The 71,554-nt window shown below is 47.0% G+C and overlaps 1 protein-coding gene across 1 annotated transcript; it reads left to right on the top strand.

Moving 5' to 3' along the window:
• Positions 1–36,737: 36,737 nt before the first annotated feature.
• Positions 36,738–70,590, top strand: Galnt15 (polypeptide N-acetylgalactosaminyltransferase 15). The gene is made up of 10 exons (XM_004661321.2): positions 36,738–37,940; positions 47,004–47,170; positions 49,810–50,014; positions 55,157–55,324; positions 57,474–57,591; positions 59,553–59,747; positions 60,515–60,646; positions 61,006–61,110; positions 65,083–65,226; positions 68,952–70,590. Exons 1-10 carry the CDS (start codon positions 37,399–37,401, stop codon positions 69,096–69,098), a joined length of 1,923 nt encoding a protein of 640 aa, XP_004661378.2. The 5' UTR covers positions 36,738–37,398; the 3' UTR covers positions 69,099–70,590.
• The last annotated feature ends 964 nt before the right edge of the window (positions 70,591–71,554 follow it).

The following is a 71,554-nucleotide window of genomic DNA, read 5'->3' as shown; positions in this document are numbered from 1 at the left end:
TTCTGTGTGCACACAAAAGTGTATTTCTGTGACGGAAATTAAGTCACTCAGGAATTGTTCCTAGTGAAAATGATCTTATCCCTTTTAAAAATAAACTTAAACTTTTATTTATTATTATTATTTATTAGAGAAGGAGAGGGAGAGAGAAAGAGAGGGGGAGAGAATGGGCATGCCAGGGCCTCCAGCTGCTGCAAATGAACTCCAGTCATATGTGCCACTTTGTGTATCTGGCTTACGTGGGTCCTGAGCAATCAAGCCTGGGTCCTTTGGCTTTGCAAGCAAGCATCTTGACCACTAAACCATCTCTCCAGACCTCTTATCCCCTTTGAACTACAAATATCCCTGAAGAATAATACAGGGGGAAGACTGGCTTGGAAGGAGGGGGTATTTTTCCACATGCGTCTATTTTAACACAAATGTGTAGAGAACTTTCTATTTGCAACCTGCTTTGTTAGAAGCACTTTCCTCTCAGAACAATGGGGCAGACCTTCTTTGGGGAGTTGAGAAAAGGTGGCCTGTGCCAAGGTGGATGACTTGAAACAAGGGCTGGTGGGCAAATACAGGCAACCAGTGGGACGTTTTAGTTGGCTGTGACTCGTGGGATAGTCCAACGGCCATGGGAGCTTGGGGCTCCCATCAAGAGAGGGAGTCAGGGGAGGCCATACTGAGGGATGGATATAGACAGACAATGGGACAGTTTCAGTTAGCTGGGACACATGGGATCCTGTGACAGCCGTTTGAGTTTGGGGCTCACATCAAGAGAGCAATTCAGGGGAGGCCATAGAAACTTTGAGGTGAAATTAATAGCTGGACCTCTAAAAGCTTGGTCCCTTGGGAAGCTAAAGAAACTACAAGTGGTGACAGGAAAGAGTGGGTGAGGGAAACTGTAAGAAAAATAGATCTTGGTCTGGAAAGATGGCTCAGTGATTAAGAGTTTGCCTGCAAAGCCTAATGATCTGGGTTTGATTCCCCGGTAACCCATGTAAAGCCAGATGCACAAAGTGACATGCATCTGGAGTTCATTTGCAATGGCTAGAGGCCCTGGTGCACCCATTCTCTGTCTGTCTCTCTTCTATCTCTCTCTTTCTCCTTGAAAAGAAAGAAAAAAATTAAAAAGAAAAATGGCTTTTGCAGGCTGGTGATAGGCTTTGAGAGCCATGCTGAGGCCGGTCTTCAGGCTCTGCAATCCCCACCCCAGGCTGCGAGGAAAGCCCACCCCCACCAGGGGTTGCCTCACAGCAGTCTCTTTGGGGCTATGAAGGTCATAGATAGTATTACCTCCCAGCCATTCACCAGGAGACTGCAGTAGTCCAGCACCCCAATGTTTTCTAGTGGCGTCCTGGAGAAAGCTTTATGAGAGTGAAATGGGGAAGAGGGCGTATTGCCTCGGAACGCCTCAGGAAGTTCTCAGGAAGGCCTGCGTGCAAATGGGCCACCGGGGACCCGCTGTCTCCAAGGCTGTCTGCAGGGCATCCTTGCATCTCTCTGGCCTTGGGAATACTTGGCACCAATTTTTCCTGCTCCAAGGAGAGGGAAGGAAGAGGGGGGACAGGGGCCTACTCAAAAGGTCCCGAGGGGCCCTGGAGGGGGGCGGGGCTGTCTCCTTAGCAACACCTCTGTTGTCCCAATGGCAAAAGGCTCCTGACCTGTGTGTCTCCCTGCGAAGCTTCCATGAGCCTTTCCCCTAGTGCAAGTGGAAAGCTGCATTTATGGGGCTGGGGAGACTAATGGGACTTAGCACTTAAGAGCTTGCCTGCAAAGCCCAACACCCCGGTTCAAATTCCCAGTACCCACGTAAAACCAGATGCATGAAGCAGTGCATGCCTCTGGGGTTTGCAGTGGCAAGAGGTACTGGTGCACCCATACTCTCTCTCTCATAAGGTCACGATTGTGTATTGAGTGTATACATATATGGCTTTGAACTTTTCCAAGGAGTTGGGGAGAAGCAATATTTGCAATGGTAACCACCGTGAGGAGGTGAGGGGAGGGTGTTCATATGGAAGCATGGATACACTGCCTACTTCTGCAGGAGAGAAAGCAGAGGGCTTGGAAGACAGGCAGATGCAAATGGGGAAATTTGGTGGTGGGAAGATGGTCATGTTTCTGTCTGACATGGCAAGATGCCCATCTGAGGGAAGGCAAGAGGGGATGGTTGGGGCAAGGTGAGGACAGAAAAGAAAGTCCTCAATGCTCGTGCTGAAGAGTGGCTCAGTGTACGTATAAAGACTGCTTGAGACAGAAGTACCTTAAGAATTAAATGGAGAGATGGCTCAGTGGTTAAGGGGCTTGCCTGCAAAGCCTACCGTCCAGGGTTTGATTCCCCAGGACCCACGTAAAGCCAGATGCACAACATGGCACATACACCTGGAGTTCATTTGCAGTGGCTGGAGGCCCTGGAATGCCCATTCTCTCTGTCTCACTTCTCTCTACCTCTGCTTGCAAATAAATAAATAAATAATTTTTAAAAATGAGACCAGGGCTGGAGTGATGGCTTGACAGTTATGGCACTTTCCTCCAAAGCCTAAGGATACAGGTTTGATTCACCAGAACCCACGTAAGCCAGATGCACAAGGTGGCACATATGCCTGGAGTTCATTTGCAGTGGCTAAAGGCCTTGGCATACCTATTCTTTCTATCTACTTTTGTCTCTGTCTCTCCCAAATAGATAAATAAAAATAAAAATATTTTTAAAACCCATGAATCAGGAATTTGAGAGATAGCTTAGCCATTATAGTGCTTGCCTGCAAAGCCTGAGGGCCCATGTTTGACTGTCCAGATCCCACATAAGCCAGACACACAAAGGTGAGGCAAGCACAAGATCACACATGTCCACTAGGTGGTGCAAGCATCTACTGTTCTATTGCAGCAGCTGAGGGCCTGGCACACCAATTCTCTCTCTAATATATAATTTTTAAAAACTCACGAATCAGGCTGGGGAGATGGCTCAGCAGTTAAAGGTGCTTGCTTGCAAAACCTGCAGACCTGGGTTTGATTCTCCCAATACCCACATAAAGCCATACACAAAATGTGATGCACACATCTGGGGTTTGTTTGCAGTGGCAAGAAGCCCTACCCCCTGTCTCTCTCTTAAATAAAATTAAAAAGCACACCCACCGTGAAGCCAGGAGTGGTGACACATGCTTTTAATACCCAGGAGGCAGAGGTAGGAAGATCACTGTGTGTTTGAGGGTAGCCTGAGAGTACATAGTGAATTCCAGGTTAGCCTGGGCTAGAGTGAGACCCTACCTCAAAAACAAAACAAAACAAAACAAAACAAACAAACCCCATGAATCTCTGTTGCCAGTGGAAAGGTAGCCTGTGGTTCTCCAAGTGCAATCCCTGGACCTGAAGCATTTGTGTCACCTCTTGTATCAAATTCAGCTCCTCAGGCCTCCTTCCAGAATGCCAAATCAGAAACTAGCAGGGGAAGTGTTAACAAGCCTTCCAGGTGAATGCTGAAGAGTTTTTTCCTTTTTGTTGAGAGAAGCCTCTTGATGCAATGGCCGATGTATAACTTCACACAATATCATCAATTACAGTGTTTTGTTTTGTTTTGTTTTTTGCCTGAAATATTTGACCAAATTTAATCATGAAGACATTGTGATTTTTTTTCCCCCCAGGCTTGGTGTGGTGGTTTGAATCGTGTGACATAAACTTACGTGTTCTGAATGCTTGGTCCCCAGCTGACGGCCTGTTGATGAGGGCAAACCTTGAGGTTTATTTGCCCCTAGTTTGCCAGTGTCAGTGGGCTCACCCACTGCTGCTGTCCACCTGATGTTGGCAAGGAGGTGTCCAGCCTCTGCTCATGCCGTGTTTTCCCTGACGTCATGAAGCTTCCCCTTGAGATTGTAAGCTAAAATAAACAACTTTTCTCACACCAGCTGCTTTTGATTGGGTGTTTTGTGCCAGCAACCAGAAGGTAACTATAACACTTGGCAACGCTGCGTGGTCTAGGACAGAACAATTCATGTTTGTATGAGAGCCATGGTGAACTACTTAGGGGCGAAGGTCAAATGTCTGAAGCCTAATTTAAAAAATTTTAAAGACATATATAGATAGATAGATATATAGACAGACAGACAGACAGATGTATGCATTTGCAAGGAGAGAAGAAAGAGAGAGAGAATGGTGCATTGCCAAGGCCTCTAGTCACTGCAAAAGAACTCCAGACACATGTGGCACCTTGTGCATCTGGCTTATGAGGGTCCTGGGAAATGGAGTCTGGGTCCTCAGGCTTCACAGGCACGTGCCTTAACTGCTGAACTATCTCTCCAGCCCTGAAGCCTACTTTTGTATGGTTTGACTAAAGTGTGTGTATCTATATGTGTGTGAGAGAGAGATGGAGTGGGTGTGGCAAGATGCTATTGGCTGGTAAACAAGATGAGAGTTTAAAGAAGTCCAGTTTGCAGAACACTGAGGAGCTTTTTCTACCAACAAATCTTTCACATTTTCTATAGATTCGAAACATTTAAAACAAATAAATGGATAGATAATAACTTTGCCAGGCTCTGCCTCTAGTGTTTTCTGCTAACTAAAAATGAATTAGAGGATAGTATCAGCAGGGCTGGGGGGTGACGCTCAGCAGGTGAAATGCCTGCAGGACAAACATAAGGACCTGAGCTCCGATCCCCAGAACCCACGTGGGAGTCAGGCATGGTGGCAAGAGCCTGTGACTGTAACACTAAGAAGAGAGACAAGAGGAGCCGTGGGCCTTGTTGGCTAGCTTATCTAGCCAAATCGGTGAACTCCAGGTTCGGTGAGAGATCCTGCCTCAAAAATATAAGGTGAGGCACGATTGAGGAAGACACCCAACATCAACCTCTGGCCTCCGCCCGCCCATAAGCACCCACCCGCACACATACACATGCACATGCAAAGAGGAATATTGATAGTGACTGATTGGCCTCACATTACCCAAAAAGACACACTACCCCAGGCTGGACAGATGGCTTGGGGGTTAAGGAACTTGCCTGCAAAGCCTAATGACCCAGGTTTGATTCTCCAGTGACCATGTAAGCAAGATGCACAAGGTGGCACATGCATCTAGAGTTCGTTTGCAGTGGCCAGAGGCCCTGGTGCACCCATTTTCTGTCTGTCTCTCCTCTCTCTCAGAAAGAAAAAAAGAAAGGAAGGGAGAGAGGGAAAAAAAGAAAGAAGGAGGGAAGGAGGGAGGGAGGGAGGGAAGGAAGGAAGGGAGAAAGGAAGCCCGTCCTTTGGCTCTCAGACACAAAGGGTTAACCCTCCACACCCTCCACACCCGGGGTGACAGGGGTCTCTGGTAGGTGCTGTCCTTCCTGCTCATGACAGTTTGATGACTCTGGGTCACGTCCAGGTGGCCGTGAGTGTGTGCTCCTGTGAGCACAGTCATCTGGCTGAAATAACACCTGAATCCTGAGTTGTGCAGGAAAGTTCTCTGTAACCCTGGACACCTGAGAGGATGGTTGGTGTAGCTTGGGGTGCATGTCAGGGACGGGGGTGGGGGGGCTGAGAAGCCAGTACTAAAAATTCCATGCCACTCAAACCTGGGGGGAGGGGGAAGACAGGACACCAAAACAACGAACATCCAAATAATTCATCTGTGACAAAATGGTTTCCAACTAATTAAACATGGAAAAACCTCGTTTAGGAAAAAAAAAATAATAATCCTATTGGATCAACTTGCAAGCTTCTCCCCCCCCCCCCACCCAGCCAGCTTCTGCCTTGTGGAGCTTCAATTAAAAGCTGTTTAGCAGATGGCACATTCTGAGTCACAAAGTTAGAGTCACTGGCAACCATGTGTGCTTCTGGTTTCCGGGAGATTCTGGCCCCGTATGGGATAGGAGAGGGAGCCGAGCTCTTCCTGGGCAGCCAGAAGAACTGACCTCACTCGCCTGAGAACGCTGATGACAGATACTTTGCCATGACTGTTGGGGTGATTATCAAGACAAGCTGCAGGTAGCTCAGCAATTTGGGGCGGGGGGGGGGGGCTGGAAGTCATATTAGTGCTGGAGGGGAGCTTGAACCCTTCTAGAATGGGAAAACTGAGGCTCCCAAGAGACTAGATTAATCTGTCTCACGTTATCTAGCAAGGAAGGAGCAAAGTGGGCACAAGGGTTAGGGAGCCTCTTCTCTGCATACGGTGGGGACCTACTGCAACGTCTCCCCTTTTCTTGATACACATGGAGCCCCCTGGTGGTTCTTTGCCAAAGACCTGACAAGTGGGCCAGGAGAAGGCCTTGGAGGGGCCACTTGCTCACCTGCTGCTTCCTAACAGGACACAGTACAGCGTCATCCCTTGTCTCTTCAAACCTATTGGGAATGCTGAAGTCACAGTTTCCCTCGAATGCATCAAAGAGCGACAAAGATGGGCACTGGCTAAAGATGGTAAGACTGAAGTTATTCAGTGCCGCTGTCACCTAGGAGATAGCCTGACCTCAACTTTACCAAAGTATAAGGTAGAAGGGGTGTGCTGCATCAAAATGTTGGGGTGAGTTAAAAAAAATGGACTGAGGGCTGGAGAGATGGCTTAGCGGCTAAGCGCTTGCCTGTGAAGCCTAAGGACCCCGGTTCGAGGCTCGGTTCCCCAGGTCCCACGTTAGCCAGATGCATAAGGGAGCGCACGCGTCTGGAGTTCGTTTGCAGAGGCTGGAAGCCCTGGCGCGCCCATTCTCTCTCTCTCTCCCTCTATCTGTCTTTCTCTCTGTGTCTGTCGCTCTCAAATAAATAAAATAAAAATTAAAAAAAAAAATGGACTGAGCCAGGCGTTGTAGCACACACCTTTTAATCCCAATGCTCGAGAGGTGGAGATAGTGGGATCACTGTGAGTTCGAGGCCACCCTGAGACTACATAGTGAATTCCAGGTCAGCCTGGGCCAGAGTGAGACCCTATCTTAAAAAAAAAAAATGTTGCAGTCCGGTTCGCATTGCTGTTAGAAATCACCCAACCAAAAGCAGCTTCTGGGAAAAAGAGATTTATTTTGGCTTACAGGCTCGAGGGGAAGCTCCATGATGGCAGGGGAGAACGATGGCATGAGCAGAGGGTGGACATCACCCCCTGGCCAATATAAGGAGGACCATAGCAACAGGAGGGTGTGCCAAACACTGGCATGGGGAAACTGGCTATAAAGCCCATTAGCCTGCCTCCAACAATACACTCCTTCTAGGAGGCATTAATTCCCAAATCTCCATCAGCTGGGAACCTAGCATTCAGAACACCTAAGTATATGGGGGACACCTGAATCAAACCACCACAAAAAAAAAAAAAAAAAAAAAAGTACTGAAGAAAGTGAATGGACAGTACCTGTGATTGGGCCACCTACATTTGTCTGCTGTCGCTCATGAAAGTAACTCCTACTCCTGCGTGAGGCCTGGGAGACAGGGAGGCCGGCCGGACCCCACCTCTCCTGATGCTTGCAAGTGATGGCTGCAGGGTCCTTCAGAAAGACCTTTCTGGGTTGTACAAGATACATCTCAGGGAGACAGAAAGGATTTACCATGTCAATGGTTTTTTTTTTTAATTTTTTATTTATTTATTTGAGAGCGACAGACATAGAGAGAAAGACAGATAGAGGGAGAGAGAGAATGGGCGCGCCAGGGCTTCCAGCCTCTGCAAACGAACTCCAGACACGTGCACCCCCTTGTGCATCTGGCTAACGTGGGACCTGGAGAACCGAGCCTCGAACCGGGGTCCTTAGGCTTCACAGGCAAGCGCTTAACCGCTAAGCCATCTCTCCAGCCCTCAATGGTTTTTTTTTTAATTGTTGTTGTTTTTGTTTTGTTTTAAGTAAATGCTTCTAAGATAAAGGAGGTCAGGAACTAAAGATTTTGCAACAAATAGTAAATCAGTTCAACAGCATTGATCTTGCTTGTCAAGAACTTAAAAGACTGGGGGTTGTCAGCCTAGGGATATGACTGTATGCTGTTAATAACTATGCTTGGGGGGGTGGAGTTATCATTTAGTGGTTAAGACTCTTGCTTGTGAAGCCTAAGGACCCAGGTTCAATTCTCCAGTACCCACATAAAGCAAGAGGCACAAGATGGTACATGCATCTGGAGTTCATTTGCAGTGGCTGGAGGTCCGGGTGTGCCTATTCTCTCTCTATCTGCCTTGTTTTTCCCTCTCTCTCTCAAATAAATAAATAAAATACAATTTTAAAAATTTAAAAGAAAACTATGCTAGGGTGTGTTCAAGGCTGTTAGCGTGGCATGTGTGACATTGTTGGTGATGAAAAGCCGCAGACACACAGGCCAAGATAGAGTCCTGGTTGAGAAGCAGGCTGGGAGGAGGCAGGCTCAGGTTCAAGGTCAGTTTTGTTCTCTTTCTATGCTGAGGATTTTGAACTAGGGTTTTAGGCATGTTAGGCAAGCGCCCCACTGATCTTTAGCTCCAGGCCTTCCGTAAACCTTGTATATTGAGACAAATCTCACTAAGTTAACCAGGCTGGCCTTGAACTCACTCTGTAGCAAGAAACAGGTGGGCCTTGAACTTGTGATCCTCTTGCCTCAGCCTCCCAGGGATCAGGGGTCATCGGCCTCTGTCACAGGGCCCTCAAGGACGGAGTCTTTGTCAGTGCCAACATGCCTTCCACTGCCCTGACGGGACGTTAGTGAAAATGTTTTCCATGTTTCTTGTGGGGATGGAAGCCTATCTCTTCCTCTTCTTCATTGTGGCTGGAAGCTGGTTTATGCCTCTTCATTTATTTATTTTAATTTTATTTATTGATTTAAGAGAAGGGAAGAAAGAGAGAGAGAGAGAGAGAGAGAGAGAGAGAGAGAGAGAGAGAGAGAGAGAGAATGGGCACACCAGGGCCTCCAGCCACTGCAAACGAACCCCAGACACATGTGCCACCTTGAGCATCTGGCTTATGTGGATCATGGGGAATCAAATGTGGGTCCTTAGGCTTTGCAGACAAGCACCTTAACCGCTAAGTTATCTCTCCAGCCCTCTTAGGACATATTTATTGACTCTTCTCAGTCCCATTTATTAGAAGAGCCACTTGATTTCTGCGGTTGCAGCCAAATAGTCCCGAAGCCCAGCTACACTCATCCATTGCTCTGTGGTTGTTTATTCAGCCTATACTCTCTGCTATCCCCCCAGCTCCCCCCCCCCCCCTCGTTCTCCAGGCTGTTAGCTGGTCCTGGCCTTGAATCCATCCTCTTGCAGCCAAACCAGCTTCTCAGGACCTAGTTCTGTCTGGAGCTTGTAAATTGATAAATTGGTATTTTGTTCTGTTTTTCTCCTTTCTTGAGCAGTTGTATGTCTGGAGAGGTGGAAGAAGTTGTACTCTTTTAAAAGGATGGACAGTGTTAGCCTTTTCCCCTCTCTGGGACCTCAGTATTTCTCATGTTCTCAAAAATAATAGCTGTGTTTTGTAACAATACTTGCCAACTCCTTAAATTTCCCACTATGCTAGTTTACTCATCTTCAAGTAATTTTTCCTCTGTGGAGTTTAATTTGACATCCACCTTGTCACCCATGCTATGACATGTGATTATAGTTACATCTTTTATAAATGCACTAACGTAAGGAATGTACTCTGAATCCAACTCTTAAGGGTGCCAGAGGAATATACAGGGTTTCCATTGCTACAGTACTATTGTAGAAGTGATTGGATATGACCAATTTAATATGTAGCTTTAAAAAAAAATCAGGACTCGAGAGATGGCTTAGCAGTTAAGGCACTTGCCTGCAACGTCAAAGGACCCAGGTTTGATTCCCTGGTACCCACGTAAGGCCAGATGCACAAGGTGATGTATGCTTCTGGAGTTCGTTTGCAGTGGCTGGATGCCCTGGCATGTCTATTCTCTCTCAAATAAATAAAATAAAATAAAAATGTATATGTAATTTTACACATATATATATAACAGGCTGATAAATAGAAATTCAATTACAGGGGCTGTAGAGATGGCTTAGTGGTTAAAGTGCATGCCTGTGAAGCCTAAGGACCCAAGTTCGATTCTCCAGGTCCCACATAAGCCACATGCACATACTGGCACATGCATCTGCAGTTCATTTGCAGTGGCTAGAGGCTCAGGTGTGCCTGTTCTCTCTCTCTCTCTCCCCGTCTCTATTACATAAATAAATAAAAATAAAATCTAGTTTTAAAAAAGAAATTCAATTAAAAAATGGTACCAAAACTCCACAGATGTCTTGCATAGGTGTCATTTCTTCCCTCTTCTTCTCTCTTCTCTTCTTTTTCCTGTCTTTTCCCTTCCTGTGTGTGTGTGTGCATACATGCGTGCATGTGTGTGTGCGTAGGTCAGAGGACAACCTCGGGATGTGAGCCCTCGCTTTCTACCTGGTTTTGAGACAGGGTTTCCCTTGTTTGCTGCCACATTGCACGCCAGGCTAGCTGCACCTACCTCCCCGAGCTTCTGTGGTTCTCCTGGCTCCCCCTTCCATATTGCCCTCGGCATGTAGAGATTACAGATGCATGTGCTCCTGCATCTGGCTTCCCCTGGGTTCTGGGGAGTAAACTTCAGTCATCAGGCTTGTGGAGCAAACACTTCTAACCACTGGGCAATCCCCACCCCAACACACACACTATTTTTATTGAGACAGGTCTCGTACCATAGCTCACTTAGGCTGGCCTTGAACTCACAGCCTCCTGACTATAAGAGCCACATTATGAGAAGGTGAACTGGGGGCCATTATTCCCCCTACAAAGACCAACTGGTGCATTCCTGACCCCACAATGAATACTAATAACCTCACTGTGGTGGCTTGAAAAATGTATGGCCCATATACTCGAGCGTTTTATTAAAATTAAACTTGTGGGCTGGAGAGATGGCTTAGCGGTTAAGCGCTTGCCTGTGAAGCCTAAGGACCCCGGTTCGAGGCTCGGTTCCCCAGGTCCCACGTTAGCCAGATGCACAAGGGGGCGCACGCGTCTGGAGTTCGTTTGCAGAGGCTGGAAGCCCTGGTGCGCCCATTCTCTCTCTCTCTCTCCGTCTTTCTCTCTGTGTCTGTTGCTCTCAAATAAATAAATAAAAAATTAAAAAAAAATTAAACTTGTAACTTGGGTCTCCAGCGCCTGGCTGGAGGAGGTGTCACTGGGATTGGATCCTGGGTCCAGCCCTACGGTGGGCTTGGGGGCCGATCGGAATTCCAGCATGTTTGGCCTCTGGCAGCTTTGTGTGTTTGCTGCTTGGTGGAGTATTGCTTGTTTCAGTTGTGTGTCTCTGCTTGGATCGATGGAAGGAAGTCGCTTCTTCTGCCATTGATGGGATTTCCCCTGGATGTGTGAATGAAATCAACCCCTTCTGCCTACAATGGGGCTCATCCCGGCAACATGAAATTATTGCAGCCACTGGGCTCAGCTGGACAGCTCTCACTGGGGCCCTCTCGGGGCTGTGCACACAGGATGGCTGGGTGTGCCCTTGTGTTAGAGCTTCCTTGCTCACATTTGTTTATTTATTTGAGAGAGAGAGAGAATGGGTGTGCCAGGGCCTCTAGCCACTGCAAATGAACTCCAGTTGCATATGCCACTATGTGCATCTGGCTTCATGTGGACACTGGGGAATTGAACCTGAGTCTTTAGGCTTTGCAGGCAAGTGCCTTAACCATTAAGCCATCTCTCCAGCACATCACATATTTAGTACCTTGACTAGAAATCTCTAATAGCTGGGTCTCTCTCTCTCATCTCCCATCTCCCTTCAGCTCCCTTTAGCCCATCAGTTTCTTTATGGTCAGACTTGTCATGAGGTAGGTTATGATTCCCATCTCAAGTGTCCTGACACAAAGCAGGAAGGTGGCATAATCCTTCATAAGTAGACACCTGGAAATCAAGATGTCACATGACACTCATCCAAGCAGTCACAAGACTTGATAGTCCCACTTTGAAGGGAAGAGTCATAGACTTCTTCATGATGGACACCTCCAAGAATTTGTAGACATATTTTAAATTTTTATTTATTTATTTATTTATTTGAGAGTGACAGACATAGAGAGAAAGACAGATAGAGGGAGAGAGAGAGAATGGGCGCGCCAGGGCTTCCAGCCTCTGCAAACGAACTCCAGATGTGTGCGCCCCCTTGTGCATCTGGCTAACGTGGGACCTGGGGAACCGAGCCTCGAACCGGGGTCCTTAGGCTTCACAGGCAAGCGCTTAACCGCTAAGCCATCTCTCCAGCCCTGTAGACATATTTTAAAACCACCATATATGGGGTGACTCACCTGTAATGCACCTGTCCTTAGCCAAACACTTTTCAGCATCAAGGTGGGTACTTTTGAGGCATGAATTATGACTTCTCATTGCCAACCAAAGCACATGGTTACAGTGAACATAAGCTCAAGAGCACCAGGTCATCCACATGTTTGTTTGTTGTTTGTTTGAGACATGCTCTTACTATATAGCCCAGGTTAGCTTTGAACTCGAGTTCTCCCCAGTACTAAGGTGATAGGCATGCACCACTGTACCTGGCTCACAGTGTCATTTATAAACATACCCCATCCTCACTGAAATTTGTACCTTCAGTTTTATTTTCCTTTTTTAAAAAATTTTATTTGAGAGCAACAGACACAGAAAGACACACAGAGAGAAAGAGAGAGAGAGAGAGAGAGAGAGGAAAAGAGAGAGAGAGAATGGGTACACCAGGGCTTCCAGCCATTGCAAAGGAACTCCAGACACAAGTACCCCCATGTGCATCTGGCTAACATGGGTCCTGGGGAATCAAGCCTCGAACCAAGGTCCTTAGGCTTCACAGGCAAGCACTTAATCGCTAAGTTATCTCTCCAGTCCTCAATTTTATTTTTCATTTCTTGACAACTTCCTGTTTTAGATCATGAATGGGATGTTGAGGTTCGTTTTTCATAATGAACTAGAACGTGAAGTCCTTCACACAAAACCCAGATAGCAGCTAGCTCTGTAGAGCTATGGACATGCCTGGAATGCCTCCACTCTCAGAGGAGAACAAGCCAAGATATGGGAGAATTTGCTTCAAGAGATGCTTTTCAAACAGCACTCTGGGGCTGGAGAGATGGTTCAGTGGTTAAGGTTCAGCTGCAAAGCCTAATGACCCGGGTTTGATTCCTCAGTACCTAAGTAAAGCTAGATGTACAAAGTGGTGCATGCTTCTAGAGTTTATTTGCAGCAGCTACAGGTCCTGGTGTGCCCATTCTCTCCCTCCACACACCCACCCCCGTCTCTCTCTGCTTGCAAATAAATAAATACATAAAAACCTCACTATTCAACTAAGTGGTAAAAAAAAAAAAAATGCAGTGGTGACTCATCAGTTGAAATCAAATCCTTCATCCTAAAAAAAAAAAAAATGTTTTTATAAGAAAAAAAAAGTTCTCTCAAGAAAAGCATTTTTCCCTTCCCCAGGCAGCATAATATTTGGTGCTTCTCTTTTCTGAGTAATACCTTCCATCTCAGTGGAAAGCGACAGCTTAAGGCTTGAGCCAATAATGCCTTATTTTCAAAGCAGTGTTTGGGCTCTCCATAGCCAGTGACCTGCTCTTGCTGACAGCCTTAAGTTCAATCCTTTGACGAGTTCACATGAACACATTCCCCCTTTCCTCCTATCCCTCTGGCCAGCCAGCCCGTTTATCTGAAGACCCAAAGCCCAGGGAATGTCTATAAATTACATCCAGGTATAAATAAGTGTGGCAGGTTTACTTTACTGTCCTTCAAAAGCCCAACCCAGAGACCCCAGATCTCCTCCAACCCTAAGACTCCACTCAGCTGTTGTTATTCTCCTCACAATCCTCCACCACAAAACCTTCTCTTTCTCTTGTTCCTTTACTAAAACTACATTTCTGAAAGAAAGCACCGTGATTCATTTCTGGTCTATGAAAGCAAACATTCCATTCTTTTCCATTTGTCTCCTTGGAAGCTTCCACCAAACATCTCCTTCCTGGAAGATAAAAATGCAAAACTTCTATAAGATTAAAAACAAAATGGTGTGAGACTTGGAATACTGTTTGGACCATCTGAACGAAGAGGATATTTTAAGGGGAATACACACTGGAGGAGTTATAGCAAAGAAAATAAAGGTGAAGCCTGGTGTGGTGGCACATGCTTTTATTGTTTGTGTTTTGGTTTTTCGAGGTAGGGTCTCACTCTAGCCCAGGCTGACCTGGAATTCACTATGTAGTCTCAGGGTGGCCTTGAACTCACAGCGATCCTCCTACTTCTACCTCCCAAGTGCTGGCATTAAAAGCATGCACCCCACACCCGGTGGTACATGCTTTTAATCCAAGCACTCTGGAGACTTTTGAGTCTTGGGAGGATCAACATGAGTAAAGAGTAAAGGCCCATGCCTCAAAAAAAAAAAAAAAAAAAAAAAAAAGGAGGGGGTGGGGAGATTGCTCAGTGATTAAAGGCACTTGTTTTCAAAACCTGATGAGGATGTAAGGGTGATCTGGTTGTCACCCCACTGATCTGTCACCCCACTGATCACCAGGGTTGATTCAGCTGATCTGGCTGGCTAGGCGGGTGTCTCCTTCCTCTCTCACCACGTGTGGCCCTCCTGAAGCTGGGATCTTGTTTGAAGAGGACGACCTTCTCAAATAGAGGAGGCCCGGTCTTTGGTCAAGGGCATACGAGCAGCTGCGCTTCCTGCTAGAACCTCCAGTGAAGCTCTCAAAGCCTGATGGCCTGTGTCTGATTCCTCAGTACCCTTGTAAATACAGATGCACGGGGGGTGGAGTTCACAACGTGGAGTTCATTTACAGTGGCAACAGACCCTGGTGCACCCATATTAATTCTCATTCTCTCCCCTTGCAAATAAATAAAATTGAAGGAAAAGAAAACCAATAAGATACAAAGAATATTAAATTGAATAACAGTGGAATATATTTGTCCTATAGAGATAAAAAATGACTTCTGTTTGACAATAACCCTAAAGGTTAGTTTTATTACCCTAAAGAGAAACAACTGCTTTTATGTCCTTTTATTTATTTGACTTTTTTGTTCATTTTTATTTACTTATTTGAGAATGACAGAGAGAGAAAGAGGCAGAGAGAGAGAGACAGAGAATGGGCACGCCAGGGCTTCCAGCCACTGCAAACAAACTCCAGACGCGTGCGCCCCCTTGTGCATCTGGCTAACGTGGGTCCTGGAGAATCAAGCCTCGAGCTGGGGTCCTTAGGCTTCATGGGCAAGCGCTTAACCACTAAGCCATCTCTGCAGCCCTTTTATGTCCTTTTAAATTGTGGATCTTACTGCACAGTTTTTCCTTTCACTAAGCACAGGAGCATCTGTCTCTCCTACACACTGTTGCCTCATTAAGAAGCTAAAACAGGTGCTGATTGTGTGTTTCTCTCTGAGGGCTGAGCTCCTTTAATATTTTGGAAATTATTTTTTGTAGTATTCTCACCCCTACTTTTTTATGTTCTTCCAACCCTCAAAAATGCAGAGAAGGGGCTGGAGAGATGGCTTAGTGGTTAAACACTTGCCTGTAAAGCCTAAGGACCCCAGTTCGAGGCTCAATTCCCCCGGACCTACATTAGCCAGATGCACAAGGGGGCGCACATGTCTGGAGTTCGTTTGCAGTGGCTGGGGTCCCTGGTGTGCCCATTCTCTCTCTCTCTGCCTCTTTCTCTCTCTGTCACTCTTAAATAAATAAAAAATAATAAATAAATAAATAATGCAGAGAAGTCTTAGCCAAGGCACAACACACCATGGATATTTCCCCACCTGGTATCCATGATGTCTGAGCCCTAATCATTTTGAAAGTGTGATTTCACTCTGATGTCACACCTTTGAAAGTACTCCTTACTCTTATGAGCTCAGCAGGACTAGAAAGCTTGTTCTATTCTGGGGAGTTCCACAGAATGAACATGGCACTTTGTTTCCAAGATAAAGAATTCCTTCCTTTATGTTCATTGTCAAGTTTAAAGAAGTAACAATGTGCTTAGGCACTCCCGTGTGTAATATTATAATGTGTGAAATGCAATGTTTGCCAGCTTCCAAAGCAGGTTTGTGAAAATGTAATATAGTCAGCAGAAATGAGGCTCAGATGTTGCGTTTCCTATCACCAGCTCAGCTTTTTCAGAGATGGTGAATGGCAAACTTTGAAGGAGTATTTATAGTGTCTTAACACCCTTTCAAGCAGCGAGGCATTGTGTGGTGGTTCAGCAGGAATAGGGCAAGGCATTGTTGCAGAACAGGGGCTGTGGATCACCCCTATGGCAAGCGACCACAGTGTTCAAACAAGCACGTGATGGCAATCCTATATCCCCCGTTCACTAGAGCTTCGAGCAGCTGTGTATGGAACTATAATCAATTTTTGATTTTTGTTTTTTGTTTTTTCGAGGTAGGGTTTCACTGTAGCCCAGGCTGACCTGGAACTCACATTCACTATGTAGTCTCAGGGTAGCCTCGAACTCACAGTGATCCTCCTACCTCTGCCTCCCTAGTGCTGGGATTAAAGGCGTGCGCCACCATACCCGGCAATTTTTGATATTTCTTAAGAAATATATTGAAAATCAAAAAAAGTACAGAGAGAGAAGGGCTCATTTCTGTTATACCAGCACTAAGAGAGAGATAGGTGGAGGCAGGAAGTTTGTGAGTTCAGGGCCAGTGTGGACTACATAGTGAGTCCTTGTCTCAAGAAACAAAAACAAACATCAAGAACAAAACACATAGAAAGCGGGCTGGAGAGATGGCTTAGCGGTTAAGTGCTTGCCTGTGAAGCCTAAGGACCCCGGTTCGAGGCTCGGTTCCCCAGGTCCCACGTTAGCCAGATGCACAAGGGGGCGCACGCGTCTGGAGTTCGTTTGCAGAGGCTGGAAGCCCTGGCGCGCCCATTCTCTCTCTCCCCCTCTATCTGTCTTTCTGTCTGTGTCTGTTGCTCTCAAATAAATAAATAAATAAACACATAGAAAGCCTGGCCCTTCCTTCAGACTTAATGACAGCGTTAAATAATAGAAAGTTTTTTATTGACACTCAACATTATGAAACTAAAAGTGTTTCATCATAAGGACTATTATAGCAACATGGGGAATTGCAGAGCTAGCATGTAGGAAGGGAGGGATGTACCACATCAACCCGAGGCAAGAGAAATACAAACGTATCTGTCAAGGAGGTTATCTGGGAACTTTGATTGTTTTTTCATATTATGTTTCTCATGGCTTCGTGCTGTCAATGAAAAAGAGTGTTTAAAAACTAGAGGAAGCCACATATTAGTCAAATGTGAGTGATATTGGTTGTGGATTGTCATGATGGAAGTGGCCATGAAAAATGGCCAGAGCCTTCACAAACATCCTGCAATTTCCCTCGACACCCGCATCCCGTCATTCTCCCCTCTCAAAATAGCCAGGAAAGGACAAATCAAGCTAAGACTTGGGGACAGTGGGTTTCTGAAGGCTTATGAAGACATAGGGCGCCTGAGCTCTCAGAGCCATGGACCATAACATTAGCATCTCTGTGCACACATCCTTAGGCAAGCTCCCAGATCACCTTAGGGGCCTGCCCATATGTTCATGGTACCATGTCTGGTGCCAAAGATTCCATCCAACTTTCCCAAATCTACCATTGGGCTAGAGTGCTGAATATATAGTCACCAGACCCCAAACTAGGACCCTGGAGACCACACCCTGCCTCCTCCATTCCGTGCATCCCTGCCTGGCCTCCAAGAGCATCTCTGTCCTGAGCCGGCGCCCGGCTGTCCTTTGGAGGACAGACCTTTCCCTCCCTGCCCTCTTGGAGGAAACCACAAAAACAAAGCCCGCGCCAGTTTTGTTCCTCCGAGGGGACTGTTTTCACCCTGCTCCAATATCGTGCAGCTCTCTGGCCTGGAACACAAGCTATGAAACATTTATGAGGCTTCCCGTAGGTATCATGAAGGCGGCTGGTACCTGCCAGCTCTGGCCTCACTTGAAGCAGCTTTCGTTCCTCTGGAAGCTCATTTCCTAAGCAGTTCCCAACAGTCCTTGATGCTCTTAAAAATCTTCTGCCCTGAGTCCCCGGCTCTGTTCAGTGAGTCGGAGTCAGATATAATTGTTTTGTATATCAGTGGCTTCTTAAGATGTTTTGCAAGCACAAGACCCATACATACACAGCTTATGGGCAGGGAGATGTTTTGCATTTATTTATAGCCCAGAAGCTAACATCATGGCCCACACAGAATAAACAGCTTTTAGCAACTGGAACCAACCCAAACAACCAGCAACAGAAGAATGGATAACAACAAAACATTTCTCAGTCCTGGAAAGGAATGCATCTCTGACTTCATCTTCTTGCAATAACATGGACAAGTCTCAGAACTATTCCATTGAGCAAAGAGAACCTGATGCTAAAGACACAGGACTTGTACAATTCCATTGACACAAATCTGTGGGAACAGAAATGCTAATCAATCTGCTAGAGGACCAGCTGCTGGTGTTTCCTCACAGATTCATACGTTGAAGCCCCCAGTGAAGCCCAATGCCCCCCAATATGTGGAAATAGGTTTCTACAGAGTAATTACGGTAACAGAGTTCATAAGGTGGGACCTTGATCTGATCTGATCTAATGGCTTGAGTGTCCCGATAGAAGAAATACTGGGGCTGGGGAGATGGATTAGTGGTTAAGGTGCTTGTCTGCAAAGCCTAAGGACCCAAGTTCATTCCCCAGTACCCACGAAAGCCAGATGCACAGTGACGCATACATCTGGAGTTTGTTTGCAGTGGCTAGAGGCCCTGGTGCACCCATACTCTCTCTCTCTCTCTTTCAAATAAATAAATAAATAAAGCATTTCATTTAAAACAGAACTGAAAAGTGTAAGTCTGTTGGAAAGAATGCTTCCTATTTCTTTTTCCATGACTAATCCATCAGTTTGGAAGATTTCTCAAGTACTCACTGCGTAGATTTTTGGTATTGCAAGATGGCGGGGCCAGGTGGCAGTTAGCAATCCTGGTTCCTAGGTCTTAGGGTGGAGCCATACCTCCTCCAAAAGTCATATCTGGAAAGTCCTCAAGTCATGGCCACTGAGCCACATTGTACCCAATGCTAACAGCTCATTAAGAGACTTTTTGACCCTGGAAGCCACATTAATTCCTTCAAGTTTCCACGGAGGCAGCTGTTGCTTAGGGAACCAGCCGGAGCCCAGATCTGCTCAGCTGCTGGCCCAATTCCACCAGGGAAAACGAAAAGGAAATGGGAAGGCTGGTGCACAAAGTCTTAATGAGGCTTCAAACTATGCCATTCTGACCCTGGAGACACCCAACACTTAAGCAAAACAAGCCAAGATTACATCCACACTGCCGCAGCTGACCTTTCTGGATGGTGCAGATGAATGGAGGTGTTAACACCTTCAGACAAAAAGGAAGCCTTTTCCTTTGATGGTTCCCACTCCTTTATTTCCAGAACTTTGGCAATGCTAATGATCTGCTGTGAGATGCCTCATAAGCCTTGAAAATCATGAGCAGTGTGCCATTCTCTTTGGGGATGCCAGGCTCCTTGCAATAAAACACTCAGACTGTTCTCATAGATCACTATATTCTAGAAAAGGTAAGATGTGGCACATATGCCCCTCATCTCCTTCCTACCTGTGTCCTGAGAAGACATTGCTAATTGATCACAGCACTATTCACTGAACCTAATTCTATTTTTTTAGTTTATTAATTTATTTATTTGCAAGAAGAGAGAGTATGAGCATGCCAGGGCCTCCAGCCCTGTGCATCTGGCTTTATATGGGCACTGGGGAATCAAACCAGTGTTGTTAGGCTTTGCAGGCAAGCACCTTAACTGCTGAAGGGCTTACACTCACCCGTAAGCACAGTCTGCAGTGGGTGGAGACTGGAAAACTGCTGGAGCTCTGACAAACAGCAACTCCAGGTTGAAGGAGAGACCCTGTCTCAAGAAAATATGGGGCTGGAGAGATGGCTCAGTGATTAAAGGCACTTGCTTACAAAGCCTATCAGCCTGGGTTTAATTCCCCAGTGCCCATGTACAGCCAGATACACAAAGTGGTGCATATGTCTGGAGATCGTTTGTAGTGGCAAGAGGCCCTGGCATGCTCAAGCTCTCTCTCTTTCAAATAAAATAAAATAAATACACAAATAGCAATAAGAGAAGGGCACCAATGTTCTCCCGTGACTTTTGCACTGCACATCACTTGCACACATCACACACACACATGCACACACAAAAAAATTAATTATGACATTATACTTAAATGAATCAGTTTCTAAAATAAGTTTTATTTATTTATTAGATATATAGAGAGAAGCAGATAGAGAGAAAGAGAAGGGCCACACCAGGGCCTCCCGCTGCTGCAAATGAACTCCAGACGCCTGCGCCACCTTGTGTATCTGGCTTACATGGGTCCTGGGGAATTGAACCTTGGCCCTTTGGCTTTGTAGGCAAGTGCCTTCACCGCTAAGCCATCTCTCCAGCCCTTAAATGAATCGTTTTAAAAGCAAAAGTAATGGACACTCAAAATTCCTCACTGCCTAATTATTTTACAAATATCTTTGGTCCTGAAGTCATGGACTTTTCTGATGTCTGGAAAGTCTACAAAGTGATTGCTATGTCTCTCTTCCCAACTCTGTGCTCAGCAATACAGTACTGGTAGCTTGACATACGTGACGATGCTGATACAAAAGCATTTATATTTCAGAAATTGGGAAATGCTAGAACTCAAGGCATTTCTCACTTTCCACTCAGAGTGAGTTAAGTGTTTGCCAGCACAGGATGAACCCGGAAGAGATGCCTCATGCCAGAGGGGGACCACAGGGACAGGGGAATATTGTCACCTATGGCTTCCCACGTGACTTGGCAGAATAGATGGAACCCTGAGCATTAGGTCCAGCCATGCCTGAGGCCAGCCCTGCTGTACATTATTTTTAACATTTTATTTATCTAGTTTATTTATTTATTTATTTGAGACAGAGAGAGAGAGAGAATGGGTGCATCAGGGCCTCCAGACAATGCAAACGAACTCCAGACACATGCGCCACCATATGCATCTGGCTTATGTGGGAACTGGAGAATTGAACCTGGGTCCTTAGCCTTCACAGACATACGACTTAACCACTAAGCAATCTCTCCAGCCCCATGCTATACATTTTACCAGTATGGGATTTGCTGAGGGGGATCTTGCTATCCTCACCAAACACTATATGGACTATATGTACCTCAAAGGGCACAAGTTTTCTCTGGAATTTTCCAGGCCAGCATTTGAAGGAGTCAACTAAGGATACCAGGCCAAAGTTTGTCAATCCCAAAAGCAAACATGGAGGGCTGCAGTTGTTAGAGCTGAGCAGAGGTGGGAAAGAGGGCTTGGGGAAGAGCTCAAGGCTGGAAGGAGGGTCCTGAGCTGGTGAGAACCTTCTCCCAGCCGTGGAAAGGGATGGCTCAAAGGCCCTGCTTCCAGGAATGATAATGGAAGATGCTTTTCTCTCCACATTAGGTATTGAGCCACTTGCATTCTGGTTGAGAGTTAGAAATGGAGGAGGTGGGGTATATTGTGGCATTTCATCCCCAAGGTCACCCTCTTCAAGAGAACCACTTCCCACTTCTGTTTCTTACTTCGTCTCTTCTTTTTCATTCCTTTATTATTATTTATTTATTTATTTATGAAAGATAGAAAGAGGGAGACAGTGAATGGACAAACCGGGGCCTCCAGCCCCTGCAAACAAACTCCAGACATATGTACCACCATGTGCATCTTGCTTACATGGGTACTGAAGAATTGAACCTGGGTCCTTAAGGCTTCTCAGGCAAGCACTTTAACCACTGAGCCATCTCTCCAGCCCTTCATTCCTTTTAGCTTTTTATTTTTTAACTTATAATCTACCTCTACTCTAAAGTCCTGAAACCTATTGTCATTTATACATCAGAACTAAACTCTCCTAAAATTCAAATTTGGGGGATGACCCTTAAAAATTTGCTTGAGAGGTTCTAGAACCACGCCTGGGAATTGGCCAAGCCTGTGAGTCCCTGAGATAAAAATCCTCCCACTTTATCTTTATTTTATTTGAGAAAGAGAGATAAAATGTGGATGCACCAGGGCCTCTTGCTGCTACAAATGAACTCCAGATGCATTTGCCACATTGTGCATTTGGCTTTATGTAAATACTGGGGAATTGTTCCTGGGCTGGCAGGCTTTGTAAGCATGTGCCTTTAACCCCTGAACCATCTTCTTGGCCCCAAATCCTTCGATTTGTCTCCCTGCCCCCATAATGGTGCCCCTGGATATGCAGCAAAAGCAAGCAAGCTTGGACACAAAAGAGGTGAAAGATCACACAATCTGTAAGGCCAGTGGGCAGTGAAAAGCTAGGTCCTTTGTTGCAAGAGCAAGACATCCCCCCTGTGCCCTTGAGTCTGTGTTAGTATACGGGTCGCATGCCCAAGAAGCTGGCCCTGTGTATGTCACCATTTGTCTGTGAGATCTTATACTATCTGAGTATTTATAACTCAGGACACCTCCAAACCCCTGGTCTTCAAGGACAAAGGCTCCAGGCAGAAGGCAAAGGGTCTGCCAGACCACTGACTGGTGCGGCCTTGCAGAACAACCACAGATCTGGAGAGTCCAATGGGGAAAATCTCTAGAACTTGGAGAAGTTTCATTTTTGCCCTGGTCCCATAGGCCCAAGAGTGCTGGCTGGGTCTGGGCTACATCTGAAACATAGAAATGCCTTGGGGAGGGATGAACTGGGGTAGACAGATAAAGACTGCATTTGGCAGCCCAGGGTTGAGGGAAATCACAGATGACTATGTCAATACCCCCCCCCCCCGGGGGGGAGCCTGTTATGGTCTGAATGTAATGTTCCCATAACCCCAGGTGTTTGTGACGGAGCCTTCTGCTTAGTGGGAGTCTTCGGGAGGTGGAACCTTGCTACAGGAAATGTGTCCCTGGGGGGTGGGCCTTGGGGTTGAGACCAGCTCTGCTGTGTGTGTTCACAATCAGCTCATGCTTGCTGCTGTGGATGTGTGATGGCCTGAGCCAACTTCCTCCCATGATGAGGCTTCCTGCAGAACCTGTCAGCCTGAAACACACCCTTCTTCCCATCAGCTGTTTCTGGTCGGGTGTTTTTCCCAGCAATGAGAAGGCAGCCGCAACAAGCCCCAACCCCTCTGTTCCCAACCAGCCTGACTCTTTCCCCTCGGCTGAAGCCATTGTGTTCCACTCTCTGTCTCAAGAAACAACTGAGTGACCAGGGTGACCACCTCCTCCGAATTTGCCTGGGACATTCCCACCTTGCTCCGTGAAAGCCTTATAGTCTGGCGAGCTTGGAAAACCAGGACAGCTGGTCATCCGACAAACCAGCCAGGGCAAAATGGCTGGGAGGTCTGGATCTGAAAAGGTCTTGAGTTATTCCTCAGTATTGATTTGTAGCAAATGCCAATAATCCAGACTTTATGATTCATATGCTTGGTATAAGAATTTTGCTTTTGATTTCCTTTCAAAGCTGACTTACTACTAGTGTCCTAAGCTGTTGAACTGAACGTACACACGAAATGCCACACATCCCCTCAGAAGTGAAGAAGGACATTATATATGAGTAAGCAGCGTACAACTGGTAATCGCTATTGCTAGCAAGGAATGGCGAACAAAAAATATTGGATTGACTCTTCAACGTGGGCCATGCTGATGCCCATAACGCAAAGCTTCCAATTTTTATGCAAAGCTGCTTTCTCAAGGCACCATGGCACTTGTGTTCAAACCCCCAGCCTGGGAGTGCCTCTCGGCCTTCCCTCAGAGGCCGTCTGTCTTCTGGACTCTCTCCACCATTGCAATAAGGAGCAGACAGTTGCTTTCACCAACGCCCTTTCTTCCCCAAGCAAGGACACTTCCATCACGACTGGTTTACAAAGTCAACGCCACACTCTGGGAGAGAGATTTTTGCCATGGTTTGGCATGCTGTCACAGTCAGTTGTTTTAATTAATTAATTTGATTTATTTGCAGTTATGAGAGGGCTTTTTGAAATCAAAATGCAAATGTTATTTTAAATTCAAATCAATATTGCGAGCCAAGAGTGTGGGCGTGCACAGTAGTCTTTAACGCCTGATGTAGGGGCTGTCTGTGGCTGATGGCCTGGGTTTCTGTAGAGTTACATCTGCTGGTGCCAGGAACTTGGTTGTCTCTTGTTCAGAAAGCATGAAGATGCTTTCAGATGCCCCAAATCACTTTGCTTTCCTCCAGTAGCCTGGCTATCCAGAAGTTCTGAGCAAACTGCTCATGCAAAACCTGTGTATTATAGCCGGGTATGGTGACCCATGCCTTTAATGCCAGCCCTCAGAAGGCAGAGGTGGGAGGATCACTGAGAGTCGGAGGTCAGCCTGAGACTAAAAAGTGAATTGCAGATCAGCCTGGGCTACAGAGAGACCCTACCTCAAAAAACCAAAGAGAAAAAGAAAAGAAAAAAAAATCAGTGCTGAAAATGTCCAGGGGGGACATTCCTTTAGCAAATAAAAAGACAAAGAGACTTGACCAGAATCACACAACATTTGGACTAGAATCCAACCCATCTCTCAATTCTAACCAAGCCAGAATCAGGTGCAGAAATTTCACGTATAGCTTCCTAAGTCAATTTCTCATAGGTTTCCTTCAGTCCAGATCTATTTCCAACCCATTCAGTATATTCAAGACGGTCCTCATGATGTCATCTGTACCTCAATCGTTTGGATGAATGGATGAAAAGACGGATGATTTGATGAATGGGGTTTGATGGATAGATGGATGAAAAGATGGAGGGTGTCAGCCTACATATTGAATGTTGGGTCTAATTGTAGGCTTCCACAGGCAACTAGAGTCTGCACAGAAGCCAGCTCTGAGACCTCTTTGTAGTCAAGTTACCCTCCCTCTTGCTGGCCATGCTCCTTGCTCATTGACAGCCCCTGTCGTTCAATGTCTCGGCCCGCACCATGCACCCCTCAGGGGCCAGCTCGGGTTTTCAAGGCAATCACACAAAGCTTTCAAGGCCTTCTTTAGAAACAGTCCTGGTCTTGCAAAAGGGGACAGATGTACAGCAAAGGACACGCATGGGTGCAGCCAGGTCCACTGTCCAGGGGGTGGTTTTCCCCTTTATCTTGTTGAACGCAGAGTTCCCTACGCTGTCATACCCCTTCACTTCAGTGTTTAGAGAGAGCTATGTGTTGACCATTTCAGACGGGTTTTAATGTCAAGCTAAAGGGATTTTCATCTTTCCCAGGGGGCTAAGCTTTGACGGCTAATGATGAATCAAAGATTCATCCCCCCGCCACCTCCATACATGTACACTTGAACTTTATGCTGTAATCGCCCAGATTCGCGATTCCCAATGCTGCCCCGTATCAAAGGACGACTGAAAGTGGAAGAGCTCAGATCCTGCCACACTGCCAGACAGTCACAAGCTGTAGGCATGTGGCCCATTGTTTGGATGTTCAAGATTCTAGTAACATTGGCTGGAGTTCATTTCACACATCCACCCCGCTGACTCCAACTGGGATCCACCCTGAAGACAGCTTTTCAAAGGAGTGGTAAACAATGAAGTCATAGCTCCAAGCAGTCCCGCCCTCCTCCTCTGTCTACTTGGGCCAGAAAACTCTCGCAGTGATGTCAGAGGCCATATGGCCACTCCAGGTGGAGGAATCCAGGAGGGTGGGAGCTGGCATCTGTGCCCACATTCCAAAGGTTTTACTTGGTAGTTGAAAATATGCCAGGTAAGACAGAGAAGGGAGCAATGAGCGCATATTAAAGAGACTCGATATAGCCTAAGATCGTTTGACTAACTGTCTATCATCATGAAGTTCTAAATGAGCCTTGAAGAAACTATAACAGGGCTGGAGAGATGGCTTAGTGGCTAAGGGACTTGCTTGCAAAGCCTAATGAACCATTTTGGCTCTCTAGATCCCACGTAAGCCAGACGCACAAAGGTGAGGCAAGAGCAAGGTCGCACATGCCCACTACATGACACAGGCATCTGGAGTTCCACTGCAGTGGCTGAGGCCCTGGCATGCCAATTCTCTCTCTCTCTCCCTTTCTCTGTCTCTCTGTCTTTCGCTCTCTCTAAGATAAAAGAAAAAGAAAAGAAAAAACTATAACATAGATGTAGCTTTTTTCTGGGAAGTATGTGTGTGTGTGCATGCGTGTGTGTGTGTGTGTGTGTGTGTGTGTGTGTGTGTGTGTGTTGGTGTCTGGGTAACATCACTATGATGTCCACACAGCAATGGAAACACCTAATGATGCAACTCTCAGAGTGTATCTTCCCTGTTGTTAGGGGATGCATAAGATTACCTATGTACCTGTGCATATCTGTCTACCTTCTGGTGGTTCTTCACTGGCTGACCCCTGACCAATGCAGGCACTCCACTGCCCTCGGGGAATCCAGCCATTGGTGTCTTCCTCCTTGTGGATTATAGAAAATGCCAGCTGCGAGCGCTGCCTCTTGTCTTGGGAACTCCTTCGGACAGTCTTACTCTGGGTGGCATGGAAGTCTGGGCAGGCCTCTCTGTTCTCAGCGGTGGCCTGGGCTAGCTGGTGGGTGCTGTTCTTAGCAGCTGCCCCAGGGACAGCCCATTGACTTGGCTAGTTTCTCACAAAAGCAAAGATACTAAAGCATCAAGAATACCCTAGAGAACTTCACTAGCCTTTAACAATGGTGAACTGTGGCCATCTTATAAGCCCTGAGACAGGAGAACTGAGTATTCTCACTCGACAGACGAGAAGGGCCTAATCATACGGACTTTGACATCAATGGCTGGGAATCCACTGGCATTCCCAGAATGCCTTGTGTGCACCTGGGGTGTGGAAGAGCCCCTTACTCTGGGCTCATGCCCAGCAGGTAGAGCCCTGCCAGGCTCTTAACAGAGTTGCTAATCGGCAGCCTGAAGCTGGAGCTGGGCTACCAACATGTTTGTTTGGCCTCAGTGGTGTTTTTAAATTAAAAAAAAAAAAAAGTTGCCAGGGCTGGAGAGATGGCTTAGCAGTTAAGGCACTTGTCTGCAAAGCCTAAGGGCCCAGGTTCAATTCCCCAGTACGCAGGTAAGCCAGATGCTCAAGGTGGTGCATGCATCTGGAGTATGTTTGCAGAGGCTAGAGGCCCTGACATGCCCATTCTCTTTCTCTCTTTCTCATAAAATAAAAAAAAAAAACAAAACAGGCATTTTTAAAAAGCAGGCTTTGCTTAAAGAATTGTTTCCAGCTTTTACAAAATGAGTATTTCACATTTAGAAAAAAATTTAAATTTCTCACTTTTCTTGAAAAATTGGGAGATTTGGCAAACATAGGTCTTTTCCTAGCATGGCAACTGTTGGCAGTAGCTGAGAACAGCTGTTCTTGTCACACAAGGTTAGGCATTCATGCAGTCCTCCTGCCTGCGTCCCTAACTGTGATGCGACCTGCCTTACTCGGGGAGGCATTCCGGAGGATAAGCCCCGGGTCTAGCCAAGGCAGTCTGGCATCTTTCTCTGTCTCTCCCATGTGGTGAATCCAAGGCTGGGCTCCAGCCATGCCAACATCTTGCCTCTTTGCCTGAGGACCTTCTGCGACAGCCATTTCCTCTGTCAACCTCCCAGTAGGCCAGATGGCTCCCTTCCTGGTAGTCCTCAACTCATGGGAGTTATCCTACAAATACTCTGGCTTCCTGCACCAAAGCTGGAGTAACTCCCAGGCCCATGTTGAATCCTGATGCACAGAGATCCCCAGTGACACCAGACACCACTTGCCCAGGGTGGTAACTGATCTCATGACATGCTGTTTTAGGAAACATGTTTTAAATGTCAATATCTATTGGTAACATGCTTAACACTACATTGTACTTTATTTATTAAATTTTTATTTATTGTCAGGTGTGGCTTGCATGCCTTTAACCCTAGCTCTTGGGAGGCAGAGTAGGAGGATCGCTGTGAGTTGGAGGCCAGCCTGAAACAACATAGTGAATTCCAGGTTAGCCTGTGCTAGAGAGAAACTACCCTGAAAAAAAAAAAAGAAAAGAAAATTATTTATTTGCAATGAGAAAGAGGGATGGATGGATGGAGAGGGGGAGAGAGGGAGAGAGAGAGAGAGAGAATTAGCACACCAGGGCCCTTTGCCACTGCAAATGAATTCCAGATGCATGTACCACTTTGTGTATTTGATTTTATGTGGGTAGTGGAGAACCAAACCCAGGCTATCAGGCTTTGTAGGCAAGTGCCCATAAACTGTTGGATCATCTCTTCAGCCCCAGTATACACTATATTTTTTATGAGACAGAGAGAAAGAGAAATTGGCACAGCAGGGCCTCTAGTCACTGCAATCAAATTCCAAACACATGTGCCACCTTGTGTGCCTGGCTTTCATAGGTTCTGGGGGGTCTAACCTAGGTCCTTAGACTGTGTAGGCAAGGACCTTAACTGTTAAGCCATCTCTCCAGCCCAAGAGAATACTGTATTTTAAAGCCAGGCATGGTGGCACACATCTACCTACAATCCCAGCACTTAGCAAGTTGAGACAGGAGCATTTCAAGTTTGAGGCCAGTTTGGCTTTATAGCAAGATCCCATTTCAAAAACACACAAAACATGGGCTGGAATGTTGGCTTAGTGGTTAAGGTGCTTGCCTATGAAGCCTAAGGATCCAAGTTTGATTTCCCTAGTACCTACATAAAGCCTGATGCACAAGGTGGCATATGCATCTGGAGTTTGTTTGCAGAGAGTGGAGGCCCATTGTCTCTCTATCTGGTTCTTTCTCTCTCTCTCAAATAAAAAGATTTTTAAAAAACACAAAACAAAAACCAATATATTTATTTATAGTGTTTATGTGCATGTATATTATGCATATATATATTTGGTATATTATTTATGTTTTGTTTCTAGTGTAAGTATTAATGGGATTTACAGTGATGAATCATGTCTACCCATCCTGCTAGCTCGGTCCTCCTGCCCACCCCTACCTACTCCTCACCCTTCCCATTCCCTAATAATCCATTTTCTACTCTCAGGTCAATTAAAAAAAAAATTTTAGCCAGGCATGGTGGCCCATGCCTTTAATCCCAATACTCAACAAGCAGAGGTAGGAGGATCGCTATGAGTTCAAGGCCAGCCTGAGACTACATAGTGAATTCCAGGCCTGGACTAGAGTGAGACCTTACCTTTAAAAAAAAAAAAAAAAAAACCCTCCAAAAATTTTTTTGAGAGAAAGAGCAGGAGATGGGGCACATCAGAGCATCCTGCCACTGCATACAAAATCCAGGCACATGCACCACTTGGTGCACCTGACTTTATGTGGGTGCTGGGGAATCAAACCTAGGTCAGCAGGCTTTGCAAGAAAGCGCCACAACCACTGAACCACCTCTCCAGCTTTTGGGCTCATTTATTGTAAATATTTTTATTTATTTGAAAGGAGAAAGAGAGTGCACGCACCAAGGCCTCTGTTGCTGCAAATGAACTTCAGGCCCATGCATTATTTTGTGCACATGGCTTTTCATGGCTACTAGGGAACTGAATGCAGGCCATCAGGCTTTGCAAGCAAGTGCCTTTAACTTGTGAGCCATCTCTCCAGCCTCATTCATTCTTTGTGTTGTGTGTGTGTGTGTGTGTGTGTGTGTGTGTGTGTGTGTGTGTTCACCTGAACCCTTGAATCCAGAGCTCATTAACTCATGTAGCCGAACAGCTTGCCCCAAGGATCCCATTTCTGCCTCCTGAGCACTGGGATTACACACAGGCTGTTGTTACAGGTGCTCAGCATTTAGATGAGAGTTGGGCATCCAAGCTCAGATCCTCATGCTTGCGTAGTGAGTACTTTATCCACTGAGCCTTTCCCCAGCACCCTGAGGGCTGTTTTGTTTTTTTTAAATATTTTATGTATATATGTATAAGAGAGACAGAGAGTGAGAGAGAGAATGGACATGCCAGGGCTTCTAGCCACTGCCAATGATCTCCAGATTCATGTGCCACCATGTGCATCTGGCTTGCGTGGGTTCTGGGGAGTCAAACCTGGATCCTTAGGCTTTGCAGGCAAATGCCTTAACTGTTAAGCCATCTCTCCAGACTGAGGGCTATTTCAAATAGGAAAGTCACTATCAAGAAGTGTGAACTTTCAAAACACATGCTGCTGAATAGAACACAAGGATGTTTGTTATATTAGAAACGAATCAAGAAGGTGAGAGGACTGAAAGAGTTAATGGTTAAGGTGCATTCCAATGAAGCCTAAGGACCCAGGTTCAATTCCCCAGTACCTACATAAGCCAGATGCACAAGTGATGCATGCGTCTGAAGTTCATTTGCAGTGGCTAGAGGCCCTGATGTGCCCATTCTCTATCTGTTTTTTTTTTAAATCTCTCTCAGATAAATAAATTAAATATTTTCAAAAAGAAGGCAGGAGCTGGGACACATGCGCATGCGTTAGTTGAAAAAAATATTTTTTTTGCTGCTCTGCAGCATAAATAACCATGAAATGCCTTTAATATTGAGTTTGGGGACTACAAGTAAATTTTAATGAGTAGAGAAATTTGCAAATATGGAATTCATGAATAATGAGGACCAACTGCACTCCAGCATCTGCTTAGAGGGGACCCCCTGACTGAAAAGAACATCATTTGAAGCACTTTTCTCTTCAGGGGCAACTGGCAAAACTGGGAAGAGATATGACACACTGGATTTTCAGGATTGGCCATCAGGAAACGAGCCAGCTGAGTCCTATGATTTCTTCCGTGTGTGGCCTGAAGACAGTCCCCACACTGCTGAGCCTAGAGGCCTCTCTCAGCTGAGGAAGCAGAGGTGGAACTCTAGGTAGGCCAAAGTGGTAAGAGTTTGGAAGGCAGAGTACTGGAGAGCAAGAGAGCTATTCACAGAGTTCTAGAAACTCACAGGTTCTTCTTAGGAGTTCCATTCAGAACCTGGGCATGGGCTGGAGAGATGGATCAGTGGTTAAGGCACTCGCCTGCAAAGCCTAACAACCCAGGTTTGATGCCCCAGTACCCACATAAAGCTAAATGCACAGACAGGCTCATACATCTGGAGTTTGTTTGCAGTGGCTGGAGGCCCTGGCTTGTCCATTCTCTCTGTCTCTCCTCGCTTTCTGCTTGCAAATAAATATTTTTTTTTAAAAAAGGAAAGAACCTGTATGTAATGAAACAACCTCAGGTGTATTCTGGGGATAGACTCACCCACCAGAAGGAGCAGAGGGACAACCCCAAAGCACACACAAGGTAGGGGTGCTTAGTGTTCCCTCCAGTAGGAATGAAAAACCAGATGATTCATGGGGTCATCAGATCAAGTGTGTTCAGAAGGGTCTTGCCTTAGTGATGGGGAAAAATTGGCCTTCAACTAGACTGCTACAAAGAACTCATACACTTGGGATGGAGATATGGCAGTGGTTAAAGGCACTTGCATGCAAAACCTGATGTCACCGGTTCAATTCCCCAGTACCCACGTAAAGCCAGATGCACAAAGTGACGCATGCATCTGGAGTTTGTTTGCAGCAGCAAGAGGTCCTGGCACACCCATATTCTCAGTGTGGGTCCTTGCAAATAAGTAAATAAATAACACATACACTCATACGCACGATATTGTTTAAAAGAGGGAGATAGGGCCCAGTCGGCGTTCTAGGATTATGAGGGGTACAGCCTTGCGGGGGATCACGTAACCTTAGCCCCTTCCTCCTCTTCTTTCTCATGCCTCAGCCAAGAGCTTTGTGGCTTTCTGCCTCCACACACTCCTGCCACGACCCGCTGCCTCTCCTCAGTAACACATCATAGACTGAGCCATCTGAAACCGTGAGCTCAACCAAGTCTCTTCACGAGTTCAGCATCCCACCGTTAGTGAGAGTAACAGACAGCTGACAAACACGAGCTACCTAGGAGGAGGGATTTGGTGTTCATAATCATCTATTCTTGCTCCTTTACCGTTCGGCAGGAGGTGCAGGAGGGCTTGGCGAGGCCTATGGGAAGACGAGTTGACACTTGGAATGCATGACAGTGAATTTCTAGGTGAGCTTGAGGAAAATTGGGATTCTGAGTCTCTGAGCCCAGGATCACAGTTCATCTCTCTCCAGACTTACTTTTATTTCTTCAATAAAGTTTACGGTAGTCCCCATAAATTTTGCAAAATTTATGACCAGGTATGTTAAAGTTTTTTTTCTGGCTGCAATTGCCATCTTTTCACTTACTGGATGGGCAAAGATCACAAAGGTTAGTAATACTTTCTCCTGCCGAGACTGCAGCCAGCCAGACATCCTTACATTTTACTACCACAATATAAATTAATGCAACCTCTTTGTGTATAATAGCAATAACTCTGTATTTTTAAATGCTTATTCTCGTGTGTGTGTGTGCGCACACATGGGCACACATGCATGGATGTGGCCATTTGTGCATGTGAGCGTGGAGGTCAGGATGACCTCAGATGCCATTCCTTAGGTACCTCCCCCTATCTTGAGACAGGGTTTCTCACTGTAAGCCCCAGGGATCCACCCATCTCCTTCCCAGCCCAGGGTTTACAAGCACGAACTACCACACACAGAATGTTTTATTTGCATTTATTTATTTGAGAGAGAAAGAATGGGTACACCAGGACCTCTTACCACTGCAAATGAACTCCAGATGTATATGCCTCTTTGTGCAGCTGGCTTTGCATGTATACTGGGGAATCAAACCCAGATCATCAGGCTTTGCAAACAAATGCCTTAAACCACTGAGCCATCTCCACAGCCCACATACAAATATTGTTAGTGTGTGTTCTGGGGATTGAACTCAGGTCCTCAGTCTTACAAGGCACGCAATGTGCTGACTGAGCCATCCCTTCAGCTCCCAGCTCTATTTTTTTTAATGTGCATTTTATTAGACTCAGAAATACTACTTCCAGGAATCACTTGCAAATGCATGCACTGAAACTTTGTATGTATAAGGCTATGTAAGAAAATATTACTATGAAAACAAAAAATTGGCCACATCATAATAAAAGTATATTAGTAGAAGGTGTTAACTAATTTATCTATTCAATAAAATAGAATTGGGGCTGGAGAGATGGCTCAGAGCTTAAGGCACTTACCTGCAAAGTCTAACCTGGGTTTGATTCTCCAGTACCCACATAAAGCCAGATGCACCATGACATATGTGTCTGGAGTTCATATCCAGTGGCAGGATACCATGGCACACCCATATTCATTCTCTCTCCCTTTCTCTCTCTCTCTCTCTCTCTCTCTCTCTCTCTCTCTGTCTCTCTCTCTGATGAATAATGAATATACAAAAGTTAGAGTCATTAAATAGACTAGTGATGTGTGTGGTAGTTACTTTCTCATTATTGGGAAAAGCACTTGGCCAAAAGCAGCTGATGGGAGGATTTTTTTTTTTTTTTACTTACACAGTCAAGCTTCATGAAGGCAGAGAAAAATGGTAGAGTAGGCTGGAGAGATTGCTCAGTGGTTAAGGAGCTCACTTGCAAAGCCTAAATGACCCAGGTTCAACTCTCCAATACCTATGTAAAGCCAGATGCACAAAGTGGCACATGCATCTGGAGTTTGTTTGCAGTGGCTAGAGGACCTGGTGCACCCATTCTCTCTCTGTCTCTCTCCTCTTTGTCTTTCTCTGCTTGCAAATAAATAAATAATATTTTTTAAATGGTAGAGCAGAGGCTGGACATCTCCTCCTGGCCAACATCAGGTGGAAACAGCAGCAGGAGAGTGTGCCAAACACTGGCAAGGGGGAGCTGGCTATAACACTCATAAGCCCGCCCCCAACAACACAACTCCTCCCGTAAGGATCCAATTCCCAAACTGCCACCAGATGGGGATCAAGTATTCAGAACACATGAGACACTAGAATCAAACCACCTCATTCACCAAGGGCAGGCCTTTGGATGTGACATGCAGGCCCTGGTTCCTGCTGTGATTTCTGTGTGCTTGTCCACGGGGCTATAAACAGCCTCCGCCACATGCTCTCACCAACCTCAACTGAGCTACTGTGCCATGTCTTTCCCACCTGGTAAAATGAAACCTTCTAAAATTATGAGGGTATATTTATACCCTTCTTCCTTTTAGTTGTTTCTTTTAGAGAGCTTGGTCACAAGGATGCAAAAGTAACTCAAATAAGAGGGCAGAGTTGTCTAGATTGAACCAGAGAGCAAGGAAGTGGAGTGGGTGAACCCAGGCACCACCCTTTCTGGTAGTTTAAGAAAAGGGAATGCGGGCTGGAGAGATGGCTTAGCAGTTAAGCGCTTGCCCATGAAGCCTAAGGACCCTGGTTCAAGGCTCGACTCCCCAGGACGCACATTAGCCAGATGCACAAGGGGGCGCAGGCGGCTGGAGTTCATTTGCAGTGGCTAGAAGCCCTGGCGTGCCCACTCTCCTCTTCTCTCTGTACCTCTTTCTCTCTCTGTCTGTTGCTCTCAAATAAATAAAAATAAACAAATATATATATATATTAAAAACAAAAAAAAAGAAGAAAAGGGAATGGGTGGGATGAACTGTGGCATACCTGCCCATCCCTCTTATCTTCCTTTTTTAAAATTTATTTATTTATTTATTTATTTATTTATTTATTTATTTAAGACAGAGAGAGGGAGAGGGAGAGAGAGAGAGAGAGAATGAGAATGGGCCCACCAGGGCCTCTAGCCACTGCAAATGAATTCCAGACACATGTGCCACCTTGTGCATCTGGCTTACGTGGGTACTGGGGAATTGAACCTGGGTTCTTAGGCTTTTCAGGGTTTGTAGACAGGAGCCTTAACTAATGAACCATCTCTCCAGCCCTATTTTGGTTTTTCAGGTGGGGTTTCACTCTAGCTCAGGCTGACCTGGAATTCACTATGTAGTCTCAGGATGGCCTCAAACTCACGGCGATCCTCCTTACCACTGTCTCCTGAGTGCTGGGATTAAGGACAAGCGCCACCATGCCTGGCTCTTCTCCCCTTTCTAAAGTCAAATGCTGACTCCATCTCAAGGTGTTGCCTCATGGTTAAGAAGTTGTTAAAAGCATCTCATCTCTTCTCTCAGAGCCCAAGATGGAGTTCTGTGAACAGCAGAGCACACCGAGCAAAGAGCCACCACTATAAGCAGTAATGAAACTAAACAGCAAACCTGGCTGAGGTGGCCCCTCCCCACCTTCCTTGAGGTCTTCAATCATTTCAGCTTGGGGTGACCAAGCATATATATAGCCACAGACGACAGCTTCTTGAGCTGTTACCAGGAACAAATTTCCTATTGCAGTTTTCCCCTTTCAGAACTTTAAACTACTGAGTCATAATCATCGTCACTTCAGAGCTGGCACTAAACAAAACTTGTATGAATCAAACAACCTGTTGAACCCACACAAGAGAAAGCATTTCAATATTTCCAAAGCAATGATCGTTTTCTCATTTATATTTAGTGTACAAAATAATGTATTTCATTCAGATATTCTCAAACATGCTTATCATGTGCTTTGATCATTACTCTCTTCTGTCCATCCCTACAAATCAACTTCCTCCTCTCAAAGAGACCCCCATCTGCTTTCAAAGTTTTTTTTAAATAAAATATTTTTTAAAAAACTTTGAGGGCTGGAGAGATGGCTTAGCGGTTAAGCGCTTGCCTGTGAAGCCGAAGGACCCCGGTTCGAGGCTCGGTTCCCCAGGTCCCACGTTAGCCAGATGCACAAGGGGGCGCACGCGTCTGGAGTTCGTTTGCAGAGGCTGGAAGCCCTGGCGCGCCCATTCTCTCTCTCTCCCTCTATCTGTCTTTCTCCCTATGTCTGTCGCTCTCAAATAAATAAATAAATAAATAATATTTTATTTAATCATTTGCAAGCACAAAGGTACAAGGGGAGAGAGAGAGTGAATGGGCACGCCACGGTCTCCAGCCACTGCAAATGAGCTCCAGACCCATGTGCTACCTTGTGCATCTGGCTTACATGGGTCCTGAGGAATCAAACCTGGGTCCTCGGGCTTCATAGGCAAGCACCTTAACTGCTAAGCCATCTTTCCAGCCCTCAAAGTCTTTCTTTTTAAGTCTAGATTCTGCATATGAGGGGAAGTACATGGTATTTGCCTCTCTGCCCTGGTTTATTTCACTTCATATGATGATCTCCAGTTTCATCCACTTTCCTGCAAATGGCATACTTTCATGGTTCTTAGTGACTGCTTAATGCACCACGGTGTGCTTGTGGGCACACGTCTATGCATGCCACATTTTCTTTGGGGACTGCTTCTTTTAAGTATTTATTATTTATTTATTTGCAAGCAAAGAGAGAAAAGAAACAGAAAATGGGCATGTCAGGGTCACTAGCAGCTCCAAACAATATGTTCTTGCACTAACCCAGGCTGATCTGGAATTCACTATCTAGTCTCTGGCTGGTCTCGAACTCACTGCAATCTTCCTACCTGTGTCTCCCAAGTGCTGGGATTAAAGGTGTGTGCCACCATACCCAGCCTGAGTGAAGTCTGAAGACTGAGGGAGGGGCTGGAGAGATGGCTTAGAGGTTAGGATGCTTGCCTGAAAAGCCTAAGGACCCAGATTTGATCCTCCGGATCCCACATAAGCTAGATGCACAAGGTGGCGCATGTCTCTGGAGTTCGTTTGCAGTGGCTGGAAGCCCTGGCATACCCAATGCTCTCTCTCTTTCTGTCTCTCCCTCTGTTTAATAAACAAATAAAAATAAAATATTTTTAAAATAAAAGAAAAGACTAAAGAAACATCAAGTTGCCACTTGTCCAGCATGCCCCCAGTGGCAATGCTTATTAAGAGTCATGGTGCTCTTGTGGGAGCAAGGCATCCTACAAGAGAACCCCAGCCCCTCCCTTTCAGAAGGGCAGAGGCAGGAAGGAGGGTCCCACATACTCTGTGGGAGGCTAGGTGCATAGAAAGGACAGCTGGCACCTGTGCCGCCCAGCAGCCGGTCTGAACCAGGAGAGAATTCTCGTGTCCTGCTCCTCTGGGTGGGGATGCCTCCTATGAACGAGGCTCAAGTCTGGACTACTGGGAGCTGGCTGTTTTGATCTAGCTCTTGTCGTGACGCCACGGGGTTGTGCAAAGTCTGGAACAGTGAGGGCATTAGGACCAGGAGCGAGGCGCACGCTTGGCTCCGGCTGTGTCTGGCAGAGGGCTCTCGCTGAGCAGAGCTATGTGTGAAAGGAAATCAGGCACTGCCTGCCGCCTGTACATCTGTTGATCTGACCTGGCTTAAAGCGTCCACAGAAGGACAGCTGTCAGCTCTGCTTGGCTGAGCCCTGGCAGCTCACCCCAGACCCCCTGTAGCGGCCTGACCATTCATGCAAAGGGGGGAAGAAACACAGGATTAAGCACCTGAACAGAATGGACTCCTTTTTTTTTTTTTCCCCAAGGAGAAAAACAGAGTGAAAGGGGAGCAAGAGATGCATCTGTGAATGGCCCGTGAGTGGGTTTGCAACTAAAGAAAATCACTCAGAAAGGACCTTGGGTGACCCTGGGATCCTGTGGCTTTCTGATTATAAGTGACAACAGCAGGTCCAATGTCAGTTGGGATAGAAGGAGAAGGTGACTGGAGAAAACCCTTCCAGATGGAGCAAACAGCCCAGGTCCTATGGCAAGCTTGAAGGAGCAAACTTGAGCATGACCTGTTGCGCTGGCGAGCGGCGGCACCATGCTCCTGCGGAAGAGACACAGGCATGGGACGTGCAGGCTTCGCTTCCTTCTGCTCTGCCTGACCCTGGGGTGCGTCCTGATGATGGTGGCCGTGTTACATCCTTCCCCCGCCGCCCTGCCCCAGGCTGTCACAGCCCAGGCCAGCAAGCACAGCCCCGATGCTGGGCACCGCCCGGACTTTGAGGACTCCCAGGAGTGGGTCCTCGAGGCTGAGGATGAAGGAGAGGAGTACAGCTTCCTGGAGGATCTGCCACCTCTTGTCTCCCTGAGGGAGGACCAGCTGTTGGTGGCCGTTGCCTCCCCCAGGGGCAGGAGGAATCAGAGCCAGGGCAGGAGAGGGGGCAGCTACCAGCTCCTCAAGCATCCAAGTAAGAGGAAGGGTGAGGAGGTCCCAGAGAGGGGCTGGGGGACCCAAGAGGATGACGGGGAGGTATCAGAAGAGGAGCCAACCCTGCTCAGCTTGGACTCGCAAGCCCTCAACGAGGCGCTCAGCGCCCACCTCCCCCTCTGGAGGGTCCTGCCAGAGGTGCGGCACCCGCTGTAAGTAAGACCCCCTTCTTCCTCTTCTCTGGTCTGGGCACGGCAAAGTGGAGCATGCCCACTTTCTATATTCTGCCTCTCCTGTCCTCAGGCCAGTGTTCCTCAATCTGTGGAACCTGGGGCCAGCAGAGCCAGCCTCGATGATGAGAACACTTGCTAGAAATACAGATTCCTAGGCCCCCATCTCTGATCTGTTGAATCAGAATCACCAGACTCATGGATCTGTAATTAACACGCCCCTCCAATTGAGAGCCACTGTCCCGGAGACCAGACAGTGAGGACCTTTCACTTCACTGTTCTCTTGACTGTTCGGGGTTCTAGTCCTGTGTCTGGGTCATTAGATCACACCACTTCATCAGGGAGGTGGGAGCGGAAGCTGTCCCATTCTCACGCTCTGACTCCAGTGCGTGTTCACATCAGGTTTATTATTAGTATCCGCCTTTATTTTGGCTCCAACAGGCAAGTGCCAAGTTGTAATGAACATTTATGTAGATCTTGCCATGCACCTGGTTTTAATCTAAGAACTCTCTGTGTACACCACGAACCCTGTAAAGTCCCCTTCAGGACGGGTGGCTAGTGTAACATCAAGCCTGGTTCAGGAAGCATGACTATAAGGCAGAGGTCCAGCGGCTTGCCCCATCATCCCACAGCTCCTGGATGTCAAAGCAGGAGTTTGAATTCAGACGTTTAAGCTCCAGTCTGCTCGAGTCACTGCAACAGACAAAGGGAATAGTATATTATTGGTGTACCCAAGAGCTAGACCACCTCACTGGCAACAGCTTACTCTGCAGGATGGCAGCCAACCCAGGGGACATGCTGGGAGGTGTGTGATATGCAGATCTGTTCCCAGGAAAGTATTGGGCTCTGACATCCCCACAACCCTCCCTCACCATGGCAGCCATGGGGCGGGACAAGGGACTGCTTACATCCAGGAGCAATGCAGCTGCTAAGCAGGGATGGTCTAGCTTCCTCTTTTATGAGCTAAGTCTCGTCCCACAACCCAGAGAACTTTCTGGAAAGCAAACACCCCTGAGAGGACATGTTGCTGTGAGCAGAACCACCACTCCTCAGACCCCTGGTCTCCTCTTAATCTGGCTTCTCAGCCACTCACGTGCAGAGGTGTGCAAATGTAGTGTGAGCATTTGGGAGTGCATGTATTCACCTCTCATAGTCCCAACCTTGCTCCGCTTACTTCAGCTCTTCAAAAGCTCTGCTCAGGGGCTGGAGAAATGCCTCAGTGGTTAAGGTGCTTGACTGCAACACGTCTAAGGACCAGGGTTCAATTCCCCAGTGCCCATGTCAAGCCAGATGTACAAAGTCGCACATGTGTCTGGAGTTCCTTGGCAGTGGCTAGAGGCCCTAGCATGCCCATACTCTCTGCCTCTCTTATATCTCTGCTTGCAAATAAATAAGTAAAAGTATTTTTTTAAACAAAGTTCTGTTCAGGAAATGCCCGCCCCATTCCAGTTTCAGTCTCCATCTGAACCCAGGGCCCTTAGCATAACTACAGCTAAACAAACGGGTCATTGATGTATTCATTTGTCTAGAGCCTGGGCTTCCCCCAGCCATGCTGCGGCCCCACCACAGATATCAGAACCCAGTGTGCATCGAGCATCCTGGCATCTGGTTGACGGCTGGATGAAGGAATCGCTTTCACATTCTTTCCATGCATTTGTCCTTTGGCTGAGAGCAAGAGTGAATATCCTCGTGAAACATGGGCTCAAACAAGAGTCTCTGGCTTCCCAAGGGATATGTGTGGCTGTGTGTCTCCACACTACTTTGCAGAATGCATATGTGTGGGTGAATTGCACATATGTGCTTGTGCATGCATTGTGTTATGTGAGCACCGGGCCGTGATTTTATTCTCATGGGATATGTTTGTGTGTGTGTCAGTATGTGTGTTGTATGTGCTGCGCGTGTGTTAGAAGCATGCTGTGTGGGCGACATGTGCGTGTGTGTTTTGCATTTGTTATGAACTGCATGGGTGTGCTGTGGGTGAGGTACAAAGCGGCTGAGTTTATGACACGTGTGCACATACTGTGAAAGGTGTGCATATGTATGGCATGTACTGTGCATGTGGTGTGCTGTGCAAGAGCGTGCGCATCATGTGTTATGATGCACTGTTGGCTCACATGCATTTATGACTGTTGCATGTCCGTATTGTATGTGATATGTTGCACGTGTCATGCATGTTGCATAGTGTGCATGTGTGTGAGGTGTGGAACAGATAGGTACGTTTTATGCCGGGTGTGTTTGATGTAAACGTGTGGGTGAGCTTCGTGGGTACGTCTTCCATCCGGGAGAATCTCGGCTTGCCCAGGACTTTTCATATTATCTGGAAAGCAACCTGAGGCAAAGCTAAATCACAGTTGAACTTTCCATCCGCGTTCGCCAGGCTTCTCGTGGCCATCCACTCCGTGTCGAAGTGGGCAGCGCCCTCTGCTGGCCCCCACCGATGATTGCAGCCCAAGCCGTAGCCTCCAGACTTGCCTGCCCAGCCCCCCTGAAAGGCGCCTTGCTTTGTAGCCCGAGTTCCTGCAAAGCCAGACACAGCCCCCATCTTCCTCCAAGGGTCCAGGGTGACAGCCCTCTCCTCTCACTCTTTTAAAACTTAGTGGGGGGCTGAAGAGATGGCTTAGCCGTTAAGGCACTTGCCTGTGAAGTGTACCCCTAACCAAGGTTTGATTCCCCAGAGCCCACTTATGTCAGGTACACAGGGTGGCACATACGTCTGAAATTCGTTTGCAGTGGCTGGAGACCCTGGCGCGCCCATTCTCTTCCTCTATCCTTCCCTCCTTTCTCTCATAAGTAAATAGATAAATAAGTGGTGGAAATACAAGACATGAAAGACACAGCCATGTATTCAGCCTCCGCTGTGTGGGGCCCGGCCCGGCTGCTCAACCGCCAGGGCGAGGAGAAAACCAGCGCATCGAGGGCCTCTGCCTCTGATGTATTGAAACCCATACTCCACTCTCTCACGCCTCAAAGTTCCCTGCAATTCTATCTTTGACTGCTAACCCAGACAAGCCCTTCTGACCCCAATCCCTGCACCCAACCTCCCACACCCACAATGGCCTCTTATGGGTCCCCTTGCCTAGGTTCCAGGTCTCCTGTAGGAGATCAGTTTGAATAGAGGACATGAGAGGCAAGCTGCTAATAATGAAAGACTGAAAAAAAGGAACATGAAAGGAGCCAAAAGACAGTTCCCAGGGCACCTAGCTGTAATCCCAGCATGCAGGAGGCCAAAGGTAGGAGGACTGTGGATTTAAAACCAGCCTGGGCTACTTAGTGAGCGAGACCTTGTAAACATATAAAAAAGGCTGAGAAAAGAGAAGTACAAACCCTCTTAACTATGTGAGACCAGATGTGGGCACATCACACGGACTGACAGTAGTTCAAGTTTACCCCTCTTAAAGTTGTCAGAGGCTGGAGAGATGGCGCAGCAGTTAAGGCATTAGTTTACAAAGCCTGACAGATTGGGTTCAGTTCCCCAGTACCCATATAAAGCCAGATGCATAAAGTAGCACACGTGGGCTGGAGAGATGGCTTAGCGGTTAAGCACTTGCCTGTGAAGCCTAAGGACCCCGGTTCGAGGCTCGATTCCCCAGGACCCATGTTAGCCAGATGCACAAGGGGGCACATGTGTCTGGAATTCATTTGCAGTGGCTGGAAGCCCTGGCACGCCCATTCTCTCTTTCTCTCTCTCTCTCTCTCTCTGCCTCCTTCTCTGTCCGTCTCTCTCAAATAAACAACAAAAAATAAAAATAAATAAAAAAATAAAGTGGCACATGCATCTGGAGTTCATTTGCAGTGGCAAGAGGCCATTCTCTCTCTCTCTCGCTCGCTCCCCTCTCCTCTCTCTCTCTCTACATATATATATGTATATATATATATACACCCCCATATGCAGCTCTCCCTCTCTCCACATATATATATATATATATATATATATATATATATATATATATATATATATAATATATGGGGGAGGGGAGAACACTCTGCCTGAGCTAGAAGCAGCAGACTCCTGTTCTGCTCTCCTCAAAAACCTCTTCTGAGAGAAAGAAGCCCAGGGCCAGCATCATAGGGGCAATGGAAGCTATGCTCCCTGTCTCTTTACAGGACATCCCCCACTCACTGGGATGGCTATGCTGTGGGAAGGGCACACATCTGCATCAAATTAACAGCCACAATAAGGTGAAGGGCTATCGTACTTGGTGCCAACTCACAGGAGACCCGAGAAGGCTTTCTAGTACTGCGTTTGCATCATGGCCTAGACATGGTCTTGTGCCATTGTTCCTGACGTAAATGTGTGATGCGTGTGATGCTTCTTGGCTGTAGTAGAAAGTAGAGGGATAAGAATTTAGTCATTCTTTGTTTTAAATTTTTTGAAATTCTTTATTTGATAAAGAGAGAGAAGGAAAGAGCATGGACGCACCAGAGCCTCTAGCACTACAAATGAACTCCAGATGCACACGCCACCTTGTGCATCTGGCATTACATGTGTACTGGAGAATTGAACTTGGGTCTTTAGGCTTTCCAGGCAAGCACCTTAATTGTTGAGCCATCTCTCCAGCCCTAACTAGTTATTCTTGAATTTATTTTTACAATAAACCAAATTTTATCTTCAAATCCAAAAAAAATTCAGAAGAATTAGCCCCAAATAATTATAAGCTTATGTATTACACCTGGGGATCTAATGTGTCAAATCACAAGCTAATTGGAGATCAGCTCAATTTTTAAATACATTTTGTTAGAAAATTCATGCTTGAAAACAGAACTAAAGTTGCTCATTTCATTGTAATGTGTGTTGAAATTAATTCCAGATGAACTCAAAAATGTGTTATAAAAATAATTTTTAAGCCAGGTGTGGTGGTGCACACCTTTAATCCCAGCACTTGGGTGGCAGAGGTAGGAGGATCGCCGTGAGTTCGAGGGCACCCTGAGATTACCTAGTGAATTCCAGGTTAGCCTGGGACAGAATGAAACCCTACCTTAGGAAAAATAACAATAATAATAATTTTTAAAATGCAAAAATAAATAAATAAAGTGAAGGGCTGTTGGGAGAGAAAACCAGGACCCGAGGCACAATTAGGTTGACCCTGAGCTTCTGTCAACAAAGGTGTAGGGCATGCGAGCAAATCTGGGGCATTTGGTCTTTCTCAGCACTGATGGCTTTCAAAACTCTTCCAGAACCTTCTTTCTTTGGATCTTCCTGCTTCCGGGTTGGAACCAGGGATTCTGTGATCAAAGATTCTCCCGAAGCAAGTGGCCATGCATCTCAAAGTCTGGGACAGGGTTCGGCCACTTGGCACCCTAGCTCCCAGAGGCTTACTAAAGTGTAGATTCTGAGTCTCACCTACTAGCAACGAGGCATTATTGCTAATCCAAAGAGAGCTTGAGAACCATTGGCCTGAACTGGGCTCTTCAAATGTTAACATGCGTGTGAGTCACTGAGGCAGCCGGTTAATAGGCAGGGTTGTATTGGGAAGGTCAAGGGTGTTGTGCTGGGTGTTAAGCTCCCAGCTGGGACTAGCTGACCCTGCTTTTGAGCAGCAAGGGACTGTGCGCACCCAGTTCCCCCACAGTGCCTGTTGAGACATGGAGGTTTGCAGCCTCTCAATGGTGACTCTATAGTTGTGGGTATTTGGAATTTTGAAAAGCTGGTGTAACACAGATCAGGAAAATACTAACTTAGGAAGTACATGGAGTGGTTGGAAGCAGTCAAGGCACTTGCCTGCAAAGCCGAACAACCCAGGTTTGATTCCCCAGTACACCTAGAGTTTGTTTGCAGTAGCTAGAGGCCTCGGAGCACCCATTCTGTCTGTCCCTCTTCCCTCTCTCTCTCTTTCTCCTTGCAAATAAATAAATCAAAAAAAAAGCAAGCAAGAAAGAAAATACATGGAGAGGTGGTTTCCTTCAGGAAGGTTCCTCATGTGAGGCAGAACTGGGACTGCCAAATCAGCAAGAAAGATGAAAAGAAATATAGACTCGCTGTGACCCCGGGGTGGGGGGTTGTGCTGAAACCCCAGTGCCTGGTCAGCTACGGCCAGCTCTATGCTTCTTGCTCAAAGCACTTACACTTGCGTTAAACATGAGTCACATCAACCGTGTTTCCTGGCTCATAAGGCTACAAGAGGACCCACTCGTGTGCTCATAGAATAGACTTGGAGTCAGATCTCGGCACCTGCTCTGGTTGTGTGACTTGATGCACATCTGACCCAGTTGTCAAAAATGGGATGGTAAGAATGTGCTTGCACAAGGCTATAGAGAAAATGAGATAAAATGTGTGGTGATTCCCCTCCATGTCACAGCCTTCAGTAAGGATCCTAGATATGAGTTGGAAAGGAGAAAAGATGTCACCTCACTGTCCTTTCTGTAGTGAAGAACTATTCTCTGTCCTTGGAGGCTACTAAGTCATCACGAAAATGATGGTGCACTGGAATTATCTGGACAGCTGGACAGAGCACTCATGTCAGACCTCACTTCAGGGATATTTATTTGGTTCTGACCACGAAGGACTTTAAAAGCCCACAGGTGGCTGTGACATACAGTCAAGGCTGCCCTGACCCTGAGATCCTCAGCCTTGACAGCCAGTGAGGTGCTGGGAAGGGGTCTCTTCCCCTTCCTGCCAGAGGCCACTGAGCCACGGGCAAGGCAGGGAAGCGCTTTGATGGCAACTGTACTGGCTGTCCAACACGGAGGACTGTGGCCATCCACGGGATCCATCTGGTCCGTGTGAAACCTCCCAGATGACTCCTGCCTCCTCTTGTTGGTGCTGCCGGCTTGGCCTGAGAGAGAAGGGAGAGGAAGAGAGGGGAGAGAAGGAGGAGGAAAAGGAGAAAGAGAAGGAAAAGGAGGAGAGGGAAAGAGAGAGGAAGAGGGAGAAAGAGAAAGGAGGAGATAGAGAAAGGAGAAGGAAGAGGAGAAGAGGGATGGAAGGAGGGAGAGAGAAAGAGGAGAAAAAAAGAGGGAGAGAAAGAGAAGGAAGAAGGAGAGAGAGGGAGGGAGAGGAGAGGCATGGAGGGAGAGAGGGAAAAGAGGAAAAAGAAAGAGGAGGAGATGGAGGGAGGGCAAGAGAGAAAGAAAGAAGGAGAAAGAGGAAGGAAGAGGAGAGACATGGAGGGAAGGAAGGAGGAGAAAGGGAGAGGAGGAGAGAGAGAAAGAGAAAAAGAAAGAAGGAGGAGAGGGAGGGAGAGAAAAAGAAAGAGAAAGGAGGGGGAGGAGGAGGGAGGACAGGTGACCGGGCCTCCATCAGCCTGAGATGAAGGAAAGAAAAGGCTTCAGCTCAGCTTCGCTCAGCTTCTCCCCCGGCTGAAGAAGACGAAACCAGCCGGGGTCAGTAGAGCCACGTTGTGCCAGGAACCGCTGTCACAGGCTCCCAGGCGCATGAGGCCCCGGCGAGCCGCACCTGCTCGCTCATCCCCCTCTGCAGGACAGTCATCTGCGAGCAAAGGCACTGGAGGCGGCCTGGGCGGGAGGGCCTTGCTCAGGGCGCCTATGAGGGTCCGATCGGAGGTCAGCCTGCGCCTTGCTCTAATTCCCCGATGGGGACCTGAGCCCAGTGGCATCTACCCCAGTGCCCTCAGATGAGGTGCCCAGAACTGCAGCAACACTCAGACCTGTGAAATGAACTCTGTCTCTCTTTCTTTGCTATTATTATTAATTTTGGGGAGAGAGGGTTTCAAGGTAGGGTCTTGTTCTAGCCTATGCTCACTTGGAATTCACTATGTAGTCTCAGGCTGGCCTCAAACTCACAGTGATCCTCCTACCTCTGCCTGGGATTAAAGGCATGAACCACCACGCCCAGCCTGAGGTCTCTATTTTACCAAGACCCCTGGGGCATTCATCCTGTCATTAAAGTTAGATGCTGGGACCTAGCTCAACGATAAGGTGTTTGCCTAAGGTTCATTTCCCCAGTACTTCTGGTGGGCTTTAAGGAACTCTGATGAGTCTCAAACCAGATCAACAAGACACAACTCACTAGAACTCACCCTCTGAGTGATTCTAGCATGTGGCCAGGCCAAAAACCTCTCATGAGATCCTCTTAGGTTTAAAGGAGAGACATGCTTGTGTTCTTTTGGGTGCTGGGCTTGATGCAGGGACATGGGGTGTGCTTGAGAGCAATGGAGCCCTTCCTGCCTCTTGGGGAACTCCTTTAAGGAGGAAGCGATAAGAAAAGACCAGGCCCTTCTGCCATTTAGGAAAAAAGAGATAAGGATCCTTACATATTTTTAATGTATTTTAAAAATGTTTTTATTTTACTTTATTTTATTTTTCTTACAAAGAGAATGAGGCAGAGAAAGAGAGAATGTCACAGTAGGGATTTTAGCCACTGCAAACGAACTCTAGATGCATGTACCACCATGTGCATCAGGCTTATGTGGGTTCTGGTGAATCAAACCTAGGTACTTAGGCTTTGCAGGCAAGCTCCTTAACAGCTAAACCATCTCTCTAGTCCATATACTTAAAAAAAAAACATTCTTATTTATTTATTTGAGAGAGAGAGAGAGAGGCAGACAGAGTGAGTATGGGTGAGACAGGACCTCCAGCCACTGCAGACAAACTTGGAACGCATGTGCCACTCTGCATCTGGCTTTATGTGGGTACTGGGGAGTCAAATTCAGGCTACCAGGTTTTGCAAGCAAGTGCCTGTAATGGCTGAGCCATCTCTCTAGCCCCTCAAGGATTTTCTTTTAGATTACGTTCAGGGGCTCTGCTCACCCTCAACTACCTCAGGCTTACGCAGACCTATAGCGAGGACGTGAGGCGTGTGGACAAGACTAGAGGCCTCACAGGTGAGGGACCCACAGTCTATCTGGGGTTTTGCTTTCCCAGTACCTGCCCAATTGCTGTACCCAGTGTCAACTTACCACTGGCAGCCCCGGACCCCTCCTCAGGCTGTGACACGGGGCCCAGTGGCTTCATCATGAATTCAGAAATCCTTACTGGGTTTTGGGGAGCTACTGGGTTGGGAGGGCCATACAGCCGGAGTGTGGACTACACAGTGAGTGAGGGGCGGCTGGGGTCCCCTCCTACAGTACCCTGCTTTCTTCCCTGCAGGTGTCTACAGCAGCCCCCTTCCAGCGGCCTGCCCACGGCCAGTGTCATCCTCTGCTTCCATGAAGAAGCCTGGTCCACGCTCCTGAGAACAGTGCATAGCATCCTCGACACGGTGCCCAGGGCCTTGCTGAAGGAACTCATCCTTGTGGACGACCTCAGCCAGCAAGGTAGCTACGTGCTGGCTCCAGACTCCCTAGGAGGGGCTGACCTGGTGGGGGGGGTGCAGAGATTCGGGTTCGGGGTCAGGGAGGACCTCATGGCAAATATGGATTCAAGACTCCCCAGATGCACAGCTCCAGAGGCAGAGGGAATTTAGTCTCTGAAGTAAGTAACTGATGACCTGGGGGATGGTCATGTATGCTCTCCCCTGTGGTCTGTTGCTCAGGCCCCAATCGCCACACACTCAGCCTCTTCCCAAGATGCCCTGCAGAGTCACAAGACGGTGGCTGTTGTTTGAGTGCTAAGAGACTCCTGGGCGCATGCCTGCCTACTGTCCAGATGGGGACCAGAGAAGGGAATTGACCAGAATGGTGACAGTAAGGCAGAGTCAGGCCTGAGCTCAGACTGTAGAAGGTGCTTGAATTCTTCTGACAGGAAGTTCATGACAGGGAGTAGATGAGAGGAAGGCAGAGACAGAGAGACCCCTGCCTGCTGCCTCCCACGTCAGCAGGTCTCAAACTTCAGCTGCATAGAGTGCCCCCCCCCCCCCCGTGAACTAAAATGATGACTGCCATTGGGCTGGTGACGTGGTCCTGTTATCCCAGCTACTTGGAAGGCTGAGGCAGGAGGATACCGGCATTGTGATACCTAATCTCAAAATCAAAAACAATGTAAAAGGACTGGGGAAGTAGCTCCGTGGTAGAGTGTTTGCTCAGTATGCACCAGACCCTGTATTCAATCACAAATTTTTGTTGTTGTTTTTTTTTTCTCTCTTTTTGTTTTTTTGTTTTTTTCGAGATAGGGTCTCACTGTAGCCCAGACTGACTTGGAATTCACTATGTAGTCTCAGGGTGGCCTCGAATTTACCTCTGCCTCCCAAGTGCTGGGATTAAAGGCGTGTGCCACCATGCCCGGCCCTTTTATTCTTTTGAGGAAGGGTCTCACTCTAATCCAGGCTCACCTGGAATTCACTCTGTAGTCCCAATCCTGAGTGCTGGGATTAAAAGCATGCACTGCCACATCTGGCAACAAAAACACTTAATGCCTGATCTCACTCCAGGGTCTTTGGATTTGGATTGGGTCCTGGCATTTGCATGTCTAACAAGAAGCCAGGTAAGGGGGTGCTGTTGGTCCATGAACCAAACTTTGAGAACCGATGCTCTGGTGTTTGACTTGGAGTCACTTGCCCTCTATCCTAGCTCAACTCAGTGACCTCTGGCAACCCCTCTGGCTTCATGGAAAGAGGTCTATAAAGCCCCTTTCTTTACTATTGTATAGTTATTTACTTATTCTTTAGAAAGAGAGAGAGGAAGAGAGAGGATGGGCAAGTCATGGCCTCTAGTCACTGCAAATGAACTCCAAACGCCTGTGCCACCATGTGTATCTGGCTTAGGTGGGTCCTGGGGAATCAAACCTGGGTTCTTTGTCTTCATAGGCAAGCACCTTAACTACTAAGCCATCTCTCCAGCCCTATAGAACACCTTTCTAAAAGGACTAGGATGAGGAAGGGAATGAAGCCTCTGTTAGTGCTCTTTGAGATTTTTTTGGGCAAGATTTGGCTCAGCCTGGCCCTAGAAGAAGGTCAGACCAAGTGGAGGCCCTGGGAATATATGATGCTTCTGAGGCCCCTGCAGCTGGGCACTAGGTAGGGCTGGCAGACAAGCTGGCTGGTAAAAGTGCCAGAGACTACTCAAGTCCCAGCTGGGCCAGGGCCCACAGAGAGCACGTCTGTGCGTCTTCCCCATCAGCTGATGAGCAATGTCACATTGGGTCCCTGGGAAGTGAGGGTCTAGTCCTTGGGGAAGTGGTCTCCTCTCAGTCCTCAAGTCTGGCCAGTCCTGCCAGATGGCATCTGGATCCCCGCCCTGAGAGATGTAAGCGCAGGGGCTGCCCTCCGCGGGCCCCGGGCTGCGTGGAGAACACTGCTTCTCTGCAAAGGCGCGGGTCCTTCCGCGCGCGTGTTCCTCTGCTGTCACACACATGCGTGAGCACACCAGCATCTACTCTACTCCACAGCACATGCATTCACATATTTGCACACACGGGGTCAAGTTTTTTCCTATCGGAAGCACAAAACCTCTTGCTCTCTCCACCTTCTCCCTAAGACACTATCTTCCAGCCCTGCAGAGAGTGCTAGAAGTTGGCCTGGAGTCTCAGCTGCCACTGGGATGCCATCTCTGAGGCCACACCCCAACTGCTGAGTTTCATAACCCCTCTGCCCTTAACTTCCTTGACCACTGCCTTAGGTCAGGTTCTCTGGACGCAGAGGCAGAAGCAGGGTTCAGCAGCATGTGGAATTCCTGGGGGATGTTCTCTCCCCTCCTCTGTCCTCTCCTCCACCCTCTTCTCCTCTCCTCCTCCTTCTCTTCTCCTACTCTTTCCTCTCCTCTCCTAATCTTTCCTCTCCTCTCTCCTCCCCTCTCCTGATTTTACACAAACCTCCAGGGTGGCTATCAGAATCATGAGCCATCTCACACTGAGAAAGTGTCTGACATCTTAGCAACCAGCGCGCTTACCATAGTGCATTTGAATCTTAGGGTGCTGTTGCTCACCACAGCTTCCAAGCAAGTGACAGCAGTACTCCCAGTCCCGTTGGCCATGGCGCCTGTGACCTCCCCCGTCACTGACAGGACCCTGTCAATTTCAGGAGAACTGAAGTCCGCTCTCAGCGAACACGTGGCAAGGCTGGAGACCGTGAAGTTACTCAGAAGCAACAAGAAGCTAGGCACCATCAGGGCCCGGATGCTGGGGGCCACCAGAGCCACGGGAGACGTGCTGGTCTTCATGGATGCCCACTGTGAGTGCCACCCTGGCTGGCTGGAACCCCTCCTCAGCAGAATAGCTGGTGACAGGTAACTCGCCCCACCCCCACCCCAGGGTCTGCAAAACAAGGAGTACATAAGGAAGAAACAGCCTACCTGCTCGGCCAATGTAGAATAGAACGTCTGACCACCATTTGAGAAAATGCCCGGTCTCCATCCTAGTCATCGGTCCCTTTAGAGGTTCTAGGTATTTGAGCCTTGTCAGAAATGTGGAGAATTCAAGTTGCAAGGAAAGCTCCTATCAAATTCAAAGACTTAAAATTCTGTTAAGGGCTGGAGAGATTTCTCAGTGGTTAAAGCTCTTGCCTACAAAGCCGTATAGCCTGGGTTCAATGCCCCAAGGTCCCACGTAAAGCCAGATGCACAAAGTGGTACATGCATCTGGAGTTCCTTTGCAGTGGCTAGAGGCCATGGTATACCTATTTTCTCTCTTTCTTTCTCTCTCTCTTTCTCTCCTTTCCTCCCTTCCTCTTCTCTCAGTCTCTGTTTAAAAATAAATAAATATTTTTTTTAATCCTGTTAAGCTACATGGGAAGGGCAGTGCATACCACGTCCATCATTAGTCTTGATTTTTCCCACAATTTTAATCAAGATTGTAACACACCCTGTGTGGGTAGGGGGGGTTAAATTTTTTTCTCAATTAGCCTGGACCATAGATGACTCATCCATAAAAAAGAAATCACTAGATCCTGCAATCACTAAACTTCCCTCCACAGTTAACACACTTTGCTCCTCTCCGGCTTATATAAGGCGTCTCTAATTTTTCAACAAAGCCAAGTCCCAAGAAATGCGGAGTTGGAGAAGAGTCTATGATGCATCCCATAGCTCCATGCTTTCTCAACCCTTTTCCTTTCTCCTCCGCCTACCCTCTCACCATGCAGCTGTTCCCTTTCCCACGCCCCTTACTCAACTTGAACATGCCCCATCAATTATTACCCTCAATCTGAACACCCCACTCAGAGACCAAGCCCTGGTGACTAGCCCACTATGGATCTCAGCTACCTCACTGGGAGTCCGGTAGACCTGCCACACAGTGGGGCCTCCCTCCATGATGGTTTGGTGGTACCAGCCCATTGGGGACTGTTAGAGCCGTGCCCGGTGGTTTCTCTTCTCTGCTTCTACCCACAGGCAGTGCTTCATGGTCTCATTTGAAGTTGGAAATGATCACATGTGAGAAAAAGAAATCCTGGATCTCATTAGAATAGATCGTCCTTAGCAACAATTATTATAGTGTGGTTGTTGCTAAGGAGGTGTGGGAGTTAGCACCTGCCCAAGGGAGGAGGTTCCAAACAAGGCCAAGTAAGTTGTCACTCGTCCAACTGCCATTTTCATAAGAAACATCAGAACTCTAGGGAAGCCAAAAAGATCATTTAAAAAAATTTACTTTTTAAATATTTTATTGACAACCTCCATACATGTAGACAATATACTATGATCATAATCCCCTCCCACCACCCTCTCTTTTCTCCCTCCCAAATCCTCCTCCACTGAAGCCCTTCTTCTTTCCAGCTAGTCTTTCTTCTATTTTGATGTTTTATTTTTCCCCTCCTATTATGCAGGTCTCGTGTAGGTAGCATCAGCCTCAGTGGGGGCATGACTATCAAGACACTTTGTGTCTTGAAGACAGTATTGTAAGCACTCCGCCCCTTCCTTTGGCTCCTACTTTCTTTCTGCCCATTTGTCTACCCCAGTAGTCCCTGAGCCTTGGAAGGTGTGATAGGGATGTCTCAGTGCTAAACACTTACTCCACTGTCGCTTCTCAGCACTTTGGTGAGTTTTGAGTCACCCCAGTGGTCACTGTCATGTGAAAAGAGAAGCTTCTCTAACTAAAAGTGAAAGTAGCATTAATATGTTGACATACACATAAGTATTTAGAAGACAGCTTGGTGGGCATAATATATGCAGTTAATCAGACAACAGTGGTCTTTATTCCTTCTGGGCTTGTCACCTACCCAGCCATAGGGTTGTTTGTTGTTGTTGTTGGTTTTATTTTTTTTTTTTTTGCCTGAGGCGGGGTTTCACTCTAGCCCAGGCTGACCTGGAATTCACTATGTCAGGGTGGCCTTGAATTTACAGGAATCCTCCTACCTCTGCCTCCCAAGTCCTGGGATTAAAGGCACACTCCACCATGCCCAGCTCCCAGTCATAGGTTTTTGACTAGCTTTTCAGTACCAGGCATGTATTCCCTCCCATAGAACGGGCCTCCAGTCCAACGAGACAGAAGTTGTTTTCCCCCATAACAGACATACCACTATTGCGCCAGTTGGCACATTTTGCCCAGCTGGCCAGCCATAAGGTCTAGAGGGTCTACTGCTGGTTAGTAATGCTGATGACTTCTCGCTCCCAAAAGGTTGCATGCTGCACAGCTCTTTCCAGCGTCCTGATAGCTAGTCACCAGGTTCCAGCTCAGCTCCAGCTTGGATTTCTCAGTGACCTGCAGCCCAGTTGTGTGTTGCCTTCAGCAACAGGGTCTTGACCAAGACATATCAATTCTTCCCTGTTCTGTGATACATGGTCCTGCCCAGTTTGGTTTACATCTCATTAAGAAAAGGAGTGTGCTCAGATGGAAGACAAGAAACATGTACAAAGCCATCTTTGGTTCTGTCCTACACAGAGGCTGTTTCAAAATCACTAAAGTTGTCTGGTCCATTTCCTATTTCCCATCCTGGTGTCACACTGGTGGGTGACTTCCTGAGGCAGCTTGGAGATCATCTTGTCCTACCTCATGATTTCATATTGAAAAAAAAAACTCAATGCAGACATTTGGGGCCTAAGTAATTAACATTAAGGTCTCATGTCTGTCTATGCCTAGTGGGTCTCTTTCCTATGAATTCTTCAAATCCCTCACTGTGGAGTGGCTTAGGCAGGCATTTCTGCTTCTGTTTCCTTTCTGTTTCCATGAAACCACATGCAGAGCACTTGTAGGACAGGTGGCTTTCTTGGGCTCTTTTTTTTTTTTTTTTTTTTTTTTAAGGTAGGGTCTCACTGAAGCCCAGGCTGACCTGGAGTTCACTATGTAATCTCAAGGTGGCCTTGAACTCACAGTGATCCTCCTACCTCAGCCTCTGGAGTGCTGGGATTAAAGGTGTGCGCCACCACACCCAGCTTCTTGTGTTCTTCTTATTGTGTGTGATTTCTTCTTCTAAAAAAAAAAAGAAATATTTTTAATCTATTTATTTATAAGCAGAGGGAGCTAGAGAGAAGAAAGAAAGAGACAGACAGAGTGGGTGTGCCAGGGCCTCCAGACGCATGTGCCACTTTGTGCATCTGGCTTCATATAGGGTCTATTGGATCTAACTCTAGTCGTTGGGCTTTGCAGACAAGCACCTTAACCACTGACCCATCTTTCCAGCCCTGATTTCTCCTTAAGAACTACTAAAGTTGGTCAAGGAGAAATGTTTAGTTATCACCCCTACTTCATCCCACACGTGATGAACATGGACACAAGGGTGCTATGTCAGAATTGGGGGGCCCTTGCTATAGACTGAAAGAGAGAGATGCAGAAATACCTCAGTGTGCTCGGTCATAAACAAAGGTGGCTCCCTCAGAAGCTAACTACAGTGAAGAAGAAATTCTGATTTTCTATCATCTACCCTTCCCCCTCCTTATCCTCTGCTACTGGCTTGGCTTTTTCTTCATTCTCTGGCTTCCTGTGCCCTTGCTGTCCTCTGGCCCCAGTATGGAGTTCATAGGCCCTAACAGTGAGGACCTGAAAAAAAGCCACCTCTCTGGGATCCGCATCGCACACAACAGTGTTGTGGGTGTCAGGAGGCAGATGGTGCATTTTCACACTTTGCAATCCTATCCTGAGGACTTGGTGGACTGGATCTTCTTAGAGCTGTCCGATGCCATTCGCCTCATGCGTCACATGCCAAGATGCCGAGGTCATTAGGTGCCACTGCTAACAGCTAATGCTTTCTGAAAAGAGAAAAGGGGACCCTTTGCCTCTCAGGCCCTTGTCAGGAGACATTTTTGTCACCAGATGAAGATTCAGTGTCCCCAAAGGAGGAAAAGTCTTTAAGAGCTTTCACTAAATAGGTGGAGTTTGAGTTGTGAGTGGACAGTGTAATAAGCCATTTCCAACCACATGGAAAATTGTCTGACTTGCTTATTTCCTCTCATTCATCAGAAAATTTGTCACCATACACTAATTATTCTAGAATGACATTGTTTTGCATGTGTATAGTGTGTGTGGTGTGCTGTACATATGTGTGTATGCTGATGCAGCACCCCATGCACATACCTGTAGCCATAGAGAGTTTCTGGTGTCCCCTCCATCACTCACAGTGGAATATAACACATGCCTCATGTTAAATTAAAACATTTTAAACCAGGTATTGTGACACATGCCTTTAATCCCAGCATTCAGGAGGCAGATGTAGGAGGATTGCCATGAGTTTGAGGCCACCCTGAGACTACATAGTGAATTCCAGGTCAGCCTGGGCTAGAGTGAGACCCTACCTCAAAAAAAAAAATACATAAATAAACTAAAAATTAATTAATTAATGGAAACATTTTAGCCAGTGGTCCTGGCACGTGCCTTTAATTCTTTAATCCTGCCTTTAATCTCAGCATTTAGGAGCTGGAGGTAGTAGGATCACCATGAGTTTGAGGCTGGTCTGGGCTACAAAGTGAGTTCCAGGTCAGCCTGAGCTAAAGTGAGATCCTATTTCAAACCCTCCTCATCAAAAAAAAAGTACATTTTAATGATCACATTACAAACTAAAAATGATGAATTTTAAGAATCAACCTTAGTAAGCTCAGTATATAAAATATACAATTTCAGTAATTTCATACTATCTTCTAAATCCACACTCTCAATCAGACAAATCACATCTTTAAAAAATATATACGTTTTATTTCTTTTCAAGCAGAGAAAAAGAATGGGCACACCAGGGCCTCTAGCAGCTGCAAATGAACTCCAGATGCATGTGCCACTTTGTGCATCTGGCTTTATGTGGGTACCGGGGAATTTAACCCAGATCCTTAGGCTTTGCAGGCAAACGCCTTAACTACTGAACCATCTCTCCAGCCCCAAACCACATTGTTTATGCCCACAGACATGAGTGGCTGGTGGCCGCCACACTGGACGGCACATCATCCCACCGATCCTGTTTCTGTCCCCAGCAAGTGAGTGGCTTGCATCATTGTTTGAGCCTCAGTTCTTTCCAGGAGCCGCGTGGTGTCTCCAGTCATAGATGTGATTGACTGGAAGACGTTCCAGTATTTCCCCTCCAAGGAGCTGCAACGTGGGGTGCTGGACTGGAGACTGGATTTCCGCTGGGAGCCATTGCCAGAGCATGAGCAGAAGACCCTCTCGGTCCCCATCGGTCCCATCAGGTGAGGCCTGTGGCGTACCACCCTGCCGCGGCTGTATAACTTCACAGCGAGTCATTTAAACATCCTACCACATGAGATTGTTGTGAAAACTGAACAAGTCAGTGTCTAAAAAACACTAACTCAGACCGCCAACAGGCCTGCCATGTCTCAGGGACCATTGCAGAAGAGGGGGTGGAAAGATTGTAAGAGCCACAGAGTGGGTGAGAATACCCCAGGGGTCCCTCCACCACCACATAAGGACTGACTTTAGCCTTCATGACCCCACAGTGATACCATAACCCCACTGAGGAGGCCCCCAGGGTAACAGGAGCAGGGGTGAGGGGATAAGAAGCGTATAACCCGTTATAATTTATATAACATAGAATTTTTAAAAAAATTCAGCAGGTGGTTTAGCAATAGAGAGGGACACCTGACATTGTCCCCTCGTCACAAAGTGGTGCACATGTCTGTAACCCCAAGGAACTGTCAGCAATGAGGGTTGGAGTCAGGAGAATGTGGAAGCCCGTGGGTCAGCTAGTTTGGACTTCCTAGTGGCAAAAAGGAACAAGAGAGATAGGAGAGGATCGATACCTTCAGATTCTCCTCTGACCTATGTGTACCATGGCACATGCATATTCATGCTCACCCCCCTCCAACACACAAATAATAAGAAGAACATCAATAATAATAATCTGTTTCTGGGTGAAGAGACCTTCTTCAAAAGCCTTCTGACTACATCTTGTTCTGATAAAGCCCCTCTCTTTTTAATTTTTTTAAAATATTTACTTATTTGAGAGAGAGAATTGGAGCTCCAGGGCCTCCAGCCACTGCAAACGAACTCCAGATGCATGCGCCCCCTTGTGTATCTGGTTTATGTGGGTCCTGGGGAATTGAACTGGGTCCTTTGGCTTTGCAGACAAGAGCCTTAACTGCTAAGCCATCTCTACAGCCCAGTTCTTCTCTTTTTATATATTCTATTGGTATTTATTTATTAGCGAAAGAGAGAATGGGCACATCAGTGCCTCTAGCCACTGCAAACGAACTCCAGAAACATGCATCACCATGAACATCTGCTCATGTGGGTTTGAGGAATTGAGCCTGGTCCTTAGGCTTATGCAGGCAAGTGCCTTAACTGCTAATCCACCTCTCCAGCCCCTGCCAAGCCCTTCTAAGGGATATTATTTCCATCTTCTTTTTTCTTTTTTGGTGTTTTGATATAGGGTCTCACTCTAGCTCAGACTGACCTGGAATTCACTATGTAGTCTCAGGGTGGCCTCGAACTCACAGTGATCCTCGTACCTCTGCCTCCTGAGTGCTGGGATTAAAGGCGTGCATCACTATGCCCATCTTGGACTCCCTGACTCAGAGTTTCTGGTTTGATGCATATAGAAGCCATGTGTGTTTTCTGCAAGGCAAGTGGGTACCTATCTACTTCCAGAATCCCTGGCGGACTCGTCTTAGAATCAGGGAGAGGGTAGATGACCATTAAGGAGGCAGAAGAGAGTGAGGGAAGGAAAAGCATTGGAGGAGAGACCTTGGATTAGCCGCTTTTCTCTGAGAGAGCAGCTGGCAGAAGCAACTTACTTGAGGATGTGTGTGAGACCCTCAGTCTATCATGACAGGAAGGGGGTAGTACTGGAAGCCCCAACCTCAGGCCTGCCTATGGTGCTCAGGGTCTAAACTTCAGTCCTGTGGTGCTGGGGAGACAGCTTAGCAGTTAAGGGCACTTGCTTGCAAAGTGTGATGGCCTGGGTTCAATTCCCCGGTACCCACATAAAGCCAGATGTACAAAGTGGCACATGCATCTGGAGTTTGCAGTGGCAAGAGGCCCTGGTGTGCCCATTTTCCCTCTCCCTCTCCTTCTCTCTCTCATCTCCTTGCAAATAAATATATTTTTTAAAATAAATAAAAATGAAACTGCAGGGCTGGAGAGGTGGCTTAGTGGTTTAAGGTACTTACCTACAAAGGACCCAGATTCAATTCCCCAGTACCCAGGTAAGCCAGATACACAAGGTGGCGCATGCATCTGGGGTTCATTTGCAGCAGCTGAAGGCCCTGGCATACCCATTTTTTTCTCTCTCTGTCCCTCTTTCCCTCTCTCAAATAAATAAATAAAAATAAAAATGAATTAAAATGAAACTGCAGTCTCTCACCTATCTTCTGTGCATAGGAGCCCTGTGGTACCCAGAGAGGTGGTGGCCATGGACAGACATTACTTCCAAAACACTGGGGCTTATGACCCTCTGATGTCTCTGCAGGGAGGCGAAAACCTCGAACTGTCCTTCAAGGTGAGTCCTGCACCAAGGGAGGTCATGGGTGGAATGTCTGGAGCCATGTGTATAGTCACAGCTCTGAGGCAGCCTTCAGAAATGCCACAGATCAGGGAGGAGGCTATGGCCACATTATAAAAGCAGGACTGGAGAGATTGCTTAGTGGTCAGGCTCTTGTCTGCAAAGCCGAAGGACCAAGATTCAGTTCCCCAGTACCCACGTAAGCCAGATGCACATGCATCTAGAATGTGTTTGCAGTGGCTGGAGGCTCTGGTGTGCCCATACTCTCTCCCTCGCTCTCATAAATAAATACAAATTATATATATAAAAGCATTGCAGCCAGGTATGTCAAGCCTTCCATCTTCCCCACTTCCTTTTTCTTTTTCTTTTTTTTTCTTTTTTTTTGTGATCTACCTTGATTTTACTCTCAGCCTTCCTTATGAACTTGATTTTCAAAATCTTTATCAGGAAAGGGATAACATGCTATCTGTCCTTCATACCTTACTGCAGAAATTCCAGAGCCTCTGGGTGTCTTGATAAGCCTCTTACAGCGCTCACCCTTTGGCCAAACAGTTCCCTTCCTTGAATATCTTGGTCCCCAGCATCTCTGTATTTGTCCTGACTAATTAGCGCCTGCTGAGCACAGCCCAGCTCCTCAAACCTGGAAGTCACTTTGGCCACCACGCTCACTTCTTGTCCCCTAGTAACTTCTAGCACACTTGTCTTTCAGTCCTAGCAACAACCCAAATCCAACCAAGGAAAGGCAGCTGTCATCTACACTGCAGAGGCCTACCTCACACGGAAGTGTGAATTACTTCAAGCTTGTGGTTAGCGTAATGTCTGTGTTGTTCATTTTCTCAAAAATTAAAAAATAATGCTTGTAGTGTCATTTGAGTCCTCAGAGGCACTCTGGGGCACACAGTTTAGGGACCCCAGCTTAGAGTGTCTTCAGTTACATGAGTCTTATTCTAGGACAGTTTCCATTGTACCCTTTGTCCCCAAGAGTGGAACAAAGGCTTCCTGTCAAATGAGCTTCAGGTTTTTGAAAGAGAGCACTGGAAAGCCAGGAAAAGCTTCTGGAAGGTATAAAGACCACAGAAAGCAGGTCTTTGATTCTGCTATGCACAGCTCTGGTGTAATTGCAGCAGGAGACTTCACACACTTCAAGAAAAGTCCCTGGTTACTAGGGACATCTTGCCTTGAGGAAAAATCATCCTGTGGGAGAGGGGCGTTTGCTGGCCCATCCAAGTGCTAGAACTGCACCTGTGTGACCAGGAGATATGTTCAAGCATGCATGTGGCCCATCACCCCTCAATTCATCCTGGACAACTGCCTGTCCTCCCACCTTTTTATTTTTGTTTATTTATTTGAGAGTGACAGACAAAGAGGCAGAGAGAGAGAGAGAGAGAATGGGTGCACCAGGGCCTCCAGCCACTGCAAACGAACTCCAGATTCATGTCCCACCTTGTTCATCTGGCTTATGTGGGTACTGGGGAATCAAGCCTCGAACCGGGGCCCTTAGGCTTCACAGGCCAGTGCTTAACCACTAAGCCATCTCTCTAGCCCCCTGTCCTCCCATCTTGTTGCTTCCCTGCCCAGACTCCTAGATCTGGAAACTTCACCCCAATGATTCTTTATTTAAAAAAATATATTTTCCAATTTTTATTTATATACTTATGAGAGAGAGAGATAGAGAATGGGCATGCTAGGGCCTCTAGCCACTGCAAACAAATTCTAGACACATGTACCGCCATATGCCTCTGGCTTATGTGGATCCTGGGGAGTCCAATCTGGGTCCTTAGGCTTTGCAGGCAAGCACCTTAACTGCTAAGCCCATCTCTCCAGTTCCTCCCCAGGTATTCTACCAATTATGTATTCCCATTTTCCTATGATGCTGGCCTCTCATTGGACAGGGTCCCTTCCTCCCACCATTCTTAGAGGTAGAGGGTACAGTTGATCACCTGCTCCCTCCATGGCAGGCCTGGCTCTGTGGTGGCTCCGTGGAAATCCTGCCCTGCTCTCGAGTGGGGCATGTCTACCGAAGCCAGGATGGCCACATGCCCCCTGACCCAGAGGCCATCCTGAGGAACAAGGTCCGCATTGCTGAGACCTGGCTCGGGTCCTTCAAAGAAACCTTCTACAGGCACAGCCCAGAGGCCTTGGCCCTGAGCAAGGTAAGAAGTGGGTTGAGCATGCTGATGTCTGTGCCCAACGTAAGGCCACCAGCTTGAGGTTAGCCTGGGAGGATACCTCCCGTTTCTTTGGAGGGAATCCAGAAAGTTCTGGCATTTTGAGACCTCTCTCTGATGGGGTTGTCCTATGTCCCTGCCAGCATCTCCCTGGAGCATCATATTGGACTTTGGTCTAGAATTCTGCAATGTCTACAGGATGATATCAACAAGATACAACATTTCACCTTGGGGCCAGAGGAGAGGCTGTATGCAGATACGTGATGAGTCACATCTCCGAAGGGCCTCTCCAAAGCGTACAACAGATAGACGTATCAAAATTGAGAATTTCAAAAGCAGGAGGGCTAGGGGGTTGGTTCTGTGGATAAAAAGGACGGGGTAGATTCAGGGGACCCCTGGAACAAGCTGGAAAGCTAGACCAGACACGAGCCTCTGGGCTCAAGTGTGAAATCCCATCTCTGTAAATAAAGTGGGGAGTGAGGTCAGCGCTGGCCTCCACATGTGTACATGCACACGCATGAATACACACCCACACACGAGCTTTCACACACGTACCACATGTGCATTGATACCTCTCTCTCTCTCTTTCTCTGCCTGCAGCTTCTGGAAGCAGGATCTTGGGCCCCGTCCTCTCTCCCAATCCTTTGGCTTCATTCCAGCACCTCTATTCCTTTCCTATCACATGAGTTTTGAGGTAAAAACAATCTTTCCTTCTTTTCCTTATCACCGGTGTTCTCCTCCTTCTCCCCCAGGCTGAGAAGCCAGACTGCACACAACGCTTACAGATGCAGAGGAGGCTGGGCTGCCGGACGTTCCACTGGTTTCTGGCCAACATCTACCCTGAGCTGTATCCACACGAACACAGGCCCAGGTTCTCTGGAAAGGCAAGGCATGGCCCACAGATAGGAGGAGGGGGAAAGGGAGAGGGTCCTTCCCAAGCTCATTCAAATGTTCTTCCCTTCTGCTGGGTAACCAGCCATAAGCTCAGCAGAGTTTCAGAGGTCCACCCTCCCCCTACCCATCAGTCCAAGGAAGGCAGCTAGGTGCCCTATAGCCTATCTCAGATCCCCTGAGCAGGACAAGTGTCACATGACTCCTTCCAGAGATCTGTGCCTTGGTGTGACTGCTCGCTGTGGCAGAACCACCCTGGGCTGCAGTCCAGGGAGGGAAGGAGAGTGGAGTGTGCTGGAGGTGTCTTCACAGTGGAGGCGGGCATTACACCTGTGCGGATGTCTACTTTCAGCTCCACAACACGGGACTGGGCTTCTGCGCTGACTGCCAGGTAGAAGGTGACATCCTGGGCTGCCCTGTCATACTGGCTCCCTGCAGTGACAGCCGGCAGCAACAGGTGGGTGCTCACACCTCTCAAGATGGGTACCAGCCCAAAGAGGATTTGCAAGTGGGCACCCATTTCCTGGGATACTCATCACTCCATTTTGAAGTAACTCCGCTCTATGGTCCCATGTTCCTTGATTGCCCATTAAGTCCTAGTCACTGAAAATTTTCCATCATGGGCCTGGGCTAGAGCAAGACCCTACCTCAAAAAAAAAAAATCCATTATGGGGCTGGGGAGATGTCTCAGTAGATAAGACGCTTGCCTCCAAAGCCTAATGACATGGGTTCTATTCCCCAGTACCCATGTAAAACCAGATTTATGAAGAGGCCCCATGCATCTGGAGTTTATTTGCAGTGGCTAGAGGCCTAGGTGTGCCCATTAATTCCCTCTCTCTCTCTCTCTAATAAATAAAGTTAAGAACTTCCATCATGGGAGTAACTGCCCAAGGCAGTAGAAAGCCTTCATGGGAGCTGAGAATTTATGGGTTTACTTCTTTCCTCATCTTGGCTGATAACCTTTCAATGTAGCCTGCCCTCAAATTTTTCAGGTCAGGGGCCTTTGCATCAAGCTATCCTATTGCAACAAAAAACACTGTCTGGGCAGGGCATGGTAGTGCATGCCTTTAATCCTAGTACTTGGGAGGCAGAGGTAGGAGGATCACTGTGAGTTTAAGGCCAGCCTGAGACTACACAGTGAATTCCAGGTCGGCCTGAGCTAGAGCAAGACCTCAAGAAAACAAAACTAAACTAAACAATGTTTGGAAGTACCCATCAGACGAGTCTGCTGGGACCTGGTGAGTCTGAGGTGAAGAGTTCTGGAAGCATCCCCTGGGAGGTGTGGGGTTCACTGGGCCTGGGGGTATACAGGGAAAGGGTAGCTTAGGATCCACCTGGCCTAATCCATCTCAGCTCTTTACCAGTGCTCCACAACACAAGGTGGACAGCCACACCCATTCTGGACAGAAACAAGGAAGGGAAGGTGTAGTTTGGCCTGTACTTTGGGAGAGCCTTCAGTTCATTGTGAAGGAGAAAGCAGGGCAGAGGGGTCTGTGGTGGCAGAGGTGTGAGGTGGTGGCTTGTTTGCATGGTATAGATCCTGAGGCAGAGAAAGCAGGCTAGAACCAAGGGAGCTATAACCTTCAAAGGCTAGTGAGCTACTTCTGCCAACCAGTTGTCACCATCCGAAGGTTCCACAAACTTCAAAGGAATGCCACAAGCTAGGGAACAGACATTCAAAACATGAGGCTAGGGCTGGAGGGATGGCTTAGCAGTTAAGGCACTTGCCTGCAAAGCCTAAGGATCTCTCTCCAGATCCCACATAAGCCAGACACACAAAGGTGACAGGAGCACAAGGTTACACATGAGCGCTATAGTGCAAGTGCCTGGAGCTCAATCTCATTAGCTGAGGCCCTGACGTGCCAATTCTCTCTCTTTCTCTCTAAAAAAATTAACTAATTATTTCAGAAAAACAAAATGTGGGGCTGGAGAAATGGCTTAGCGGTCAAGGCGCTTGCCTGCAAGCCTGTCCCGGGGCTGGAGAGATAGCTTAGTGGTCAAGCGCTTGCCTCTGGAACCTCAGGACCTTGGTCTGAGGCTCGGTTCCCCAGGACCCACATAAGCCAGATGCACAAGGTGGCGCATGCGTCTGGAGTTTGTTTGCAGTGGCTGGAGGCCCTGGAGTGCCCATTCTCCCCCCTTCCCCAGCTCTCTCAATAAATAAATAAATAGAACTAAAATTTTTTATTAAAATACAAAACAAAATGTGAGGCTATGAGGGACATTTCACCTTCAAATCATAACACAAGGAATGAGATGGCGAGGCAGCGTGCTCTGTGAGGGAGTCACGTGCTAGGGTGAAAAGCGTCCATAGCTGGGTTTGAGTCCAGTACGCTACTTGGTAGCTGGCTGACCTGGGCAAGGTTTTTTTTTTTTAAAAAAAACTATTTTTATATATTTTTATTTATTTGCAAAAAGAGAGAAAAAGAAAGAAAGAAAAAGAGAACAAGAGAGAGAAGAGGCGCACCACGGCCTCTAAATGCATGTGCCATTTTGTGCATATGGCTTTACATGGGCTCCAGGGGATCAAACCCAAGTCATTAGGCTTTGTGAGCAAGTTCCCTAACTGCTCAGCCATCTCTTCAGCCCCTAAAAATATTTTTATTTATTTATTTGCAAAGAGCAAAAGAGAGAAAGAGAAAAAATGAATGAAGATGAGTATACCAGAACCTCTTGCCACTGTAAACAAACTACAGATGCTTGCAGTACTTTGTGCATCTGACTTACATGGGTCCTTTGGCTTTTCAGGCCAAACCACTAAGCCATCTCTCCAGCCCAGGACAGGCTATTTTTTTTTAAAAAGTTTGTTTATTTATTTATTTGAGAGTGACAGACAGAGAGAGAAAGAGGAAGAGAGAGAGAAAGAGAAAGAGAATGGGCACATCAGGGCCTCCAGCCACTGCAAATGAACTCCAGACACGTGTGCCCCCTTGTGCATCTGGCTTACGTGGTGGGACCTGGGGAATCAAGCCTTAAGCCAAGGTTCTTAGGTTTCAGAGGCAAGCACTTAACCACTAAGCTATCTCTCCAGCCCCAGGACAGGCTATTTTAAATTTAGTTTGCAACTTAGCAAGGCCCAATGCAGATGGCAAATGTGACATCTTTTACCTAACAGTCACTAAGGACTTCATGATGGTTGTAGCAGGGTATTAAGCCAAGTATATTGAACCAAGAGTGCATGAGGCCATGTAACAACACAGGTTGCATGCCCATGAAGTCAGGCCAGTCTCAGAGAGACAAAATTAACATCAAAATCGGTTCAGCGCTGAAGAGACCCAGATTTGATTCCTTAGGACCATGTAAGCCAGATGCACAAGGTGACACATGCATCTGGAGTTCATTTGCAGTGGCTGGAGGCCCTAGTGCACCCATTCTCTCTCTCTCTCTCTCACTCTCTTTCTCACGCTGCCTTTTTCTCAGTCTCTATTGGTCTCAAATAAATAAGTAGAAATAAAAATAAAAATTTTTTAAATCTGTTCAGGCAAGAACAAACAGAAAGCTATTTTGTCAAGACATACCTCCCTGTTAGTTGGCTCAGGTTGCTCACAGTTAAAAACCTTCAAAGGTGTGGACAATCCAATACTACAACCTTAGAGGTAATAGTAACCATAGCACAAGATGTCTCACAGCAGCAAAATTAAATTCTGGAGCAGGTAAAACCTCTCCAGAAGCTAACCTTGGACCTCCAAGAGGTTCCTTGCCTGCCCTCCCAACAGCAGAACACACAGCCTCTTTTTTTTTTTTTTTTTAAAAATTTTTAATTTATTTATTTGAGAGCGACAGACACAGAGAGAAAGACAGATAGAGGGAGAGAGAGAGAATGGGCGCGCCAGGGCTTCCAGCCTCTGCAAACTAACTCCAGACGCGTGCGCCCCCTTGTGCATCTGGCTAACGTGGGACCTGGGGAACCGAGCCTTGAACCGGGGTCCTTAGGCTTCACAGGCAAGCGCTCAACCGCTACACCATCTCTCCAGCCCCACACAGCCTCTTAATAGCAGCTTTATCTATGGGGAAATAAACAGGAGCCTGACAGCAGCCAAATGCTGGGATTTCAGAAGCCAGGGCTGGTCGTCCATACGACCATGAGATAGGCCCCGATGACCCAGTCATCTGAAGATGGTGCCTATACCTCTGCTGCACTGTGAGTTCCTCTCACTCATCTCTGCTCTGGAGAGGATGTCTTTCTTTCTTTTTTATTTATTTGCAAGCAGAGGGACATAGAAAGGAGATAGAGAGAGAGAATGAGCATGCCAGGGCCTCTAACCATTGAAAATGAACTCCAAATGCATGTGCATCTGACTTTACGTGGGAACTGGGGAATCAGAGCCGGGTTCTTCGGCTGTGCAGGCAAGCGCCTTAAATGCTGAGCCGTCTCTCCAGCCCACAAGGATGTCTTTCCAGCTGTGCTAACTGCAGTCCTCTGGTTCAGGGCCTAGAGCACACCAGCCGGAAGGAGATTCACTTTGGAGACCCGAGGCACCTGTGCTTCGACGTCAGACAACAGCAGGTGATTCTTCAGAACTGTACGGAGGGAGGCCCAGCCATCCATCAGCAGCACTGGGACTTCCAGGAGGTGAGCCACCCGTTCCAGAAGGAACTTCCAGGAGCATGACCAGGCTTCCCATGAGCATCACCTCCCGGTCACCATGGCACCTGGGCTCTTTCAAGAGGTCAGGTATTTTTTCTCAAGCTGGTGCCTCTGTTGTTGCCCTTAGCAGCTTGGCATTAAGTCCTCAAGGGGAGGAGGTGACAGCAACCCACTGTTGGGAATGACAGATTTGTCCCCACCTGGTACAGCCCTGACCTTGATTATGGTGGCCAGAGCTCAGGCTCCTTTTCAGGGTTATCAGCTTGGGTCACTAACAGGCTGTTGGGACATGGTATAGAATCAGCCCACTTAGTGGCATGGGTTTAGGAGCAGGGTGCTTCTTTTCTCTGCTTATATATTGATTGATTGAGGCCGGGTCTCACTCTAACCCAGGCTCACCTGGCACTCAGTCTGTAGCCCTGACTGGCCTCCAACCCACAGTGATCCTCCGACTTCAGTCTCCCAAGCACTGCAATTACAGGTTAGCCCAGCGCTCCTTTTCTTTCTCTCTCTTTTTAAAGAAATAGGTATAGAGATGTGTAGGTGTCGATTTTTTCCTTTTATTTATGTATTTAATTTATTTATTCGCAAGGAGAGAGAGCGAGAAGGGGGGTGAGTAACAGAGAATGGGCATATCAGTGCCTCCAGGCTGCAAATGAACTCCAGATGCATGCACCGTTGTGCATCTGGTTTTATGTGGGTACTAGGGACTTGAACCCTGGTCATTAGACTTTACAAGCAAGCATCTTAACCACTTAGCCATCTTTCCAGACCCTCGTTCTTTTAATGCAAAATCTGTTGTCACTGAGGTTTGTCACTTCAGTGGGATTTTTACTAGGATATTTATTCCCAATAGAGAAGACCCTTCCTGGAGGTTATCCATGGAGAGAAAGCAGGAGGCATGCTGGGTCCTAAGAAAGCGGGCAGGTCCCAGACACGGGATTGGGACAGGCCTAGTCTATCAGCAGGTCTGTATATGTAACCATTAGATAGGTGAGGTCGAATCCAAGGACGGTCTCTAGGCCTCAGTCCCGCCACGAGCTCCTCTTGCCTCTCCTCTGCAGCGGAAAGTCGCACCACTGAGGTTACCACATGCAGAAGAAGTGCCCACATGCCTGGGCATTTGTTTTGTTTTTATCACAGAGAGAAGAAAAAAGCAGAATGAGGTATTTGAACTACAACATGGGTAAAACTTTATTTTTTATTTTTTATTTATTTATTTGAGAGTGACAGACACAGAGAGAAAGACAGATAGAGGGAGAGAGAGAGAACGGGCGTGCCAGGGCTTCCAGCCTCTGCAAACGAACTCCAGACGTGTGCGCCCCCTTGTGCATCTGGCTAACGTGGGACCTGGGGAACCGAGCCTCGAACCAGGGTTCTTAGGCTTCACAGGCAAGCGCTTAACCGCTAAGCCATCTCTCCAGCCCACAACATGGGTAAATCTGGAAAATAGAATTCAAACTAAAGGAAGCCACTTATGAAAGGCTACATATTATATGATCCTAATTATATAAAATGTTCAAACTAAGCAGAGACAGGGAGGAGTGTGGTCCTCAAGGCTAGAAGGGAGGAATGGGAATGATTGCTGATGGGTAGGAACTTCTCTTTTTTTTTTGGTTTTTCGAGGTAGGGTCTCACTCTGGCTTAGGCTGACCTGGAATTCACTATGTAGTCTCAGGGTGGCCTCGAACTCTCAGAGATCCTCCTACCTCTGCCTCCCGAGTGCTGAGATTAAAGGCATGCACCACCACGCCCAGCTGGAACTTCTCTTTTTTAATATTTTTATTTATTTGACAGAGACAGACAGACAGACAGACTATGGGTGTACCAGGACCTTTTGCCACTGCAAACAAACTTCAGACACATGCACTAGCCACTTCATGCATCTGGCTTTATGAAAATACTGGAGAATCAAACCCAGGCCAATGGGCATTGAAAGCAAGCACCCTTAAGCACCGAGCCATCTTGCCAGCCTTTTTTTCTCCCCAGAAAAGAAAATAATTTTTTTGCAATGATGAAAATATTTTGGAATTAGACCATGTTGGTAGTTACAACTTTGTGAGCACACTTAAAACTGCTATTTTGGGGGCTAGAGACATGGCTCAGCAGATAAGGCACTTGCCTGCAAAGCCTAACAACCCAGGTTCAATTCAACAGTACCCACATAAAGCCAGATGTACAAGGTGGCACATGCAGCTGGAGTTCCTTTACAGTGGCTAGAGGCCCTGGGGTGCCCATTCTGTCTCTCTCCCACCTTGCAAATAAATAAATAAATAGTTTAATTAAAATAATAATTAAATACACTCTCTAGTGTATTTAAATGTTCTGTGCACAGGCTGGAGTGACGGCTCAGTGGATAAAGGGCGGGCCCCTCAAGCTTGAGTACCCAAGTTTAATCCTCAGACCCCATGTAAGAAGCCGGGAGCTGTGGCAGACTTCTGTGATCCCAGTACTCTGTGAGAGGGGGTGACAGGAGGATCCCCTAGACACTCTCACGAAGCACAACAAAAAGAACAACAGCAGATGGAGATCCAGAGAAACTGCCTCAAATGAAGTGGAAAGGTGGCAAGGACAGACCAAAAGTTGTCCTCTGATCTCCACGTGCATGCAGGGGCACACATGCGCTGTGGGACCAGCACCCACTTTCACAAACATGTGTACACACACACACAAATACTAACCCCAAAACAAGTAAGCAGGAATTCTTAGTATTGTGGCTAAGGTTGTTGCATCTCATAAAGAAATTAAAATTAGCCAGGTGTGGTGCCACAAGCCTTTAATCCCAGCACTTGGGAGGCAGAGGTAGGAGGATCACCCTAAGTTCGAGGCCACCCTGAAACTACATAGTGAATTCCAGGTCAGCCTGGGCTAGAGTGAAACCCTACTTGAAAAAAACAGAGAGAGAGAGAGAGAGAGAGACAGAGAGGGAGGGAGGAGGAGGAGGAGGAGGAGGAGGAGGAGGAGAGAGAGAGAGAGAGAGAGAGAGAGAGAGAGAGAGAGAGAAATTAAAATATACTTGCAAAAGAGATGTTAGATTCAATATTAAATCAGGTGGGTTTTGAATATGGCAGGTTTGTCTTCGGATGTACTCTCTACTGCTATCTAGTGGCCACATTACTAAATTGCAGGACTACTAGAGGATAGCGGTAGTGAAATTTATGAGTATGATGTCTACACATACATATCACACATATATATAACATTATATATGTTCATATATATGAATATGAAAAATGCAGCATAAAGACTGAACAAGCTCTATCCCCTGGGATTATCCAAATCAGAACTTTCTAAGAAATATCATAATGAACAGAATTGCAGTAAAGATATTTGAATTAATGACCTCCAAGGCTTTACTTACATCTAAATTTTAGAGCTACCTAAATTATGTATATATATTTAATTTTTAATTTCTATTTTCTGGGATGTTTTTGAGGTAGGATCTCACCCTAGCCCAGGCTGGTATGGAACAGTCCTAGGCTGGCCTCAAACTCATGGTGATCCTCCTACCTATGCCTCCCCAGTGCTGGAATCAAAGGTGTACACCACCACATCTGGCTCTTAAATTATATTTTATATTATCTAAAAGTCCTACCATTCCTTTCCAGGCCAGTTCACTCCACCCCTATTGTTCTCTTGATTAGCACATAGCATAAAAATGTCCTTTTTTGACGACCGTGGGGACCTAGTTTCTGTCTCTCTCTTTTCAGAATGGAATGATTGTCCACGTTCTTTCTGGGAAGTGCATGGAAGCTGTGGTTCAGCAGAACAATAAGGGTTTGTACTTGCGTCAGTGCGATGGCAAAGCCAGCCAGCTGTGGCAGTTTGACCAGGTCCACCCTGTGGATGAGCGATGAATGCCAAGGGCAGAAAGTGGGAAGCATGCGGATCACCACGTTCTGTGCCAGGGGGCACTACAGAAGCACTAAAGAATGTAGATGTCCTGAGTTAGGCACTTTTGTGTCTGGGGTTCCGGTGGAGGAGAGCAGAAAGCCCTGTGGAAAAACACTGAGAAAATCTCTCTTTATACTTTATTTCCTTGACTGCTGGCTGCTTTTGAAAAGGGGGGACATGCATCTATTGTCCTCATTGCCAGAGATTATTATCATATAGAAGATTGTTATTTTTTTCTACTGAGCACCTGATTGCATTTATCTCAGACTGGGGCAAGAGGCCTGACATTGTCTGACAGCACTTCCAGGAGACATCAGACCCACGGACGGGGCCAAGTTCTCGGACTACAAGTAGCCTTAGCATAGAGTGTTGTATGAAGCATTTTCTCTGGGGAGACTCAAACACATTTCTATTCACCCCACATAGGACACAGACCCAAGTACAGTGACCCCAAAACCAGTTTGGGTGAACCAGAGTTTAATGGGGTTACTTACAGAGCATGGAGACCCCAAGGCAGCTGTACCACCAAGGAGTCTCATCCCAGCATGGTTAAGGACCTCCCCATGGAGGTTGAGGTGAAGCTCATCGTCTCTGATCTTTTACCCTCTAGATGCCCCATCTCCACTCTATCGCCCTCTGAGGCCCCAAGACCTCAAACATCTCTGCATACAGCTGACGCAGAGGATGCCTGAAATCTCAAGTGGGGGTCTGACAACCTTACCCACACCCCTCCTTTTACTGGAGGAATTTCAGCAGACCCAATCTCATGAGACTCTTGGTTACTGCTTTCAATGAGGAGCCATTTGTCATTCAACAGTGGCCAACCATGGAAACTGCAGTGAAGGAAGGGTAATCATCTAACAGTCCCAAACTTTGAATTAGGCTTATCAGTATCATTTCCATGTTTGTGGGTTGAGCCCCAGCTCAGAAGGAAGAGGAGGAATAGAGAAGGGAAGGGTAGGGTAGGGCTGGAGAAAAGATGGAAGAGAGCGTGGGCCCAACTCCAGTGCAGCCTGACCCACTGAGAGACCTGGGGAAGACATCTTCATCTTAATGAGAATTTTCTTAAAACTTCTACCTCCATCTATCTACCTGCCCTAGTCTGTCTCAGCTCCGTTAACCACAACCAGATTCCTTTACAATAGATTTCCCTTTAGTCATCTGGGTTGAAGGGCCAGCGTGCCCTGACCATTCTCATTGACAGAGGTGTTAACAATTTGCAAATTCTCCTGATGTCCTATTATGGGAACATTGCATTGACTGGACAAGAAATAAGTCTTTGAAAAGAGTGCAAACATCCCCAAAAGGGAAATCTCTGAGTTTGAGCCAAAAATCTTTATAAAAGAAAATAAATCTGGGGGGTGGAGAGATGGCTCAGCAGTTAAAGGTACTTGTTTGCAAAGCCTGATGGCCTGGGTTTGATTCCCCAGTACCCTTGTAAAGCCAGATGCACAAAGTGACGCATGTATCTAGAGTTCATTTGTAGTGGCTGGAGGCCCTGGCATGCTTGCTCTTTCTGTCTGCCTCTGTCTATCTCTCTATCAAGTTAACATTTTTTATTAAAAATAAATATATTTGGATGTTCTATCTAACAGACCCATTTCTGAGCCCATAGTGACTATCTGGGGCCCCCAAATATGGCTGCAGGATGAAGGCTGGCAAGTTTGGGGAAGATCCACCTCCACCTCCCCAGCAGGAAAGCAAGGCTCGCAAAACCTGATTGGCTGCCCTGGCTGCTCACTCAGCCACTGGGTGACTCTGTGGTTTGGTCTGCTAACAAGAAAACCTTTTGCTGCCCCGGTCTCTCCTGGATGCAGTTCACTCTCCACGGTACACTTAGAAACGTCCTCTTTAGATGCTGATGTCCTTTGGGCTGTCTCAGACCACACTTGTTTCAAATAACTGGGTAGGAAGGGTAGGTTTTCAAACATACCCGTCACAACTATGTATTCATTCTCCACCTTCTGAGTCAATGGTCCGTTTGCATTTCTCCAGCCTTGGAATACACTTTAGACCTGTGTTATCTAGTAGAATGGCCATGGCAACTGGCCCAATGTGTCTGTGTTAATGACAATTAGAGAAAAGTTTAAAGCAGTTTCTAGGGTTGGAGAGATCACTTAGCAGTTAAGACACTTGCCAGCAAAACCAAAGGACCCAGGTTTGATTCCCCAGGATCCATGTAAGCCAGATGCACAAGGTAGCACATGTGCCTGGCGTTCATTTGCAGTGGCTGGAGGCCCTGGCGTGCCCATTCTCCCTCTCCCTCTCTCATTAATTAAATAAATAAGTTTCTCAATTGTTCCAGTCACATTTCAGGAGCTCAGGAGCCACATGTGGTTAGTAGCTACTGCACTGAAGAGCACAGATATTGAACACCCTATTACCACAAGCGTTTCTATGGGACAGTATTAGATAGAGT

This window comes from Jaculus jaculus, chromosome 16, assembly GCF_020740685.1.
Source record: "Jaculus jaculus isolate mJacJac1 chromosome 16, mJacJac1.mat.Y.cur, whole genome shotgun sequence".
NCBI lineage: Eukaryota > Metazoa > Chordata > Mammalia > Rodentia > Dipodidae > Jaculus > Jaculus jaculus.
The sequence above is the reverse complement of the archived record's forward strand: the minus strand, read 5'-3'. Positions and strand labels throughout refer to the sequence as shown.

Bases quoted from the DNA above. Each gene is read 5' to 3' on its own strand.
- Galnt15 (XM_004661321.2), top strand. From the start codon at position 37,399: ATGCTCCTGCGGAAGAGACACAGGCATGGGACGTGCAGGCTTCGCTTC. The intron at 55,325-57,473 runs GTGAGGCCTGTG...TTCTGTGCATAG, and splicing joins GTCCCCATCGGTCCCATCAG to GAGCCCTGTGGTACCCAGAG. The intron at 61,111-65,082 runs GTGGGTGCTCAC...CCTCTGGTTCAG, and splicing joins GTGACAGCCGGCAGCAACAG to GGCCTAGAGCACACCAGCCG.